The 72,089-nt window shown below is 43.9% G+C and overlaps 1 protein-coding gene across 1 annotated transcript; it reads right to left on the bottom strand.

Moving 5' to 3' along the window:
- Positions 1-35,840: 35,840 nt before the first annotated feature.
- Positions 35,841-66,210, bottom strand: ndufs6 (NADH:ubiquinone oxidoreductase subunit S6). The gene is made up of 4 exons (XM_038797179.1): positions 65,994-66,210; positions 43,198-43,251; positions 37,458-37,580; positions 35,841-36,009 (listed from the first exon to the last, which is right to left on the bottom strand). The coding sequence occupies exons 1-4, from the start codon at positions 66,144-66,146 to the stop codon at positions 35,944-35,946; spliced, it is 396 nt and encodes a 131-aa protein (XP_038653107.1). The 5' UTR covers positions 66,147-66,210; the 3' UTR covers positions 35,841-35,943.
- Positions 66,211-72,089: the final 5,879 nt, after the last annotated feature.

Raw genomic sequence — 72,089 nt, 5'->3', positions numbered from 1 at the left:
ACTGGACAATTTTATTATTTTATTCTTGTTATTTTTCAATGTATGTTCACAATTGCCTTTGTCTTATATAGCTTAAAAATGTTTAATAAAAAAGCACTTTCTGGAGTTCGTGATTTTAACAGTCTGTTTTTCTTCAAAATTCCAAAGTATTATCTGAAAGCTCGTAAGAGACTGGAGTATGACAGTGTGCAATTCTGGACACTGCATTTAGGAAGGATGCAAAGGCTTTAGGTTCCAAACACTCACCACCCTCTGTGTGAAGAAATTTCCCCTCTGGACCCTTTGTATCTCTCCCCTCTCAACTTAAACCTATGCCTCTGGTTTTTGACTCCCCTACCTTTGAGAAAAGAGGTTGGCTATCTACCTTATCTATGCCCCTCATTATTTTATAGATCTCGATAAGATCAAGTTCAATTCCCACTTGGGTCTCTGTTTGTGCGGAGTCTGCTAGTTCTCCCTGTGTCTGTGTGAGTTTCCTGCAGGTGCTCTGGTGTCCACCCCCAAGTCCCAAAAGACGTGCTGTTAGGTAATTTGGCCGACATTGGCCGACGTTGTCCACCTCATACGCTGCAGGAAAGGATGTCCCGAAGCGTGGTACATTGGCGAGACCATGCAGACGCTGCGACAACGAATGAACGGACATCACGCGACAATCACCAGGCAGAAATGTTCCCTTCCAGTCGGGGAACACTTCAGCAGTCAAGGCCATTCAGCCTCTGATCCCCGGGTAAGCGTTCTCCAAGGCGGCCTTCAGGACGCGCGACAACGCAGAATGGCCGAGCAGAAACTTATAGCCAAGTTCCGCACACATGAGTGCAGCCTCAACCGGGACCTGGGATTCATGTCGCATTACATTCATCCCCCACCATCTGGCCTGGGCTTGCGAAATCCTACCAACTGTCCTGGCTTGAGACAATTCACACCTCTTTAACCTGGGGTTACCCCTATCTCTGGATCTGCAAAGAATTGATTACCTGCAAATGCTCACATTCTAAGTATTGTCTGGCATCTTTGAATTTGTCTATATATATGTTTCTGGAACATACCTCTTCATTCACCTGAGGAAGTAGCAGTGCTCCAAAAGCTAGTGTTTGTAACAAAACTGTTGGACTTTAACCTGGTGTTGTAAGACTTCTTACTATGTCAGAAAGGTATTGGATATCATGAGTTCATTCAGAATAAAATTCTGCAACAATATGTTCCAGAACCAGGACAGAGAAATATCATATGGATTTAGTATTGAATTATGAGCCAGATTTAGTTAACATCTAACGGTGCATGAAGCTTTATCTAATAACGATAATAATATTATTGAGTTTAGTGTAATGTTTGAAATGGAGAAATGTAAAACAGTTACTAAGGACTGAATTTTACCAGCCCCTGATGACAGGCTTAGAAAAATATGGCCGAGCCACACAGCTAATTACGATTTGCTATGGCCCCAATTAGAAATGATTTTGCAAGCTTGTTGGAAATGTTGCCACTGGGCAGAGAGATGCCTGTTGGTGATGTTGCAACTCACTGCAGTCAGTTCACTATGGAAAACTGGGGGTGATCAGTGCCAGAGATTCCATGCTGCACTGAGGAGCATGAAAAGTCACAATCCCAACTGAACTGGGTCCTATGGAAGCATTTCCCTCCATGTACCTGGTTGACCTAGATATTGCTTTCCTTTGCACTGCAGCTGCTGGGCTGCGAGGGTCCAGAGCTGCTGACCCTCTGATTGAGTCTGTAGCATCAAGAACCCAGCCACCATCTTTAACAGGATGAAACCAATCAGGAGGCTTCCTCCCGGGGCATTGTACTGCCAACCTCACTGCTGGCAAATGCGGGCTCAGGACTCCCATTTGGTCACAGCGTTGGGGTCCTGAAACTAATGGCAAAATTCAACCTGAAGATTCTGGATTTAGGCAACGCTGGCTCAATATGATGAGACAGTGATTGTTCACAGGACACTGGGGAAATCTGTAAATGGAGCTGCAAATCTGTCAAACTTCCCAATTAAAAAGGCAATTTTGAACATAATTTTTGGAAGCTTTGTAAATTGGCTTGCTATCACTCTGGCGACTGGCAATTGATAATGGTCCTTCCTGGCACAAACTCTTCCAATACTGATGTTTTTAATAATGCTGGATGGGATGAGTATCAAAAATCAGAGCGGACCCCATCACTTGCTTGAGATCGAGAAAAGGATTTACCTATAGCAGCAGTGTTTCTTTTCCAGGCAGCAGTCCTGATATGTTTTGTGGACGCAAAGACTGGGAACTATTCCTCTTTAAGAAAATGCATTAATGGGAGAGGAAGACAACAGTAGATTGTAACTATTTCCTCCTAGGTGGTGCTGCCTTTTAATGCCAGGAGATAGAGAATTGTACTTTGACAGCAGCACGGCAAAAATTGTCATTTTCATTTACTTGTTTATTTGTTCTGCTTGTGGCACCACTTAATAATCTCATCTTATCTTTCTATGCTCTTTCCTGCGCAAACCACTTCTGAAGAAAAATGATGAGATATTTTCAATAAGAACACAGAATAACAGCAATAGGATTCACCACAGGGTGGCTATACTTGGCTTTCCATCTGCGAGGTGTCAGCAAATCTAGATTGATAACTCCTCCCATGGGCAAACAGATAACTCTTCCAAAACCCAGTTAATAAACCCTTTACACGCAGCAAAAAAATAAATAAATTTGATAACCCCTTCAGGTGCTGCCAACATCTGCACTAATGTCCCTTTCACTCACAACTGAAATCTAGTTTTCACAATTCCTACCCTTGCTATAACCATTCAAACAAGACGAGCATTGTATAGATAAAAAGACAAACTGGGAGTGCTGACGTTCTGACATGAAGATAGAAGATGCTGGAATTGCACAGATGGTCATTGAGGAAATGTTAAGTCTTCAGGTGTGATTCTTCGTCAAAATCAGCACTGATAAAGTTACCAATTTTAAACTTTCCCTTTCTCGGAATTGTTCGCATTTCTAGCAATGTTTCAATTTGGCATTTTACAGCAGGGTAGTGTGGCTGACCACTCGATCAGCTACCATAACTTTAAGGCAAATTTCTGTGCAGTGAACATTTAAATGAAACCTTTTTCAATAGACTCCCCAATAGCTGACTTGCAAAGGTAGCCACTGGTTGAGCCAATACAGACCAGAAGGAAAATGGCTTGATTCACAGTTGTGCTGTCAGTCATCTCTGATGGTGAAGACATAGAGGGCATTACAATTGTCTGGAATACTGCTGGGTTATGGAAAGAAATGTCAGCCAGAATTTAATTGTGGACTTTATAGGCACTCATTCCTCCCATCATCACTAACATGCACATCACAGGAGTCTGCCCTTATTACCTGTCAGCCCCAGACTTATTAATCAAAGCCTCATCTTGTTTATTACTGTTCTTGCATAATTTAGAATGTGGTACATTTGTTACAATTTATAGAATCATATAATGTTTACAGTGCAAAAGGAGGCCATTCAGCTGGTTGTATCTATGTCAACAGTTTTCAAGAACAACTGACCTAGTCCCACGTCCCTTTCTTTTCTGCTGTTGCTGCCCTCTGCTGATGACACAGCGACATATTGATACTCATTGACAGTTGAATTAATGTAATTTTATCAATTAATTCAGACTTTAGCCATGCGCTGATTTAAACAGTTACATAAGTTTCAAGACTCATGACATGAACAAAAATATACTACTCCGATAGAAAGAACTTGGTCAGGCTCACTCTGGAGGGTTTATACTGTGAGCTTCCAAACTCAGGTCTTGTTTTACAACTGTTGATCCTTGGGGTTATTGACATTGAAATCTCAAAGCGACTGCTTTTTATAAGATTTATGTTAAACAATCCTGTAGTTTCAAGGCAACATTTGACCTTGAGCGAGCATTGTTCTCGATGTTCCAAAACAAAGTGCTATCAGTGACATGTCACGGCTGCAAGCAGCCATTCCGCCTGTTCCCACGAAATACGTTCTGCAGAGAGACAGTTTTTAACACAGACAGTTCTGTTGGCCTCTTTTACCATCGTGCCTCATGGCACAATGCTGATCAGCTTTTCCATCACTGCATATCCATGAAAATTGTTTCCTCTTCAGATGATTAGCCAGTTCAGCTTTGAAAGCCACATTGAATCTGCTTTCATCACACTCTAAGGCAGTGCATTCCAGAACCTCTGCACTCACTACCTAAAAATGTTTTTCCACATTTCGCTTTTGCTTCTTTTGCCAATGACCTTAATGGTGTCCTTTGGTTCCTGGCCCTTCCAGCAACGAGAACAGTTCAGGATTTTGAACACCATCAAATCTCCTTTTAATCTTCTCTTCAACAATCTATCCACATAACGGAAGTCCCGCATCTCTGGAAACATCATGTAATCTTTTTTTGCACCCTCGTTAACGCCTTCCCATCCTTTCTAAAATCTGTGTCCAGAATTTGGGCAAGACTGCAGTTGAGACTGAATCAGTGTTTTATATTGGTCCATCATAACCTCCTTGCTTTTGTACTCAATCACTCTATTTATAAAGCCCAGGATCCCAAAAGCATATTAACTGCTTTCTCAACTTGCCCTGCCATCTTCAACAATTTGAACAAAGAACAAAGAAAAGTACAGCACAGGAACAGGCCCACTCGGCCCTCCAAGCCTGCGCCGACCAAGCTGCCGTCTAACCTAAAATCTTCCTCACTTCCGGGGTCCGTACCTCTCTATTCCCATCCTATTCATATATTTGTCAAGATGCCCTTTAAACGTCACTATCATCCCTGCTTCCACCACCTCCTCCGGCAGCGGGTTCCAAGCACCCACTACCCTCTGTGTAAAAAAACTTGCTTCGTACATCTCCTCTAAACCTTGTCCCTCGCATCTTAAACCTATGCCCCCTAGTAATTGACCCCTCTATCCTGGGAAAAAGTCTCTCATTATCCACTCTGTCTATGCCTCTCATAATTTTATAGACCTTGTGTACATATACTCCCAGTTCCTCTGCTACCGCACCCCTTTTGGCATTGCATCCTTTATTTTTATTGCCTCTCCTTTAAAATATATCACTTCCCACTTCCTTGTATTAAATTGCATCTGCTACCTACACTCCCACCACCCCTTCTTCTTCTGGCCCCATTCCACCAGTCAGCCAAAGATTTCTTGAAGCCGACCACTATCAAAGAACAAATAACAATACAGCACAGAGAACAGGCCCTTCGGCCCTCCAAGCCTGTACTGGTCATGATGCCACTCTTGGCCAAAACTCTCAGCATTTCCTACGGCGGTATCCCTCTATACCCATCCTATCCATGTATTTGTTGAGATGCCTTTTGAACGCCGTTAATATATCTGCTTCCACAACTTCCCCTGCCAACGCGTTCCAGGCATTCACCACTCTCTGCGTAAAAAACCTGCCACACACATCTCCTCTAAACTTTGCCCCATGGACCTTAAACCTATGCCCCCTAGGGACTGACCCCTCCACCCTGGGAAAGAGTGCCTGCCCATCCACTCTATCCATGCCCCTCATAATCGTGTAGACCTCAATCAGGTCGCCCTCAACTTCCGTTGTTCTAATGAAAACAGTCCAAGTCTATTCAGCCTCTCCGTATAGCTAAAACCCTACAGCCAACATCCTGGTAAACTTCCTCTGCACCCTCTCCAAAGTCTCACAGTCCACAATACTTCAAAGTTTTGCATCATTTGCATATTTTGAAAGTGTGTACACCCAATTAATATAGATCAAGCAAAACAATAGACATAATACTGGCCCCTGGGGAAAAAACCTATTTTCCCCAATCCAAAAATAACCATTTAGCACAACTCTCTGTTTCCTATCGCTAAGTCAACTTTGTAGCCAAGTAGCCACTGTCCCTCTTATTCCATGGGCATCAACTTTGTTGATGAGGCTGTTGTGTGGTATATTACAAAACACCTTTTGAAAGTTCATGAATACCACATCATCCTCGTCATCAATGGCCATCCCCTTAAAATAGAGGTTGATACAGGAGCAAATGGTTAAGTATCTACTTAACCATTTTTGAAAATGCAGGGAAGGCTGCAGCCTGTGAATCTCAGCAGTGCATCAGCTACCTCAGCCACCTATACTGGGGAGGCACTGAAGATATTGGGGATGGCATCCATACCATTACCATACCAACAGCAGTCAGCCCAGTTGTCATTGATCATAGTGGAGGGAAAGAGGCCAAGTCTTATGGGGCAAATTAGCTGAAGTAAATCAAATTGGATTGATTAGAAATATTCAGCATCACTGACAGGGTTTTCCGGGAGCTTCTACATAAATACGATGAGGTCTTCCAGAGAGAGTTATGATGCATCAAAGGTGTGACGGGAAAGATCTATGTAGAGCCAGCAGTAACACCAAAATATTTTCATGCCAGACCAATGCCTTATGGTTTATATGAAGAAGTGGCTGTGGAGTTGAAGTGTCTGGAAGACCTGGAGGTAATTACTCAAGTTTTCAGAATGGGCAGCACCCATTGACCCAGTGTTGAAGCTGGCCAGAACATTCCAAACATACATGATTATAAGATGACGTTGAACAGGGCTCCGGAAGTAGAAAAATATCCTATCCCCATGATAGAAGATGTTGCTCGTTTTACTGGAGTGTATTAACACGCCTCCGTTTAAAGGCCGTGTGCTTAACACTACTATGGCTCTGTGTATGTAATTATGCTCAGGAGTCGCCAGGTGCCGTATTTAGACACCTCACAAGTATATCAAGGTCAGGTTCAAAGTAATAAATCTGTACACCGATTAATAAGTCCAAACGATTGATATTTATTATGACAAATATAATAAATACACATGCATACGCTAAAGAGACTAACTTACTTCTAATACTAAACAACTAAAATACTTATCTAGACAGGAACAGGCAAGGTCAGGGAGCAAGGCCTTCGTCCCGTTCTTGGTCTGCAACTCTCAGGTACTTAAAGTTGTCAGGGTCTAGCAAGGTCTGGATCACGTAGCGATCATTGTATTGGCACTTACAGTTCGATGGCTGATGGCTCTACGGCTGGTGATGGAACTGGAGTCAGGATGCGATGTAGCAGCAAAGCGGAGCCGGAGCGACAAAACAGAGAGCCGGAGCCAAAACAGACCGAACCATGTGCGGGGTCTACTTTTATAGTCCCTAGAAATCCGTGCCCCTTCGGGGCGGGTCTTTTACCTACCACGTATCGATTGGGCCTTTCCCAATCGATATCTTCCAAACCCCCCAATCTGAGGGTCGTTTCTCGATGGGTGGGCTGTCCCTATGGTTCTTTGTGTTGGATACAGTGGTGCCGTTCTGTCTGGGCGTCTACTCAAAAGTATCCATTCATACTTAAATGTTTCTATTGTGTGGGGTCTGGATCTGGATCACCTCATTACTATGTAGATCTTGTTGCCATTTACACCTTTGGCTGAGACTCTGCACCTGGCCACAAACTGGTTTCTGTACGTGCAGAATGCTAATTAGTCTCCTGCAAACTGTTTGTCCTTGCTAAGACTGTTTTTTCCCTGCAGCCTTAGCAGTTCTCCATTTTGTAGCCCAGTGTCCATCTTAGGTGGCTACAAAGATGTATATGCCAAGTTGGTAGGAGACCTTAAATGCACCAATTTAAATTTAAACCAGGAGTAAAAGCAGTTTGCCCTGGAAGAAGAATGAAAATAGTTTGTTACCATAAATACCCATAAAGGCTTCTTCCAATATATAAAATTGCCTTTTGGTATTTCGTCAGCCAGTGCTATATTCCAACTCACAATGGAGAGCCTTTATTAGGAAATTCCAAAGGTTGTTGTGTATCTGGATGATGACTTAGTGATGGGGCCAACACCAGATGAACACAGCGAATTTGGAAGAAGTCCTCAAGAGGTTTAAAGAAGCCGATATTCGGCTAAAGTGAGAGAAGTGCACGTTTCAAGCTGATGAAGTCACTTGTTTAGATTTCAGAGTTGGTGTGAAGGGGTTATACCTGCTCAAAGATAAGACAAAGGTAATAAAGGTATACTGGAACAACCAAGGAATATATCAGAGTTGAAGCCCTTTCTCAGGATGGACAATTATTAGAGCTGCTTTTTACCCAACCTGTCTAACATTTTGGCATCCCTGCATCAACTGGTAAACAAATGTTGGAAGTGGAAGGAGGCTCAGAGGAAGTCCTTTGATCTGGTCCAACAGGCCCTGCAGTCATCGGCCTTGCTGGTCCATTTCAACCCTGATAAACACATGGTTGTTACTTGCAATGTATCACCGTACAACATCGGTGTGGTACTCTCACACATAGTGGAAGATGGTGAGGAAAGACCTGTCGCCTTCGAATCCAGAGCACTGTCAGATGTTGAAAGGATATATTCCCAGATTAACAAAGAAATTCTGGCGATATTAAGGCAATAAAAACATTTCATCAATATGTATTACAATCCCAGACAAGACCCCAACGGTGGCTAGGATCTTGGACAGAAACCCCAATATTTCATTTAATTTTCTAAGTCTGTGAGTAAAGGAAAGGGTACTTAGCTCCAGAAGTACATAGAACATAGAACATACAGTTCAGAAGGAGGCCATTCGGGCCATCGAGCCTACACACTTAAGCCCTCACTTCCACCCTATCTCCCCAACCCAATAACCCCTCCTAAACCTTTTGGACACTAAGGGCAATTTAGCATGGCCAATCCACCTAACCTGCACGTCTTTGGACTAAGTAATTGCACAAAGAAATAGGGATAATGGTATATCAAAACAAACTTTATTACTAACACAGTATTGAAATATCTTTAACATCACACCTCAAGATAGCTTACAATTTCCCCTTAAACAATGCTAATCAAAATAGTGAATACAATACCCTTCATTGCTATCTTTATTCCCACTTAAACAACAAAACAACAACCATCTCACCTCCTATCCACCTTAAATACCAATGGCAAAAAGAATACCTGCTTTATAGAGTTATTCTGTGAGAAAAGGCCTCTTGACACTGCTTTACAGAAAAGATCTCACTCTAGTCAGACACATGCAAAAACTCTGCTGTATGTATTCATATTGGCTTGTTTAGCACAGTGGGCTAAACAGCTGGCTTGTAATGCAGAGCAAGGCAGCAGTGTGGGTTCAATTCCCATACTGGCCTCCCCAAACAGGTGGTGGAATGTGGTGACACAGTAACTTCATGAAGCCTACTTGTGAAAATAAGTTATTATTAGTATTAAGCAAACCTCACAAAAAAGCCACCACGATACAGCCAAGAAGAACAGGTCATTTCTATCAGACGATTTAGTAAATGTGCAGAACTCTGGTGGAGGGCCGGAATGGTTGCCTGAAAGAGTTGTTGCCAGGACTGGGACAGTTTCCTATGTCATTGCCCGATAGAAACCATGTTGACCTTTTGAGAAGGAGAGAAACCATCAATCCCGAAATGGGGCAGGCGGGCCCAATCCCAGCGACTTGTAGGTCGGGGAGGTTAAATAAATAAAAATATCCTAAGTCTTTGATCTTGGCTGCCCAATAATTAAATCACCAAGTTTGTAAGTTTAAATACAATTATAGCTTATTTCTAACATTAACTATAATGATATACACAGCAAATGCAGTTTGTTAAATATTAATAAATACCTAACTCATCTTTAACTACCTCCCACCCTCCACACACACACACACAAGACAGACAGGTGTAAAAGGGGAAAAACGTACGTGAAAGAGAAAAGAGTCTCTGCTTCAGATGATGGTTTCTTGCGTGTTTTCTTCACAGTGAGCTTGTAAACCAGTGTTTGTGTTGCAGTCCAGTTTGGTCTTCCTGCAATTTTTAAAATCACTGTACTCACATCTTTCCTGGAGAGGCAGAGACTTTGTTTCTTCAAACTTTGCTTTCAGTTCGTGATTCATCTTTCGGCCTATGAAGTGTAGAAAAAGGTATTACTCACAGGCGGCAGGTCTTCTGGAGAAAGATAGTCAGTTTGCACCAGCATTTCTGGGGAAGTTAACAGACTCTGGACTTTTCCTGCACAGCCTGTAATGGTTCTCCTGTCAACCGATTCTTCAAGGAGCTCTCCCAGTTCAGAAACACAACCTTTGTTAATAAAAAATGGAGAAAAAAGAGAGTGGGCCTTCTCTCTAAACTGCCAGGAGTCAAACTGAAAGCGCAATTAAACCTCGGGACTCTGAAAACATCCCAGTGGAATAAGATCCAATCGCCACCCATTACCGGGCAGAGCACAACCTTTCAGGCCAATTCATTGGCCACCAGCCAAATCAATCAGACTCTCCGCCCATCTCTTTCACTGATGTCCGACGGTCTAAAACTCCAGTTTGAACCAGCACCAGTGATCTCTCCTGCTGCTGAATTCTTCTGCTTCAATGAAAGGTACAGGCTGCCTTAAAGACACATGTCCGTTAGTCATCCATGGATCAAAAATGCAATGGCAACAAAATAAAAGAAAGGGTAAATAAGGAAGTCAACAGAGAATAAACAGTAAGGACCCTTATTGTCTGGATGTTTTACTATGAGGTATGCAAGGGATAAGCCACGAGCATATCCATTCATCCTTCCTCATTACATGGGTCCCCTCCCCAGTTTGTACATTGGTAACTAATCAGCCCTTAACCCCCTACACATTGTGTCTTCCAGGGATGTGTACAATTTTAACATTGAATGGTTGTAATAATAAATTCCAACTGGAGTTGAGTGCACCGCCTCCGGAAAGAGATCAGAGGCGGCCACAGGGTCTATCTGCTGTTGAGTCAGGATGTTTCAAATGCCCAACTTCACCCCAGTTTTAAAAACAACAGTAAAACCAAAAATGGCCATCAAGCCCTCATCCCTCACATTCCCTCACTCTCCACACACTCCCCATACCTCATCCATACCAACTCACACTGTTTCATGCCCCCATCTTCCCACCCATGGCCCCTCATTGGATTGGATTGGATTGGATGTGTTTATTGTCACGTGTACCGAGGTACAGTGTGATGTGACCATCAATTCACTAGAGACACGATTGGAAGTAAACTGTGGTTTTAATAGTCTTACAACTGAACCAGCCTGCGACCAGAGGAACTGAGAGCAGGGCTTACGGCTGCAGTACTTTATACTTCCGGTAGTGGGAGGGGCCATGGGCGGAGCCATGGGCGGAGCCCTGTACAAGCTCCTCATCTCCCCCTCTGGGCAGAGCCGCGCAACGGCTCACATACAGAGCCCACAAGGACATAATACAATGCAATGCAATACAGTGTGAATTACAATGCAGTATAATTCACCACACAGTGAAAAGTATTTTTCTACAAGCAGCTCAACAGATCATTCAGTACATAGAAGAAAAGGGAATTAAACAAAATTCAAGAAAATACATAATAGGGCAACACAAGATATACAATGTAAAAGAGAGAGGTTAGTCATGTTAGCTTTAGAATTAACTTTTAAAAGATTAGAACGAGTATAAGTTAAGTTAAAAGTGGATCTGTTGGGGAGAGCTTGCAGAGAGTCGCCTCGCTCCGGCGCCATCTTGAATTCATACACTCCATACCAACCTAAACCCCTCTATCCATCCCTCATGGTCCCTCATATCATCCATGCTAACTTGTTGCCAACTCATGCCAACCAATGACACCCACTCAGCCCAATAGCTCTTGATAGCCCATATGCAAACGTAGTGCTCTTGCATTGTGGGTTCACAATTCAGCTCTTTCATGACAGACAAACTTTCAATGGTGTCTGGAACTTCGGCGCTAATCCTGTTCTTGCTAAACTGCATAACAAACTGAATTGGACTAGCTATATAAGTACTGTGACTACCAGAGCAGGTCAGAGGTTTGGAATCCTTTTTTAAAAAATATTTTATTGAGGCATATATAATTTTATCAATTTCTAAGAGGAAAAAACAATGAAACAACCAAACCCAGCCAACGTGGCTTACACACTGTTCCCCAATCCCCCTTTCCCACTAACTATTTCCCACCTCAACCAGCGCCCCAGGCCTGCCTCTTTTCTTTTACCGCTGCCCCGATCTCCTGATAGCTTAATTTTCCCCCAAAGAAGTCAATAAACAGCTGCCACTTTCGGACGAACCCTAGCATCGATCATCTCAGGGCGAACATAATCTTCTCAAGCCTCAGAAACTCGGCCACTTCACTGACTCATACCCCCAGGTTCGGGGGTTCCGGGTCCCTCCACGCCATTAAGATGCGTTTCCAGACTACCAGGCAGGCAAAGGCCAAAACACCGGCCTCTCTCGCCCCCTGGACTCCCCGGTCTTCCGACGCACCAAAAATCGCCACCTCGGATCCACCACCCCCATTTGCCCCATAAACCCCTTTAGCTCCTTCGCAACCGCCGACACCTTCCCTATCCTCGAACGTGACCGATCCAGCCTTGGATCTATAACCGTATTAAAGTACCCCTCCCCCCATAATCAGCTGATGTGAACCCAGATCAGGGATCTTCCCCAATACCCGCCTCATGAACTCGAGGTCGTCCCAGTTTGGTGCATAAATGTTCACCAGTACCACCAACATCCCCTCCAGCTTCCCACTCACCATAACCTATCTGCTCCCGGGTTCGCCACTATACCTCCCACTTCAAACGCCACCTATTTGTTAATCAGAATCACCACCCCCTTGATTTAGAGTCTAGCCCTGAATGGAATACGTGCCCAACTTACCCCTTCCTCAGCCTAATCTGATCCACCAGCCTCAATTGTGTCTCATGTATCATTGGCCCGTCCGCCTTTAAGCTTTTCAAATGTGCAAATGTTCGGACCCTATTGACTGGCCCATTCAATCCTCTCACGTTCTACATTTAGAATGCCCCCCCCCCCCCCCACCCCCACCCCGCCGATCAACCATAACCCTTCCTGGGCCAGACTCCAGCCCGCATCCCGCACCTCCTCAGGCCTGCCCTCGGGCGCCCACCGTCATCGACCCTCACCATGTCACCTTTCAACAGGCTCTCCCCTGTCAGCAGTCTTCTACACCCCCTCCCTCCCCCCGTACCCTATGACAAAATAACAATCCCAACCCCCATCAACAGAGTAACCACCTGCTCGCCCCCCACTGTGCTTCTGTGAGCTAGTCCGCCAATCTAGCCAGGTAGCTCCCGCCCATGGCACATAGCATCCTACCCCCAACTGATTCCACTTACTCCAGCTCAATTATTCTCCCAGTGCAAACTTTACAATCCCCACCAAACACAAAGAAAAGAGAAACCCATCATCCCCCATCAAGAATGAAATAAACCCAAAACAGAGCAACAGCCCCAAGTACAATCCAAAAGTGGTTCATACAAACCAGAAGAAAACCAAAATACAAAATAGGAACATCTCCGCCAGAGTTTAATGTTCTCCTTCTCCTGCCAGTCTATTGCCTCCAACAAATTCCATCGCCTCCTCTGGCGACCCAAATGAAGTTCCCGGCCTTCATATGTTACTCACAAATGTGCTGGGTATAACATGCTGAACTTCACCCCCTTCTTAAAGAGGGCCCTCTTCACCTTATTGAAGCTCGCCCTCCTTTTGGCTAGCTCCGCACCCAGGTCCTGATAGACATGCAGCTCGCTGCCTTCCCAAGTACCTCGTCTGCCTGGCCCACCTCAAAATCTGTCCCTTATCCAGGAACCGGTGCAGTCACACCAACATCACCCTCAGTAGCTCGTTCTCTTGTGGCTTCCTCATTCCCGGTCCACCTCCAGGGGCCGAGCAAATGCCCCTTCGTCCAGTAGCTTCTTGAACATCCGCGCCACATATGTGCTGGCGTCTGCTCCGGCAGGCCCACGATCCTCAAGTTCTGCCTGCACGACCTATTCTCCAGGTCCTCCACCTTCTCCTGCAGATTCCTTTGTTGATTTTGCATCAACCCCGTCTCCGCAGCCATCAAGGCAAGCTGCTCCTCTTGCTCCCCCTTCTGGATCGCCTTGCCCTGGGCTTCTAACCTCATCACCACCACCCTGGCCAGGTCCTCCAAGTTCTACTTCCTCTGCTGGGCAAATTTTGCATGGAGGAAGCTCACTAGCTGATACGTCGACTACTATGCAGGCAGGATCGGACCCTGACAGTACACCATCTCCCCCTGTGTCACAGGCTCCACACCAACTTATTGTTCCCTCCTTTTTCGACCACTGGTGGTCCATGAATCCATACACCGGTGGGATACTCTCTTCTTCCACCCCTCCTACACCTTTTATAATCACTCAGCTCCGCCGTTAGCCGGGGAAAAGATCCAAAACATCCACCACGGGCGGAAACCACCAAATGTGCGACCACTCACACTATGGCCGCCACCGGGCGTCCGAGGCTTGGAATCCTCCGGCAAATAACTCCTGACTCCTCAAAGCATGTCCTACAAGGCACAACTCAGGAGTGTGATGGCATACTCTCCACTTGCCTAGATGAGTGCAGCTCCGACAACACTCAAAAAACTCGACACCAGCCAGGACAAAGCAACCAACTTGATTGCTCCCCTTCCACAAACATTCAAACCCGCCATCACAGACACACATTATCAGCCATGCATACCATCTACAAGATACGCTGCAGTCACTCATAAAGGCTCCTTAGTCAGCACCTTCCAAACCCACGGCCACGACCATCCAGAAGGACAAGAGCAGATACCTGGGAACATTACCACCTGGAGGTTCCCGTCCAAGTCTATCATCATCCTGAGGTAGAAATGTATCGCTGTTCCTTCACTGTCGCTGGGTCAAAATCCTGGAATTCCTTCCCTAATTGCACAGTAAGTGTACCTACACCACATGGATTGCAGCGGTTCAAGAAGGCAGCTCACCATCACCTTCTCAAGGGCAATTGAGGGTGGGCAGCAAATGCTGGCCTAGCCAACAAAGCCCACATCCCATAAAAAATGAATTTTAAAAAAGTTTGAATTCCTCCCATCTCCCAATTGTTTACTGCAGTCGGTGATGACCTCTCCTGGCTTTGCTTTCAACAAAGCCATTTCTTTCGCTGATGAACCTGTTGCTTTTTTAATTCCTTCAAGCATGTTTATAACATTCCCTGTGTTGATGAATATTCTGGAAAAGTTGTAACCAGTAGTCATTGGCACATCACCAGGCAGGTGGTGCTTCAAGTGGCTCCTAGTGTATTCTGATTCTTCACTCTCAAATCCTTCCAGTAACTAATGAAAACACACTGCTCGGCTTCAATGGCAGGTTCCATCACAGTGATGTTAGATTCAAAATAATTAGTGTTTTATGCTCTTGCTTCCTACATGTTGAGAGAGCAGTATTGCTGTCTCAAAGCATGTTCTGTTTCGCTTCGACACTGTGTTGAGAATCCTGTTCAGATTCATGTCTGGTGAGACTGAGGTCTAGTGAGTGCCAATGTCCTGATCTTGGTTATCTCCAGGACACCTTTTGGTATGGTTTGTTCTGACACAAGGGGCGGGTTCTCCGATCCTGGGGCTAAGTGTTCACGCTGCCGTAAACACCGGAGCGTTTTACGACTCTGTCACCTGGCACCTGGGATCAGCAATCCTGTGTCGCACAGGAGCCCGGCACAGCACTGGAGAGCCTCACGCTGCTCCAGCTGCCGATATGGGCATCAGGACGGGCGCCGCGAGCTCCCACATGCGCACCACGGCGGGTGCGAGTTCACGCATGCGCGTGGGTTGCCTTCTCTGCGCCAGCCCGGACGCAACATGGCAGAGACCTACAGGGGCCCGGCGCGGAGGAACATAGGCTTCCACTGGGATAAGCCCGCCTGCCGATCGGTAGGCCCCGATCACGGGCCAGGCCGCCGTGGAGGCCGCCCCCTGGAGTCGGATCCTCCTGCGCCCCCACCAGGCCGCCCCCCCCGCAGCATGAACGCCGAGGTGCTGCCGGGTAGGACCACACAAGAACAACGCCAGCGGGCCTCGGCCTAACACGGCGGGCACTCAGCCCATCGCGCAGGGCGGCCTCCGACCGGCACTGCGTGGGCCACGGCGGCGCCAATTTTCCCGGTCACTGGAGAATTGGCGGACCGGCATTAGAGTGGCATTGCATGAGTCGTGCCTCCCCCCCCCCCCCCCCCCCCCCCAGTGATTCTCCGATCCGGCGCGGGGTCGGAGAATCCCACCCAAAGTGTCAGTTACACAAAGTTCATGGTAGCAGCCAAGACATCTGATCAGTCATGATCTTTTTTGAATGGCGGAACAGGTCTGAGAGGCTGAATGGCCTACTCCTGCTCCTATTTCGGATGTTTGAAAATCCCCAGGCCGTACACATGTTCGTGAGATGACAACGGCAGCGAAATCCATCCGGAGAAGCAAGTGACAACACCAACACCAAATCCATTCGCGTATTGCCCTCTGTAATTGTTTCTCTGGTACCCAAATGTATATCTACCTCCCCAGTTCCCCACCCCCCTCCCCCCACAGTCGCCTATTTATGTGTTAAAAATAATATTGCCAGTTGTACAGAGTTGCTGCTGTTGAACTGGTGCATAATACCCTACCAGTTATTTTATTTTATTTTTTTGGTATGTTTGTGTGTGCTCGTCTCTTGTATATATGTATATATATATATCTTATTCTGTGTACATAATGGTAAATATACTTTGTTCAAACACCCAATAAAAAACATATATATTTTTTAAAAAGTGAAAAAGTTCTGACTCAGCAATGCTGCTGATAGCATTTTTAAGCTCCTCATAGAATCGGTCTTCTCCCTCTATGGTGGAGTACAGCATTGGAGCATAGGGCAGAATTTTACACTCTCCCCAAGGCAAGTTCAGAGGCGGGGGGAGCGTAACGTTGAATGGGCAGGATTCCCCCTGAGAACCCACCCGCCTTAATTTGTAGGCTGGTAGGAGTGTAGGAGCTGCGGGTAAGCTTAAGTTATGCCAATGTTCAGCCTGTTGAATTCCATGAAAATCACAGATGCCTGGTGCTAGTTATCAATCAGTTGCTTGTCGCTTGCCAATCCTGTGCACATGGTCCGAGCATTCTAGATTGTTAATTAAAGAGTTGGCATCTACTTTCTTTTCATTTGTTGCACTTGATGAGCAAAGACTTCAAGCACCCATTGATGCAAATGGATCATGGCAGTTCAGTACCTTACTCGTCAGGGGCTTCCCAACTTGAGATGGGTCGTGGCTTATTAGTGTTCACAAAGGTTGTCCCGATGTTGGAGATGGCCCATAGCACCTGTTCTCTATACCAATTGAGTTGGGCTAATCACTTAAAAATGTTACCTTCAATGTTGTGTCAAAGTATGACAGCAAAATTGAAGTATTCTCTCAGGGGAACAAGCCCAGGCAAAATTCATGGAGATTGTTAAAGGATTAAAGGATTGTTAAAGGCTTATGTGGATAGTGCTGGAAGATGGAGTTGAGGTAGAAGATCAGCTATGATTGTATTGAATGGTGGAAAAGGTTCAAAGGGTTGAATGGCCTCCCCCTTTTCCTATTTCTTATATTTTTATATTCCCTTCTCTCTGTATTCCAACACCTAGCCAATCTCCTAACCAGATGAATTATTTTTCTTCAATTTGTTGAGCTTTAATTTTAACTAACAATCCTTCATGAAATTGCATATGAATTCAATTGCATGGGTCTATATATAAACTACACCCACAGATATTCCCTGATCAATTCAATAGACACATTTGACATGATCATCGTCTTGGCTTCTTTAGCCAAAGGTGAGTCGAACCCACAGTGTCACAATCCCTGTGCAAGGCAAGGAGGCCGGCCCCAAAAACCACCCCAGTGGGCACGGGGATTAAACCCTGTGCTGTTGGTACTATTTTGATCCACACCAGCTGCCACGCTCCCCGCCCCCCCCCCCCCCCCCCCCCCCCCCCCCCACCCACCCCAAGGCTCTGAGTTGCAGTGGTGGCACATACTTTTGCTTGCCTGACAGTACGGATAGCGATGGCAGAGCCTCCAGTGTCTTCAATGTCTTTCCAACATATGGCTGACCAAGAATCTCTCATGCTCATACCACTTGTCATTGGCATACGTTGGAAGGACTTTCATGTTGATACTCCGTTTGGCCGCTTTCTGAACACAGCTTCCACGGTCATCAGTTCCTGGAAAGGAACTTGAACTTGGAGTATCTGCACCAGAGACAGGGACACTGTCCACTCCACAACTAGATCTCCGATTTGATATGACCTTTAGTTTACAAATTCATGTTTACCACTCTCGAATCAGTTCACGTTCCTGAAAGTGTTAAATGTTCAGTTTCTCTATCCTTAATTATAGTTTCCCCACAATTAATAGTTCTACAATATCCTGTTTTTCTTACCTTTCTTAATTAATGGAGTTACACCTGCAATTTCGTTATTCCTGAAGAGACCTCCTTGGAATAGTAAAAATCTGGAATTTTCTCACTCCCTTTCAACTGTGAAATGCGCAATGTCCTGGGAGTTTGTCACCTTTTAATGATTTCTTTTCTGAGTGTTTCCTTGCTCGGTAATTATTCAATAAGTCTGTCATTTCCTTCTCAATCTGCAATGTTACCTGTACCTTTCTAAACCTCCCACCTTACCCTTGACTACCTTTTTATTCAAATATATTAGAAGTATGCCAAGACACTCTGAATCTGTTATAGTGTTATTCTATCTCAGGATACACATACCCGAATCAGCGAGGAAGAAGGAGTCAAAGAGTGTAGCAGCCAATGAGAGAAAGAAGATAAACTCTGTTGTGGAGATTTGTGATCTGTTGGAGAGAAACATCTGCTTAGCAGGGATTTGATAAGGGAAGCATCAGGGGCATGGGGGAATTGAGAGAGAAAATGGAAAAGAAGCCGGAAAAGGGAAAACATATCTGACTCTGAAAGAACATAAGAACATAAGAACATAAGAACATAAGAAATAGGAGCAGGAGTAGGCCATCTGGCCCCTCGAGCCTGCTCCGCCATTCAATGAGATCATGGCTGATCTTTTGTGGACTCAGCTCCACTTTCCGGCCCGAACACCATAACCCTTAATCCCTTTATTCTTCAAAAAACTATCTATCTTTACCTTAAAAACATGTAATGAAGGAGCCTCAACTGCTTCACTGGGCAAGGAATTCCATAGATTCACAACCCTTTGGGTGAAGAAGTTCCTCCTAAACTCAGTTCTAAATCTACTTCCCCTTATTTTGAGGCTATGCCCCCTAGTTCTGCTGTCACCCGCCAGTGGAAACAACCTGCCCGCATCTATCCTATCTATTCCCTTCATAATTTTAAATGTTTCTATAAGATCCCCCCTCATCCTTCTAAATTCCAACGAGTACAGTCCCAGTCTACTCAACTTTCTTTTATACAACTCGTGAGATTCTCTGTTTGAGAGACTACGGATGGGATTCTCTGTCCCGCTGACAGTGGGATTCTCTGTCCCGCCAGCCGGCCAATGGGATTTCCCATTGTGGGCAGCCCCACGCTGTTGGGAAATCCCCGGGCGTGGGTGCGCTGCTGCCGTAATGGAGAATCCCGACAGCTAAGAATGCAGCCCAACGTGTTCATGCTGGGACTGAAATGCATGCGTGCGATTTACGTTCCCATTGAGGGCGCTATTCCGGGAGCAATTCAGGACATGCTAATGAGCAGTACTCTGTTGTAAGAATTCCAAGCAATTCCCAGCCCAGCAGGCATTCTAACCGCTGGGATCGGAATTAGCGCCAATGAGCTTGGCAGTTGGAGCTGTTTTTAAGCAATCCATTTACCACACACTCACTGCAGCCACCAAGTGGCTCACAGATGACCTGCCCCTTGAGGTCGGAATCCGAGGTGGGCTCACAGCTCCAATCCAGTGAGAAGGGCAGGAGGAACCTCTTCCCTAGCTTGGGCCGCAGACTCAAGCCTGTTCTCCTAAAAACTGCCTGGGAAGTGGTGCAGAGGCAGTTAGGAGGAGACAGATGGTGATCCGGAGGGGTGGGGGTCACTGGTGAGTCTTCTGCCTTGAGAGTGACAGAGAACCAGGGAACATTCCATACTGTGGTGCAGAAGTCGTCTTTTTGGGGTGAGCTGTGCTGATCCCCTGCTTCCTCTGCAATGGGGCAGCATTTCTGAGGAGTGCCAATACCTGGTGGGCTTCTGATTGAGCTTGATCCTCAACAATACAGCTGGGACATGAGGATGTCCAGGGGGTGGCCTGGATGGGCTCCCAGATGATCAGAGTCTTTCTGAGCATTTAAAGGACACAGGCAGCACTCAGCCATGTGAGCATCCTGGAACTGTGTGAAGCACCAATGGCGTGCATTTAAAATACAGACAACAGCAATGGTCGTCTGAGTCAGGCCACCCCAATCCTGAGGGGGGGACACCAAGTTCACAGACTTGGCACCGAGTCAGTACCCGCTACTGCCCCAGCTCAGGCCTCCATTCCCCAGCAACAAAGAGCACCTTTAGGGTAGGAAGACTTGTTGTCATTGTTTTTCACTGAATTCATAGCAGTTGGCGACAAGCAGCTAGAGAGGGATCATCTCTCTCAGCTTTGTTAGAAGAAAATCCATATAATAATGGTTAAGAAAGCCAGTGCCATAAACCTAAAGGATGGCTAGTTAAGGAAACTAGAGAAATGAAGAGGAGTTTCCAGGAGACGTTAAGTTAAAGAAACTGGGACTGGAATAGGATACTGTTCATACTGAAGTCATAGAGAACTGAAAATCAGCTGGCTAATGAGAAGTCCGAAAAATATCTGAAGTGGTTCTAAGATTTGTAATATCTTATTACAGTAGATGGGATGATAATTAAAATAATTATGGAACAATCAGGGGCTGGTTCCTGGAGTTTATGTAAAAGCATTCAAGGCAAAGAAATCATGTAAGGAGAGTAGAAAACCTGAAGGTGAATCCGTATCAAAACAGTGGAAAGGATGCTTTGTTTGAAAGGACAGTTGGAAAACCTGGAGCTGGATTCTTGATGAAAGCAGCTGTGGGAAAGCATTTTTGAAGAAGATTTTAAAATATGTCTTTTTGAGAGGAGAGTTTGGAAATGCTCACAGCCATCAATGGGGGAATCTGAGGAGAAATCTATGGAGGATCGATTGAGTGCCATCAGTCATTTGGTTTCATTATCCTTGAAAACGATATATATTTCTGAAGATAAGTGGAGTAAAGGAGTATTGAATTGTCACGAACCATGCTAATGGTATCTGCAAGGGTATCCAAACTTGGAACACCTGTTCATTTGGGTGTATAGTTTTTTTTTAATGGTATGAGGAGTCAAGTGAAACCCAGTGAGATTAACAAGCCCCTTGTTCCAAACTATATCTATGATGCCTTAACGCCTTTGGACTTCCCCTTTCCCAAATAACATCCAAATTTAAGTAAATCCGTAGGTCATATCCAGCTTATAATTACCACACAATACAGTGCAGATAATCACGTCTGGGAAACATTTTTTCCTAGCCCAGCGAAGATATTTAAACTACCTTTATGAACGTTTCTGCACAACTTTAGCTTTAAGACGGAGATGCAGTTCCAGGCTCCTGGCTTTTAGATTTCACGCACACATCTCTGGCTGTTATGTGTAAATGGTGTTCCTGCTTCTGCAGGTGCTTGAAACTATATATCATTTGTCTAGCTACCTGCAACTTGTTACTTTTAAAATTGCATCTCCTTATGTCTTTTGAATATGGCTATTGCTATCGCTAGGCAAATTTCTCATGTTTTTGGGTAGACCCTTGACAGCTGTTGCTGGGCAAATCGCATCCCACCATGCCTTGTTAATTTGTGTTACTGCTGTTACTAAGCAGATTTCTACCTCTTGCTGAGCAAATCCATGACAATATTATAATCAAACATTTCATGTTTAATAAATATTTTTTCCCTTGTTATTAAAAGGTAATTGCCAGTCCTGTGACTTTGTTCCTCCATGTTCCCTAAACAAAATTACAGTCTTCAGCAGGGAATCGAACCTGGGACCCTGGTGCGGTGAAGCAAAAGTGCTAACCACTGAGCTACATTCTGGGATCTTTCCATCCAGTAGTGACACCAACTGGAATCGTAACACGACTCCATCTTGCATGGTGAATAATATAGCTAGAATATCAACCAGACTATCTAAACCATTGAGATATGAAAAATCTCAAGGCACATTATTGGATATCCATTAATCCAATTTTGCAGACAACAGCAGTACTTCAATGCTGCATTGCCACTGGTATGCTTATCGATGATGCAACTAGTATACAAACATTACATTGCTCAAATTAACACCAAAGAATAAACTAAAGTTGGTCATGTAATTTTATAGTTCAAGGTTCATCAATGGGTCACTGGAGTTTTACGCTAATAATATTAAATGCTGACAAAGTCAGTGAGTTGAAATACAGCTAAATAACTTGTTGCACCTACCATTCTCTATCATGCAGGCAATGGTATAAGTTCCAGTCCTTAGTAGTGCCATGGATATTAAGATCAGTGCTTGTGTGGAATTATCCCCTCATTGGTACCAAGGAATAGAATCTAGATTCAATTCAAATAATTCAACTACATTGTTATCTAACAGAAAAACATACATGTACAGATTTTTTTCATGGCGGACCAACAAACAAGTAAAAATCTGTAAGAAAAGTAACATTGCATATATAATACTGTTTTCATTCACCAACATGAAAGAGAAACCTATTTCACTCAGATCTTTCATTTAAGTAAATGAAAATCAATAAAGCACCATTCAGCATTCAAGGATGGGTATCCCAATTCTAAACCTCTTTGACTATTCCTATCTACCTGCCCAAATTATGAAAATGCATATCATTTGTAAACTGAATTTCTTTTCCAAACATTTTTATTGGAGCTGTTTAGGTAACATGAAGGAATTGATGTTTCATTGAGAATAAATGTATTACATTTTGCATACTTGAGTGGTATCATCTCCAGCATAACAAAAAATATTAATGTTCCAATTATGTAGCAGCATTTCAGATAATTAAAGTTTGAAGCTTCAAAACATGACACCAGAGATGAGCTGCCAACTATTTTCCACACCTTCTGGCTACTTCAACATTAGTAACATTGCTCGCCTCTGCCCCTGCCTCAATTCATTTGGTGCCAAAACCCTCATTCATGTCTTTGTACCTATAGACTTGACTATTCCAATGCAGTCCTGGCTGACCTCCATCTTCAATCTGGGGAGACAGTGGCATTGTCACTGGACGAATAATCTAGGGGTGCTGAATAATTCTCTGGAGACATGGATTTAAATGAATCCCATGATTACAGCTGATAGAATTTAAATTCAATTAATAAAATCTGGAATTGAAAGCTAATCTCAATAACAATGACCACAAAACAATCATTGATTGTTGTAAAAACCGATCTGGTTCGCTGAAACTGGCATACTGTTTAGTCTATATGTGATTCCAGACCAACAGCAATATGGATCACTCTTAACTGCCCTCTGACATGGGCTAGGAAATCACTGGGTTCAAGGGCAATTAGGGATAGGCAACAATTGCAGGCCCTGCCAATGTTGCTTATACCCTCTGGGACTGGGCACCTCCCCCTGGGTCTGCGCCATGTCAGCCAGCACCTGGACAATGCCGTTGATGTTCTCAGCCATGGCCCACTGGGTTTGGGTCATGCTCAAGAGCGCTGTGTAATGTCCAGGTGGCTCTGACTCATGTCCTTGGTCATGCTGATCCATGGCCGAAACCCTCGTCCCCAAAGCCTCCACCACCAGGGAATATAAATTTAAGGTAAGGGGCAGGAGGTTTAGAGGGGATGTGAGGAAAACCTTTTTGCCCAGAGGTTGGTGGGAGTTTGGAATTCTCTGCCTGAAATGCTGGTGGTGGTAGAGACCCTCATAACATTTAAGAAGTATTTAGATGCGCACTTGTAAGTTAGGTGGTTGCTTCTGACCTGCACAGATGCGATGGGCTGAAGGGCCATTTCTATAACTCTATCAAGGACTTCTATGTGTGTGATTTTGGAGCCAAATTACAGAGGAGAGTTTCTTCCACTTTCTAGCTGCTGGCAAGCAAGACAAGAGGACTGTGAAGCTGAATAATTTTCTAAGAGATAGTCAGAGACACAATAGGCGTTGTACCAATTGGTCAGGATCTTAGATCTGTATCTGCTGGAGACAACTGCTGAGGAGGGTCCGGGTGAGATGGGGCAGTGCTAGTGTTAGCTCTGTACAGAGATCCAGGGCCTATGGTTAAGAGGCTACAAAGAAGAAACTTAACTTGGGAACAAAGCAGAAAAAGATGATTTCTTGAGGTATGGTTTTGTCAAATATGCCAATGCAGATAAGGAAGCAAAGCCCATATGTGTTATATGCAGGAAGTACTGGCAAAGTTTCAGAATTTGAAAGAACAATTGTGGATGAAAATTTCCTTTTAAGGTTGAGACCCCAGAACTTACAGCTGTCTCCAAATGAAGACTACGCTGCTGTACCCGATTTGTGATTGGACATTTAAAAACACATCAAAAGTCCATGAGGCTGTCAGCATGCTGGAGTAGCATCTCCCAGCAGTATCCAGTGCTGAGTAAAACAAGCATTTTGTTGCTATTGCCCTTCACGACGATCGACATGTGAGAGATTGGATTTTCTGCTCTCACAAAGATGAAGACGGTGCAAAGGAACTGGCTGAAGTCTGCATTGGATGTGCTTTGCCCTCTCCTCCTATGAACCTGATTGGAATGAGATCAGTAGGACCAGGCAGGCTCCCCTTTCACATTAAAGGTGAGCAAATATGGCATATGTTGCGAAGGTCAGCCGGTTGGCAAAAGTGGGTCCCATGAAAAAAAGTTTGAAAACAAAGTTCTAAAAACAATCTCCGACTTATGGTCTATTAAAATTGAAAATCTCTAGTGCAGAAAGTGGATACTTGAAGATTCAAGTTTTTTTTAAAAGTCTTATTACATAAGAACTACTAGGAGCAGGAGTAGGCCATCTGGCCCCTCGAGCCTGCTCCGCCATTCAATTAGATCATGGCTGATCTTTTGTGGACTCAGCTCCACTTTCTGGCCCGAACACCATAACCCTTAATCCCTTTATTCTTCAAAAAAACTATCTATCTTTACCTTAAAAACATGTAATGAAGGAGCCTCAACTGCTTCACTGGGCAAGGAATTCCATAGATTCACAACCCTTTGGGTGAAGAAGTTCCTCCTAAACTCAGTCCTAAATCTACTTCCCCTTATTTTGAGGCTATGTCCCCTAGTTCTGCTGTCACCCGCCAGTGGAAACCAGCTGCCCGCATCTATCCTATCTATTCCCTTCATAATTTTAAATGTTTCTATAAGATCCCCCCTCATCCTTCTAAATTCCAATGAGTACAGTCCCAGTCTACTCAACCTCTTCTCATAATCCAACCCCTTCAGCTCTGGGATTAACCTAGTGAATCTCCTCTGCACACCCTCCAGCGCCAGTATGTCCTTTCTTAAGTAAGGAGACCAAAACTGAACACAATACTCCAGGTGTGGCCGCACTAACACCTTATACAATTGCAACATAACCTCCCTAGTCTTAAACTCCATCCCTCTAGCAATGAAGGACAAAATTCCATTTGCCTTCTTAATCACCTGTTGCACTTGTAAACCAACCTTCTGTGACTCATGCACTAGCACACCCAAGTCTCTCTGAACAGCGGAATGCTTTAATATTTTATCGTTTAAATAATAATCCCGTTTGCTGTTATTCCTACCAAAATGGATAACCTCACATTTATCAACATTGTATTCCATCTGCCAGACCCTAGCCCATTCACTTAACCTATCCAAATCCCTCTGCAGACTTCCAGTATCCTCTGCACTTTTCGCTTTACCACTCATCTTAGTGTCATCTGCAAACTTGGACAAATTGCCCTTGGTCCCCAACTCCAAATCATCTATGTAAATTGTGAACAATTGTAGGCCCAACACGGATCCCTGAGGGACATCACTAGCTACTGATTGCCAACCAGAGAAACACCCATTTATCCCAACTCTTTGCTTTCTATTAATTAACCAATCCTCTATCCATGCTACTACTTTACCCTTAATACCATGCATCTTTATCTTATGCAGCAACCTTTTGTGTGGCACCTTGTCAAAGGCTTTCTGGAAATCCAGATATACCACATCCATCGGCTCCCCGTTATCTACTGCACTGGTAATGTCCTCAAAAAATTCCACTAAATTAGTTAGGCATCACCTGCCCTTTACGAACCCATGCTGCGTCTGCCCAATGGGACAATTTCTATCCAGAAGCCTCACAATTTCTTCCTTGATGATAGATTCCAGCATCTTCCCTACTACCGAAGTTAAGCTCACTGGCCTATAATTTCCTGCTTTCTGCCTACCTCCTTTTTTAAACAGTGGCATCACGTTTGCTAATTTACAATCCACCGGGACCACCCCAGAGTCTAGTGAATTTCGGTAAATTATCACTAGTGCATCTGCAATTTCCCTACCCATCTCTTTTAGCACTCTGGGATGCATTCCATCAGGGCCAGGAGACTTGTCTACCTTTAGCCCCATTAGCTTGCCCATCACTCCCTGCTTAGTGATAACAATCCTCTCAAGGTCCTCACCTGTCATAGCCTCATTTCTATCAGTCCCTGGCATGTTATTTATGTCTTTCACTGTGAAGGCCGACCCAAAAAACCTGTTCAGTTCCTCAGCCATTTCCTCATTTCCCATTATTAAAACTCCCTCCTCATCCTCTAAAGGACCAATATTTACCTTAGCCACTCTTTTTTGTCTTATATATTTGTAAAAACTTTTACTGTCTGTTTTTATATTCTGAGCAAATTTACTCTCATACTCTATCTTCCTCTTCTTTATAGCTTTTTTAGTAGCTTTCTGTTGCCCCCTAAAGATTTCCCAGTCCTCTAATCTCCCAGCAATCTTTGCCACTTTATATGCTTTTTCCTTCAATTTGATACTCTCCCTTATTTCCTTAGATATCCACAGTCGATTTTTCCTCTTTCTTCTGTCCTTCCTTTTTGTTGGTATAAACCTTTGCTGAGCACTGTGAAAAATCGCTTGGAAGGTTCTCCACTGTTCCTCAACTGTTCCACCATAAAGTCTTAGCTCCCAGTCTACCTTAGCTAGTTCTTCTCTCATCCCCTTGTAATCTCCTTTGTTTAAACACAAAACACTAGTATTTGATTTTACTTTCTCACCCTCCATCTGTATTTTAAATTCCACCATATTGTGATCGCTCCTTCCGAGAGGATCCCTAACTATGAGATCATGAATCAATCCTGTCTCATTACACAGGACAAGATCTAGGACCGCTTGTTCCCTCATAGGTTCCATTACATACTGTTCTAGGAAACTATCGCGGATACATTCTATAAACTCCTCCTCAAGGTTGCCTTGACCGACCTGGTTAAACCAATCAACATGTAGATTAAAAACCCCCATGATAACTGCTGTACCATTTCTACATGCATCAGTTATTTCTTTGTTTATTGCCTGCCCCACCATATCGTTACTATTTGGTGGCCGATAGACTACTCCTATCAGTGACTTTTTCGCCTTACTATTCCTGATTTCCACCCAAATGGATTCAACCTTATCCTCCATAGCACCAATGTCATCCCTTACTATTGCCCGTATGTCATCCTTAAATAACAGAGCAACACCACCTCCCTTACCATCCACTCTGTCCTTCCGAATAGTTTGATACCCTCGGATATTTAACTCCCAGTCGTGACCATCCTTTAACCATGTTTCAGTAATGGCCACGAAATCATAGTCATTTACGATGATTTGTGCCATCAACTCATTTACTTTATTCCGAATACTACGAGCATTCAGGTAAAGTACACTTATGTTGGTTTTTTTACCACTGTTTTGAATCTTAACATCTCCAGTTTTATTCCTTTTGTTATTACTGGGCCTATTCACTGAGCTCCCCTCAGTCACTGTACCTTGTACTGTCGCCCTTTTAGATTTTTGACTACACTCCCGAGAAACACCTTGGGGTATTTTCCAACATTAAGACACCCTAAAAATGCAAATTGCTGTTGAATCCTTATTTTTTAAAACTGGAATTTTAAACCTGATCTTTGAGAAATAAATCATCCCAATCAAAGTAGCAACAATTAAACCGATTGAAATTAAATAAAATCATAGTTATAATTGATTGATGTGGTCAGAGCTCTGTTAATTACCTTCTGTTTTTAGTGAGGGTAGTAGCAGCAAAGCACAACAGTCCAAGAAAGATTTGTAATGGCGTAACTAATGGCACAAATCACCTACTCCATAATTTCCTCTTTAATGGCACTCAAGACACCCTAACACCCAGGTGCGCAAGGTCCGGGCAAACTCTAGGCCTCCGTGTGTTGTGATGAATGTAGGAATTTCTTATATATATATTGTATTATATGTAGTTGGTGCAGTAATGGTTGTAAAAGCCTGGGTTAGTGTGTGTATATCTGGGGCAATAATATTTTTAAAACTCCTGGTTTAAAATAAAGTCACTGAGGCTGCAGAAGATGCAATTAAATGTCGTAAAAGTGAAATCATCATTATTTCAGGCCATGCTTATGCTTCCAAATGAAAACCTAATGGTTTTTTGTCATGATTTCTGAGGGGTAGATAATTAGAGATATTGGGCACGATTCAGCCACCGTGCTGCACCAATGGGTGAGTGCCAAATTGGGCTGCATGCCAATCATGAGTCACCGAAGGACGTGATCCAGATATTTAAATAAACCATCAGGCTCAATTAATTATGCCAATATGCATTCAGCCGGTGACCAGGCCTCAACTTGAACCAGGCGTCATGGCAACTCGGGGGGTGGGGGGGGGGGGTTGATCTCAGAGGCCATTAGAGCCCCCCAGCTGTTCAGGGACAGGACAGGGTGGTACACTAGCACCCTGGTCATATCAACATGGCACTGCAAAGATGCCCTGTTGGCATTGCCCAGGTGCCAGGCTGGTAGTTAAGTATTGGCCTGTTAGTGGTAGGATTAGCCTAGTCTTGTAGTTTTATATGCACAATTAGTAGATACTGTATTATAATAAACGTGTCTTGTTTGAACTTACTAACTGGTGTATTGAGTTATTGGTCTGAACTTGAACTTGAAACCTGTGGCGGTATCTTAACGATACCTGGCGACTCTAGAGCTAAGGAACGAAACAGAGCTAAATTGAGTGTAAAGCACACTCACCCAGAACGAGCAACAGTAGATAGGGCTTTAAACTGCATGGGAGTGGGTTCAATTACAGGGAAAATGAGAAAACCAATATTAAAGGAGGGGTGCAGGTTAGCAATGTCACAGGTGGTTATCAAAAAATAAAGGTAAGGGACAGAACGGGCAAATGGCTTTTTGCATCAAGGAACTATAAAAGAGTAGGGAAATTTGGCAATAGAACAAATTTAAAAGCTTTGTATTTAAATGCATGAAGCAATCAGAACCAATTATGCGTTAATGGCACAAATAGAGAAAAATGGGTATGATGTGGTGGTGATTGCTGAGTCATGGTTACAAGGAGATCGGGTCTGGGAATTGATTATCCAAGGGTACTCAGTATTTCAAAAAGACAAACTGAAAGAAAAAGGAAGTGCTGTAGCTTTGTCAGTGAAGAAATGGATCAGTGCTAGAATGAGAAATTGTATAAACACCGGAGATCAAGATGTGGAATCAGTCTGGGTAGAAATAAGAAATAGCAAAGGGAGGAAGACCCTGGTAGGAGTAATCTATAGGCCCCAAACAGTAGTTCCACAGTGGGGCACAGTATAAACCATGAAATACTGAGGGCCTTTAAAAAAGGTACGGCAATACTCATGGGTAGGCCAGCTGATGAGCAGTGCAGTTTTTTAAGGAGATACTCAATTCCTCACAACTTAATTCCTCACAACTAAAATATATTCCAGAGAGGAAGAAAGACGGTAAAAGGTGTAAAAATGCATGCATGAGTAAGCAAGGAGGGTAAGGGCAATATACAGACAAAAGCAATGGTATAATCATGTTGCAAAGACAAGTGGCAGTCTGGAAGATTGGGAAACTTTCAAAAATAAACAAAGGGTTAATAAAAAAAGTAATTAAAAAAGAGGTAAGGTAAATTATGAAAGAAAGTGCTATCAGTAAGGATGGCAAAAGCTTCTATAAGTACATAAAAGGGAAGAGAGTCGTTAAAGTGAATGTTGGTCCCTTAGAAGACGAACCCGGAGAGTCAAAAGTGAGGAACACAAATGGCAGAGATGGTTCAATATTTTGTTTTCATGGTGGAGGACACTAGCATCCTTAGGAATGGGTCATTCAGAGGCAATAAAAAGGGTGGAACTTGAACAATCAGCATCAATAGGGAAACCGTACTCAATAAATTATTGGAATTGAAGGCAGACAAGTCCCCAAGGCTTAATGGCCTACATCCTCAGGTGCTAAAGAAAGTGCCATTGGAGATAGTGGATCCATTGTTTATAATATTCCAAAATTCCCTAGACATGGGCAAGGTTCAAATTGGATTTGAAAACTTAACACACTTATTCAAAAAGGGAAGGAGGCAGAATGTAGGAAATTACAGACCAGTTAGTTTAACATCTGTTGTTGGGAAATTGTTAGAATCCATTATTTAGGTGGTACGATCAGGACATTTGGAAAGTCAATACTCAATCCACCAGAGTCAGCATGCCAGCATGGTTTTATGAAGGGTAAATCATGTTTGACAAATCTGGTAGAATTCTTCCAAGATGTACCAAGCCCAAGTGGATAATGGGGATCCTGTAGATGTAGTATATCTGGACTTCAGAAGGTGTTTGGTAAGGTGCCGAACAAAAGGTTAATACAAAAGATTAGATCACATGGGGTTAGGGATAATTTATTGGCTTGGATAGAAGACCGAGAGCCTGGAAAAATGGGTATTTTTCTGAATGACAAGATGTAACCAGTAGTGTATCATAGCGTTCGGTCTTTGGGCTCCACCTTTAACAATATATTCATGACTTGGATACAGGGATAGAAGGTTTTACCACCAGATTTGCCGATGACACTAAATAGGTGGAACAGTAAGTTACAATGAGGAAATAAGAATCTTACAAATGGATATCGATAGGTGAGTGGGCCAAAATGTGGCAGATGGAATTTAACATGGATAAGTGTGAAGTCATCCATTTGGTTGGAAAAATGGAACGGCAACCTATTATCTAAATGAGAATAGGCTTTGGGGTGCTCCGGTGCAGAGGGATCCGGATGTCCTAATGCAGGAGTTGCAGAAAACTAGCATGCAGGTACAGCAGGTAATAAAGAAAGCAAATGGAATGTTGGCATTTAATAATATTATTAATCTTTATTGTCACAAGTAGGCTTACATTAACACTGTAATGAAGTTACTGTGAAAAGCCCCTAGTCGCCACATTCTGGCACCTGTTTGAGTACACAGAGGGAGGGTTCAGAATGTTCAATTCTCCTAACTACATCTTTCGGGACTTTATACATAAAGGAATAGAGTATAAAGGTAAAGAAGTATTGCTACTGTACAAGGCATTGGTGAGACTGCACCTGGAGCACTGTGCACAGTTTTGGTCCCCTTATTTGTTGAAAGTGTCATTGGAGGCAGTTGAAAGGAAGTTCAATAGAAATATTCGAGAGAAGAAGGTTTGTCTGATGAAGAGAGACTGAGCAGTTTAGGCCGATGCACTCTAGAATTTAGAAGAATGAGTGGAGATCAAGGAACATATCAGCCATGATTGAATGGCGGAGCAGACTCGATGGGCTAAATGGCCTAATTCTGCTCCTAAATCTTCTGGTGTTATAGTCTTATAGTGTGCAACTAAATATAAGGCATGCTTTAATTAAATTAGATTTTGTCCAGTTTGGATTATTACAGTTTCTGCACGTTGATGGATCAGCCCCCAAAATCACCTGAAACACATTTGGTCTGTTTGTTTCTGTGGGGGGTGCAAGGATTGAATATGATACTATTATGATCCCAGACCACGCAGGAACTCCAATCACTTTTTACATTTGTAAAACTATGAGGAAAGGATACTTCGCTCCAGGAGTGACTCCACACACAAATAGGGATCTGGTATATTAAAACAAACTTTCTATTACCACAAGCGGCACGGTAGCACAGTGGTTAGCACTGTTGCGTCGCAGTGCCAGGTCCCTGGTTTGATTCCTGGCTTGGGCCACTGTTTGCAGAGTCTGCACGTTCTCCCTGTGTCTCCGTGGGTTTCCTCCGGGTGCTCTGGTTTCTTTCTACAAGTCCCGAAAGACGTGCTGTTAGGTAATTTGGACATTCTGAATTCTCCCTCCGTGTACCCAAACAGGTGCTGGAATCTGGGGACTAGGGGGCTTTCACAGTAACCTCATTGCAGTTTTAATGTAAGCCTACTTGTGACAATAGACATAATTATTATTCTTTAACTGCTATCTTTATCTCCAATCAAGCAAAACCCATCACAGATCAAAAGCCACTTTTGAGTAAAGGTAGCAAATACAGGATTACTTGCCAGCCGCTGAATAAAGAATTCCTTTAAAAGTTTACTTGGAGCGAGAAAGATCCTGTCAAATTAATTCTGAATCTCTGACAGAGTCTGCAGGAACTTGTTCAGCGCGCAGCTTCCAGCAACACTAACTCAACTGCCTGCTAGAACCTGATACAGGCCTGGCTTATCCCATTAATTACATCATCATGATTCCAATCCCATGACCCACTTGCTTAAGTTTAAACACAGTGTGCGCGAATCAACAGAAACATTTTAAAGTATGATTTTGGGTGGGTTTGACTGGGTGTTTTGCGATGGCTGCAATATTGAGATGGAGGCCTCTATTCAAAGGCACTTAGCTGGGTTTTTTGGGATAGGGGAGTTTTTCCCCAGTTGAGGCCATAGTTTGATATTTTTCCGGCGCTGGGGAGCTGAACTCGCCAGCAAGACTGGCTCCTCCGAGATCGGGGCACCGTTTTGAAAGGCTGCCCCGATCTCTAAGCGAGATTCAGGGTCACCCACAACCCCCTCCTTTCTGGACCCCACAGTTAAACCCCCAACCTCTCTGCGGCCTCTTCTTACCCCCCTCAGCCACCCATTTGTTGGCCTAACCCCATCAGGCCCCAACCCTTGGCAGTGTCAAACTGGCATCCGGGTCACTCTCGTAGAGTGCGTTGTATGACACTTACTTGATGGCGGCTGCTGACCAGGCCTCTCCTTCTCAAGGTCTTCTGCTGCAACGGTGTTCTGCTGGGAGGGCTGGCTGGTCAAGGAGAGGCTGGCTAAGAGGAGCTGGTCAAGAGAGCGAGCTGGGTTGGGGTCTCTGTCTTATACCTCTCCCAGGGTCTCGCGCCCACCTGGGCAGACCCTCTATACACTCGCAATCAATTGGGTCTCTTCCCAATCGATTGATTTGAATTTCCACAATAACGGGCTGTTCTTCGATCACTGGGCGGTTCTTGGGGCTTATTGTTTTGGACTTCTCTTGGCGCCGAGAAGTCTGGCCTTCTATTCAATGTAGCGATTTGAGTTAACTTGTTTCCATTGTACCTGGGAATCACCGGGTATCGCCTCATTAGTATGTTAACTTGTTTTTTTCACAGTGCTGTCTGGTTTCTGCAGCAGTCACAATACACAAGCGGTTCTGCAAGCTGCTTGCTTTTGCAACATGTCCATTTTCCCTGCATTCTTTGTAATCTTCCATTTTGTGTTGGGCAGTGGCCACCCCAGGTGGCTACACTACAGCCCCAGTTATGCAATTTTCCAGGACTTTGGTCCCAGCATTATTCAGATGAAGACCGTCCCATCAGAACAGGCCCCTCCTTCCCCTGTACTGGTACCAATGTCCCATGAATTCAAACCCATTTCTCCCACACCAATCTTTAAGCCACCCATTTACCTCCCTAATCTTACTGACTCTGTGGCAGTTAGCTTGTGGCTCCGATAGTAATCCAGAGATTACTATCTTTCTGGTTCTGCTTTTTAATTTAGTCCCTAGCTGCTCATATTCCTTTAGCAGAACCTCTTGGCTTTGGTCTACATAGGTCATTGGTACCTACATGGACCATAACAATTGGATCTTTACCATCCCACTCCAAGTTCCTCTGCAGCCCAGAAGATATCCCAAACCCTGGCACCAGGTAGGCAACACAAACTTTGGGCTCTCGATCCTGATCACTGAGAACAGTGTCTATGCCCCTAACTATACTATCCCCAATTATGACATTCTTCTTCTCTCCCCCCACTTGAATGGCTCCTTGCACCACAGTGCGGTGGTCAGTTTGCTCATTCTCCCTGCAGTCCCCGTTCCAGGTCACACAGGGAGCAAGAATCTCAAATCTGTTGGACAAGGACAAAGGCTGAGGCTCTTGCAACCCTACCACCGGGATACTTCCCCAGTGAGGAGTTAGAACATTGGTCGTGTGCGTATGAAAGACTCATAACTTATGATAAAATCGTAGTTGAAAAGCTCCTAAAATGATTCAATGGTAAGCGATTCAATTTGTTCCGAAAATCACCATTGTGTGAATTGAAATGAAATGTTTTTAAAATTATTTTGAACACCATGGTACAGTGGAAACAATGTAGAATAATGAGTTCTGATTTTTAAGGTATAAACCAGAGAGTTGATTTCAGCTGTTTACAAATCTCAGCTGAAGCTTGAATTTGAATATTCAGATTTCTGAAGTCACTTTTACAACAGTATACAAACAGAATGAAGGGTTTCGGAAAACTGCAGATTATCAAAGACTGATGTGACATCAAAGGATAAAATCACTGATATTCATTTGAATTTTCACCATCGAACAAATCTTCCTCTATTTTTAATATTTAACTGTAATACAGTATGGAAAATAAGATTACTGAGACAAAATGCATTCATAAGACAAATCTTATGTCAGTATCTCAAAATGGAGCAGAAATATTCAATACGTTTTCTCACACTTACTTGTACAAAAGCAAGGAAATTGTTTCCATAGCACAGTGATAAACATAACAGCATTGTTACGCACTAATTGTGACCTATGAAATAACTGCACCACAAAAAAGAACAAACATGTAGCCGCAATTGGATACATCTCCATGTCAAGATGGCATGCTTGGTCTAAGAATGCAGCTGAAACTTTTATTGCTTTTTAAATTTAAAAAATCTTGTGCTATTCCTGACAAAACAATTCTATCGCATAATGTGCAAAAAGGCAAAAGGTTAAAGTCAAAATAGTTCTTATCGTGGAGCAGCAAAAATAAGGAACAAAATAAAAATCAGTTAAATAGTGCTGGAGACGAGTCTTCTTCGGTAAACCAGAGTGAACCCTAATAAATTATGTATTTGTAAGAATGTAAGTGCAAAATAATGTATAATTAGTGGAAATATATGATCACAAATTTACACATTAATTGCCTGAACTCTTCATCAACATTAGGGGTATATTTAACAGTGCATATATATCTTTATAATTAGGAGATTAATGCTCCTGCTATGCCAAACAAATTCTCCAGCCCAGAAAAGAATAATTAAACAATTAAAACTTATTCTGTTATAGATTTTTAAAATAGAAAATTTAATGTTTTTTCTGTCTTAATGGAAGCTTTCTTTCCCTCTTATTTCTCATCCTGTACCTGACTTGACTTTATTTCACTCTCTTCCTCCATCGCTCATCTGTTTCTTGCTCAAACCCTAAATTTCATCGCTAAAGGAGGTAGACTGTTGGTCCCATCATTCATTAAGCTTCCCTTGCTGTGCCAGCCCACACTTTTAAAATACAAATAGAGCTAAGGTTTTGAGCGAGGGGAGAAACTGTAGAAGGAAGTCAACAAGAGATGATCACAGTGCACACACACACACAGGTGCATATTGACATGCACAAAAATCGAACATCAAAAGTACAGGACAAAGCCCATGCCTGCATTAATCAACCCACGGACATGGGACGACCGCTTCAAAATATATTCCGGGACAGCTGCTCAAGTTGCCTATTTCCACACTTATTCCTCATACTGGTTTTTAGAAGAATAGGTTTCACTCGACCTTCACTTTTAAACACAACAACACACATACGCAGAGCTCATCAATTAATTTATTTTTTGTAGCTTTCATAGCTGAAGTCTATACAGAGCTGTCACACGGAAGAGAAAGAGTGGGAAGATTCCAAATAATTCCTCTCAATGATGTATCTGCTTAAAACGAAGTCCACAATAGCCACATGTTCCAACTTTTGTCTCTTTGTCCTGATAAAGAAAGAAGAAAAGTCAAGATGTTGTTCTAAATTTGAAGAGTACTCAAAATAATTAACCTGAGATTCAATTTACTAAATATCAAGGAGCAAATATTCACTTTATATGCAACGTTATTTTTATGAGTGTGCTCATTTTGTCCAAAATCTGACTATACTGTAGTATAATACAATGGATTCTCTTGTGTTTTGAACTGAATATTGTTTACGAAGTGACCTGGAGAGAGACTCGGTCGACAGTGCAAGTTATAGATTTAAGCTGTTTTATTTCACAGTGAGTATAGGAACACAATATCAGGTCATTCAGTTATGCATGCTTATTTCTCGATTCAATTTAATCATGTTTGATGTGTACCTCAAATCTGTTTATCTGCTTTAGCTTCATATTCCTTGATACCCTTGGCCTAACAGAAAAATCTAGCAATCTCAGCTTTAAAAGTTCCAAATCTTCCAGCACCTAGTCTTTTAGGGTAGAGAATCCCAGGTTTCTACTACTCTTTGTAAAAGTGCTTCCTGATTTCTTCATGTAGAAATTGAATTGTAGCCATTATAAGAATTAACAATTTTTTTAGTCATTCCATTAAAAATACGTAATATGCCAAGATGACATGAAAATAAATTTCTAAGAAATATTAGGTAAGTTATATAGATTATATATGGCTACAACATTAAACAAGCCAAGTTTACATTATTCACCCTTTCATTTTTGCCAATATTATTCTGTACTCAGCAAATAGGAATTTTCCAAGATTTGTCTTGGCTTGCTCCATCTTAGGATAAACAGATCATGGGACACTCCCAGTGAAAATTGATCTCTCTGAAATAGCAATCTTGCTATCTGGTGATCAGCCAATTTTCTTCCGTACAAATACTGATTAATAATAAATGGGTTTTTAAAAAGATCATAAACATAGCACGTTTTTAACATTTCAACAAGGAATATACCTATGAAATCTGGTAAAATCATATTGTTAAAGTAAACAAAGAATTTGAACCAATGCAAGCTGAACACATTCTTGCCACATGTAACCTTCATGCACACAATACTTTTATCTTTTTTTATACAAATTTAGAGAACCTAATGATTTTTGTTCCAATTAAGAAACAATTTAGCGTGGCCTATCTACCTACCCTGCACACCTTTGGGTTTGTGGGGATGAGAGTCAACAGACACGGGGAGAATGTGCAAACTCCACACGGACAGTGACCCAGGGCCGGGATCGAACACGGATCCTCAGCGCTGAGGCAACAGTGTTAGCCACTGTACCACTGTGCCACCCACAATAGTTTTAGCTATATATAAATTAAATCAATTTTCTTTGCAAGTATCACATGCATATGTGTAACTTAATATCCACAATCCAAACATCAGGAAAATTTATAATAGATTCTAACTTTCTACCAAATACATTTATGGAGCACTTATTTCAGCCAAATACTTACCAAGTTTAGGTACACTTTAGGATGTCCAAGGGCTCCTCCACCACCATCGCATGAAACCACTCTATCTGAAGTCTCAGTTATTGGCTCCTCAGCAACTAAATCAATGGCAAAGCTTTCATTTACCTACCAAAATAAAATTGGAAGCGCACATGGTTTGACATTTAACTTTGAGTAAAACAAATGTCAAAGTTTCCTCAGAATTTCCTCAGAATTCCCAAAGAAAATACTCAATTTCTTGTATACGTTTGCAATGCAATATGTAATATTGGGGGCCGGTTTAGCTTACTTGGCTGGACAGCTGGTTCATGATGTGGAGCGAGGCCAACAGCATGGGTCAATTCCTGCACCAGATGAGGTTATTCATGAAGGCCCTGCCTTCTCAACCTTGCCCCAGTGTGGTGATCCTCAGGTAAAACACAGGTCAGCTCTCCCCCCCCAAAAGGGGAAAGCAGCCTATTGTCATCTGGGGCTGTGGCGATTTACATTTACTTTATTTATAACAAGTTTGTGCACTTGTGACAGGAAAATTACTCATAACCCAATAGGTTACAACCTATTATCTAAGGTTTAAATCAAGAACAACATTTCCAATAAGCTTTACAAAATAAGTATGGATTTTGCACTCAGTGCAAATTTGTGACAGGCAGGAATGCATAGTTTTAATAGATAAAAAATTGCGCATGTTATGAATTGGGCATGCTGACCTCAGTATCTGAAGTTCCAATATTGTTTCACGTCAAACGTTTGAGCTGAGAGTGCTGAATAGTAAATTTTTCCCCCCCATTAAACAGCTATGAGCAAGTAAAAAGTTGGTGTTAAGTGGACTACAACTAAGAGAATTGATATTTCTTGATTATTAAAAAAAATGGGTTTAGCAAGCAGTAAGACAGAATAAAAAGATTTCGGAAAGACACAGACAAGTTAGCAGAATGGGCAGTCAGGTGGCAGATACAAGTGAGGCAACACATTTTGGGAGGAAAAACAAGGAATGGGAGTAACACTCAATGCAAAGCTGTTGAAGGATGTGAAACAGATGGTCCCAAGGGTTGAAATATATCATTATTTTTGGAAGTCTGGTTACAGGTGGATAAAGCCAGGGAAAAAGTCATGGGCTTCAGGAATATGGACATATATTACAAGAGGGAAGTGCTATCATAGGTGTATACACAAGAGGGGTTACTCCATATTTAGTAAACTGTGCAATTCTGTACAATTCCCATTATAGGAAGAACACCCAAATGAAGCAGGGATGGGACACTGTAACTGTGAGGAGACACTTAAAATGATGCTAACATTCTCACTGGAGCACAGAAGGCCATGAAGACATTGAATTAAAGGTTTTGCAATTATGAAGAACATTGATACGATGAATTAGGCGGTTTAGGAATTGTGATGAAGGGGAATCTGATAGAATAATTCAAATGATAAATGTTTGCTCCATTAATTTGGCTTCCAAGCTTTTGACACAATCAAGTGCAGTTTTCGGGGTATAAACTAAATATGGGGAAAAGTGAGATGTTTACGGTCCAGACAAGGGGGCAGGAGAGGCGATTGGGGGAGCTGCTGTTTAGAGTGGTAGGAGGAAGCTTTCGATATCTTGGCATCCAGGTGGCGTGGGAATGGGAATGGTTGCACAAGCTAAATATGGTCCAACTAGACGACCAAATGAAGGACGATTTTTGGAGGTGGGATGCGCTTCTGTTGTCACTAGCTGGGAGGGTGCAGACAGTGAAAATGACGGTCCTCCCGAGATTCCTGTTTGTGTTTCAGTGTCTCCCCATCTTTATTCCACGGACCTTTCTTAAACGGGTCAACAAGGTAATTACTGGCTTTGTAAGGGCGGGTAAGACCCCGTGAGTAAAAAAGGGTATGCTTGAGCGGGGGGCGGGCTGGCGCTGCCTAACTTCAGTAATTATTATTGGGCGGTGAATATAGCCATGATCAGGAAGTGGGTGGTGGGGGAGGGGTCGGCATGGGAGCATATGGAGGTGGCATCATGCAAGGGCATCAGCTTGGGCCGTTGATAACAGCGCCTCTGCCGTTCCCGCCAGCACGGTACTCCACCAGCCCCATGGTGGTGACAGCCCTGAGAGTCTGGGGGCAATGGAGGAGCCATATGGGAGTGGAGGGAACATCGGTGTGGTCTCCAATTTGTAATAATCACCGGTTTGCCCCGGGAAATAGGGGTGGAGGGTTTCGGAGCTGGCAGAGGGATTGAGAGGATGGGGGATATGTTTATAGACGGGTGCTTTCCTAGCCTGATGGAGCTGGAGGAGAAATTTGGATTGGCGAGGGAAAACAAATTTAGATACCTGCAGGTGCGGGACTTCCTACGGAGGCAGGTTTCAACCTTCCCGCTCCTACCACCAAGGGGGATACAGGACAGGGTAGTTTCCAGAGTGTTGGTGGGAGAAGGGAGAATCTCTGACATCTACAAGGAACTCATGGGGTCGGAGGAGACGCAGACCGAGGAGTTGAAGCGCAAGTGGGAAGAGGAGTTGGGAGGAGAAATAGAGGATGGTCTCTGGGCAGACGCATTGAGTAGAGTCAACACATCCACAACATGTGCGAAGCTCAGCCTGATACAATTCAAGGTTGTTCACCGGGCTCACATGACAGTGGCCCGGATGAGCAGGGTCTTCGGGGCGGAAGATAGGTGCGCAAGGTGTGCGGGAGGACCAGTGAACCATGTCCACATGTTCTGGACATGCCCAAAGCTTCAGGAATTCTGGCAGGGGTTTGCAGATGTCATGTCCACGATGTTAAAAACAAGGGTGGCAATGAATTCAGAGGTGGCGATTTTCGGAGTGTCGGAAGGTCTTGGAATCCAGGAGCAGAAAGAGGCAGACGTTCTGGCCTTTGCTTCCCTGGTAGCCCGGAGACAGATATTATTAGCTTGGAGGGACTCAAAGGGCCCGAAGTCGGAGACCTGACTATCTTTCTCTGCTTGAAGAAAATCAAGTTCGCCTTGAGAGGATCAATGTTGGGGTTCACCCGGAGGTGGCGGCCGTTTGTCAACTTCTTTGCGGCAATTTAATCGTCAGCAGAAGGGGGGGATTGCTTAGTTTAGAGTAGGGGGTTAATAAAGGTGGGACTTGTAAGGGAGGAAGACGGCTTTTGCACTATGTTTATAAATTCGTGTACATTGTTTACTTTGTTGTTGTTGTAAAACCATAAATACCTCAATAAAATGTTTATTAAAAACAAAAGGTTGCTGTCCAATTACTTTAATACTATGTAAGAAGTCCTACCACACCAGGTTAAAGTCCAACAGGTTTGTTTCGAATCACTAGCCTTCGGAGCGCAGCTCCTTCCTCGGGTGAAGGAGCTCCTGATGAAGGTGCTGCGCTCTGAAAGCTAGTGATTCAAAACAAACCTGTTGGACTCTAACCTGGTGTGGTAGGACTTCTTACTGTGCCCACCCCAGTCCAACGCCGGCATCGCCACATCATTTAGTATTACGAGTTTTGTTAGCCTGACTTATTTTTTCCACCAAATCCTGGCCTTTGTTTCTACTGAATAAATTCTGGCAAACTTTTTTGAGATTTTTTAATAAACATTTAAATGTTATGTACCTATTTAAAAAGCATGAGAAATCTCAATATTCTAATGATATTACACTTTGAGATGGTGCTCCTAGCATAACATTATCTGACTGATTAACTTAAGTGGAACACCATCTGATGCTATATAAAGGTAAAGTTGCTATAGACCCAGATGACCATAGGCTGTTTTGCCCTTGAGCGGGAGCTGATGGTGGTCATTTAACCTGAAGATCACCACACCTCAGACAAGGGCAAGGTTGAGAAGGTGGGGCCGTTCTGAATAACCTTAGCCGGTACAGGAATTGAACCCGTGGTGCTGGCCTTGCTCTGCACCACAAGTCAGTTGGCTAGCCAACTGAGCTAAAAGTTGGGAAGAGCTGGTTCATGACAAGGGAGTTGCTGCCTTAAAGTGTATAAACCAAGTTCTGTTTCAGGAAGTTGGAGCAGTGAAGCAACACATCTGATATTTCTTGATTTTAGAAAGATGGCTGTATTACCAAAAGGGATGCTTTGAAGCTTTATGCACAGTGACAAGTGAGTTGTTGGCACTGCAGTTAGTAAGCAGGTGATGTGTTACAGTTAGCAGTACTGTAATGTCTAAATAACTGACGCGGTGAGTAACTTCACCTATTACGTTGCCAGAAATAACAGGCTGAAGAAAACTGAAAGGAAACCTCAAACACAGCAGACATGCAATTGTCAATACTGAAAGAGGCTTAACCTTTTCACCTGACCATTTCCATCATTGTGAATGCCTGGCTCTTTGTATTGCAAAATTGTGTTTGAATATTACTTTCCTATTTTAATATTCCATTCCCTCTAAAGTAAAGGCCAACATTCCATTTGCCCTCCCTTTAACTCGCATCACAAGAGAAAATGTGGGAATCAAGCAGGAGGAGGAGGAGGAAATTAAGAGGCCCAGATTTTTAAAGGCAAGAAGAGATAGAGCACGGCAAAGCAGTTTGGAGAAGGGTGGAAAAGAACTAGCAAAAACTCATGGAAGAGGAACAGAAGGTGTGCCTTGCAAGATTTGGTTCAGAAGCATCTTGAAAGAAGTTGTAAAAGAACAACAGGATTTAGTAGACACAGTAAACCATTGAAATCGGTCAAGAGCCGAGGTGATAAATAGGCAAGACTTTGTGCAGGAGACAACTTACGAAGCGAAGCTCTTAAAAAATGACAATAAGCAAGGAGAGTATTTGAGAAATTTGCCTTCAAGGTGATGCATACATGGATTAAGCTTCCAGCAGTGATGGTGAAAGATAAAAGAACAATGCTCATAAGTGGAAAACAGTCTAGCTGCATAATGCACCAGGTACAAAACACACAAAATCTCCAAAGCAAAATTTCCATCAATAGATTTCAGTGTTATACTTGGTACATATACTCCTCCCTGAAGAATGTTGGGGATGAGTATTTCCCATGTTACAAAATAGACTGTGTAATGAACAATCATTAAGTGATGCTACTACGCAATCAAAGGTATTTCAGCTTTCTGGATAATTAACAAGGTTGGCAAATAACTCTCAATCAACATTAATATTGCACATTAACATTGTTAAATAATCAAAAAACATTATACTGCAATTGTTGTTTTCAAGATGTTAAACAGAAGAATTAAAACATGAAACAGCAGAAACACACAATACCAAATCATGTTACAGTGCATTGTATAGAAATGAATAAGCAAGGTAAGTTATCTTAATTCTTTAAGTGTTAGAAAATAAATGTACATATCTGTCATTGTGAAGTTACCGAGATTGCTGATTTCACAACCCACTCCAATTTTTAATATATGTAGTTGCATCAAGAATTGACCTGGTTGCATCATGGGACCAAATTAATCAGTTAAAATATTGACCTTTAAAACAAATTTACAATAACTTAAAATTGTTTTAAAGCATTCACCCAGGTAAGTAAAAAAAGTGAAATCAAAGTTAAAAAATTAAAATAACACAAAGACAGGGAAAGAGGTGAATAGAATCAAAATATAGATGACAATAGACGGAGATTTAAATGTTTACACACATATTTTTGATTAAATTGTGCTTTTGAGCTAAAGCTAGTCCTAATATTTATGTAGCTTTACTAGTGCCACGTAACTAGTGCCACTGTCCATACTGTAGTGTGGGAGCTTTAAGGCAACAGAAATTTCCAGAGCAGTTCAAATATCATTTGAACTTTGGAAAACTTACTTCTTTCTGTCGACCAACAAATCTGACTTTTCTGTAATCACCCTTTTCATAAACCTGAAACAAAAGAAAAAAAATGTTTTTTAAAAACTTTAAACAGTGTAAATTTCATTATGTTGATCTTCACAAACTTTAACATGTAATGCATACCATTCAGAGGGAGGGTGCAGTAATAAATGTTAAGTTGGTTAGTGTAATTTTCATAATCCAAACAAATTACAAATATTCGGATCTATACAGTCTACAGTTGTGTTTGGAAGGAAGGTTTTAAATCTTGAACACAAACAGAAGATTCTGGAAACATTCAACATCCGTGGAGAAAACAGACAAGTCAATAGATCAGATATAACCCTTCATCAGGAAATGAGGTGAATAATAAAATGGTCGCATTTGTAATCTTTTGCATCAGTACATTAAATAGTATTGATAAAAATAATAAATGGTGCAAGATAAAGTATCAGAGGTTTAATTCATAGCATTTTCTGTTTTTGATTCAGATTTGACATTTGTAAATTTTTATTAGGAGTTAGGATAAATGCGTTTGTAGAGAAGCTAGATGATACACAAGGGAGAAAGGAATAGTAAATGGGGTTGAATGAAGGAGGAACTGGAGGAGGCTAACGTTGAACAGAAAAACTGGGATGGACTTGTTGAGTAAAATAGCCTATTTCAGTATTGTAAACACATGCAAGAGTTCAAGAATTAGAGTTGTGGCTGTTTGGCCCGATCCTAAATTAGTATGACAAAATTGTTAAAATATCAATATGTGTCCGAGTAGCCTGAATCTCAGTTTAGCAGAATCTATGTTGAAGTTCATCTCGTCAAGATTTAAATAGTCCTCATTAGAAGTGAACAAAAATTAAACCTGGGCCAAAGAACTGGATGGCTAAAACACAGAGTTTGTGAAGACGGTATAGACAAGATTTATACCGTCCTCCCTTTCAAAGCAAGAGCAGCAATGCACATTTGCAGCAGACATCACTTACACTGTTAACAATAAAGCGGATTATCCAAGAATACATGGCAATATAGAAGAGTGTGACAAAGATTTAAATCTTTCGCAGGATTTTGCTCTTAATGAAAAAAAACAAGGGGAGGAATTTTCAGTGATTGTAAACATGTTTTTCTGTCTTAAATCAGTCCCAAACATTTCCACATTAATTGGAGACAGTATTTATTTTCTTCCTCAAGCTCAATTACCTCCACACAACAACAAATTAATTGGTTATTTATCCAACTTGCTTGTAAAACCCTGCCACATAAAAAAATTGTTGCTATGTTTCTATACACATGGCACTACACTTCAAAGTAACCTATTTTGTGTGAAATGCTTGGAGAGATTTCTGGAAAATATGAGAAGAGTCATCCTCTCTCCACACCCCTCCCCCAACTCACACTGAAACCTTCTCCCACCCTTCATCACATTAATTATCTTGGAAAAAAACAATAATTAATGGTTTCCTTCTTAAATCTCATAATATACATTTTAATATAGAAATGCAAAAGGGTGGAATCAGAAAGAATATCACTGAGAGAATTTCACTGAGGGAATTTTTATAGCATTAAATGCTGGAGATAAGATGATCCCAAAACATTACTTTAAGCTGAGACAGGACAGTACAAAAGGACATAAATTTGAAGCAGATGTTAGAAAAATGCCTTTACACCGAAGATGATAAACATTTGGAATAATCTATGTAAGTTTGTGGAGTCAGAGAGATGGATAGCTTCTGAATTCTAGGGAGTAGGCTCCTATTAATCTCTTTGCAAACACGAGGTCATTTAAACAAAAACAGACAGCACAACAGGGCTGAGTGCTTTCAAAATTATATATTTCACTTAAAAGCACTTCACAAATGCATTATCAATTATACATGTTATTCAGAATTAACAGCTATCTATGGCAAAATTTAAAAATCCTTGTTATGCCTTACGTGAAAATAAGACAGACTTTGTCAATATTTGTATTATGTTTCACAATTTATGCATACATACTTTTAAAAGTGATAGTCATACAAACCTATCTGCAATGGATCATACTCATATTAAATATCTGCTGATAATTTTAGATTGAGCGAAGGTATATCTCCAGTTTATATACTCAATTTTAGCACAAAATAAAACAATCTGAAATATAATTACCAAACTTTATTCACAATGGGATTTATAAAATTTCAAATCCAAATGTGGACATAGCAGATTAAAAACTCTGTCCGTTCATACTTTTAATGTAAAGTATATTTACCATCTCCAAATGTTGCACCGTCCAGGAAATTACTCAAAATGCAACTTTTTTTGATAATATAACACTACAATGTCCTAAGACAGTGACAAAATATATTATTCTTCCTCCCTCTGTCCAATCTTGTCCATGCAATGTGCAGTTCTGTGGAAAGCAACTGCCTGCTGGTAGCCTAGCCAAGGTTTTCATCCTATCCAGGGGCATTTGGGCTATTCTATGAGGCAACTCTGTCCTTATCAGACGCTCAAAGAGATTCATTCAAGCAGGAGTCCCCGAGCAGCATTTAGGGGATAACACATCAGCAAATCGTCTCCTTCCTAGTTCAAGAATAGTGAATTCTATCTGGCTGCATCACAAACTGGAAGGCAACTGCTCGGCCCAAACCATAAGAAACTATAGAGAGTTGGGAACACAACCCAGTCCATCACGCGAACCCGCCTCCCATCCATTGACTCTGTCTACATCTCCTGCTGCCTTTGGAAAGTGGACAGCATAATCAAAGACCCTTCCCTCCTGGGTTACTCATTCTTCCAACTTCTTACATCAGGCAGGAGAACACGCACCAACAGGTTCAAAAACTTCTTCCCCACTGTTACGACTCCTGAATGAGACCTTTATGGCCTGATCTCTTCACACATCTTCTCTAGTGAGTAGCACGGCACTCTGTATGCTTCACCCGATGCCTATGTCTATTTATGATGTGGAGATGCCGGCGTTGGACTGGGGTGAGCACAGTAAGAAGTCTTACAACACCAGGTTAAAGTCCAACAGGTTTGTTTCAAACACGAGCTTTCGGAGCACGGCTCCTTCTTCAGGTGAAGAAGGAGCCGTGCTCCGAAAGCTCGTGTTTGAAACAAACCTGTTGGACTTTAACCTGGTGTTGTAAGACTTCTTACTATGTCTATTTACATTGTGTATTTATCTATGTCCTATTTTTCTTTTTCATATATGGAATGATCTGTCTGTACTATGTGCAGAACAATACTTTTCACTGTACCCCTCGGTACACGTGACAATAAAACAAATGAAAAATGAAATGAAAATCGCTTATTGCCACGAGTAGGCTTCAATGAAGTTACTGTGAAAAGCCCCTAGTCGCCACATTCTGGCGCCTGTCCGGGGAGGCTGGTACGGGAATCGAACCGTACTGCTGGCCTGCTTGGTCTGCTTTAAAAGCCAGCGATTTAGCTGAGTGAGCTAAACCAGCCCCTGTCCAATCCAATCCAATCCAATACAGTGAATTTAACAGTTGCATCCACCTACCACTCTGCTCATTGAAATCAGGTGACACACCACAAAGGGTACAGTGTTAACTCGGTTTCTCTCCACAGATGCTGCCAGGCCTGCTGGGTATTTCCACCATTTTCTGTTTTTATTTTGGATTCCCAGAATCCTGCATTTGGTTTTCATATAGATATAAGCTGCCTGGTGTAACATTGAGTTCAAGAAAGTTCCACATTGTACCCTTTGACCCTGCTACATAAACCGCAATGAAATTCCCTCAGCCATATTTTGTTTCAGCAAATATATGTTGGAGGAGTTCACAGGTAAACTGAAGTGTAAACAGTGCAAGAATGTGTCTGCAAGCTGCTCAGTTGTAAAATCAATCAGTTTGAAGAACTGAAAGAAACAGCCAGTGTGTTCAAACATTAAGCAGCAACCGCAAACTCGATTTTCTAGTCACCATTTCTCTTTCTGGAAACTTGCCTGAGGCTAAACCAGATCATTTGGAACCTTGGAGTCTCATTTGACCAAGATGAGCTTCCAACCACATATCTGTTCCAGCACTAAGATTGCCTTCTTCCACCTCTACAACATGGCTCAACTCTGCCTTCACCTGCAGCTGAAATCCTTATTCATGTCTTTGGCATCTCTAAATTTGACTATTTCTTCACGCACCCATCTTCCATAAAGGTGTGCTCATTCAAAGCTCTAAATTCTACATCCCAACTTGCACTAATTTCCATTCACTCATCATCTTTGGGCTCACTGACCAACGCTGGCTCCTAGTACAGCTATGCCTCAATTTTTAATTTTCATGATGGTTTTCAAATCCTTCCATTTTTGTTTCCCTCTGTAACCTCCTGCAGTCCTACAATGTCGGAGATCTCTTGCTTGCCTCTAATTGTGATCTCAAGTGCATCCCCTCCTTTGTCACTCATGGGATCTGAACATCGCTGGCAAGACCAGCATCTATCGCCCATCCCTAAATGTGCCTAAGATGGTGCTGAGCCACCTTCTTCAACCACAATAGTCCATGTGATGTGAGTAAACCCACAGTACAGTTATGGAGGGGATTCCGACCAAGTGACAGTGAGGGAATGGCGACATAGTTCCAAGTCAGGATGGCGTAGGACTTGTAGGGGAACTTGATGGTGGTACTATTCCTATGCACCTGCTGCACTTATGCTCCTAAATGGTAGCTCAAGGGTTTTGAAAATGCTGCCAAAGGAGGCTTGACAAGTTGCTGCAGTGCATCTTGCTGAAAAGTGTGTGCCAATGGTGAATGTTTAAGGTACTTTGAGGTTTAATTGAATGTAATGTTTAGGTTGATGAGGGCAATTGGCTGTCACTGGGCTTGAGTTCATAAGCACCACTAGGACAAATGCAGCAGATTTTCTGAAGAAAGGGCAACAAGTAATGAAAAGCCACAATTCAATTATATTGATCAGATTAGTTAAGGCATACCTGCCAGAAGTGGATGGGAGTTCAGGCCCACATAATGCTTTTCAACAGGGACTTAACTGTCTAAAGTTACAGAAGAGAACTCTAAGTCCATGGAGCTTTTGTTTTGAAACGAGTAAGTAAAAGATTATCAAGCTGAAATCTGCTACTTTTGTTCTTGCTACTGTTTGATATCACTGCTTAACTCGATATTTAATGTCAGCCCCACTTTTGAAGTATAGCCATTATTTCATAAGCAAACATGGTAGCCAATTTGCACACAGCAAAGCTGAACAAAAAGCAAATTAATGAGTGAAAAGGTTCCCGACCTTTGCTTGGGGGTGGCTGGAACAGGAGGTTGGGATGAAGGCTGGCAGGACAATTCCCTGCTCATCCTCATAGTTCCAGGGGATCTTTAGTTCTTGAATTATATGGGAGGATGGGCAGCAGGTCAGGACAGAGTAAAAAAAATTCTAGAATATCTATCACATCACAATCTACAAATACAACAGCATTAGAAAGCGGAGGCATTTTTTTTAGTATAGTTGATGGACAGTTAAAGAACAAAACCACTGATGATTTGGGAAGCAAGAATTAAGCAAAGAACTTGCTCTATAGCACAAGCCATGGAACTGGACTGAAGTGTTACCACAAGCAAAAATGTATAATGACAGAACAAGCTACCTTACATAGGCAGTTCTATTCTAAACATAGGGGTATAGCAATATTGTGGGCAGCACGGTAGCATGGTGGTTAGCATAAATGCTTCACAGCTCCAGGGTCCCAGGTTCGATTCCCGGCTGGGTCACTGTCTGTGCGGAGTCTGCACGTCCTCCCCGTGTGTACGTGGGTTTCCTCCGGGTGCTCCGGTTTCCTCCCACAGTCCAAAGATGTTCGGGTTAGGTGGATTGGCCATGCTAAATTGCCCGTAGTGTCCTAAAAAAGTAAGGTTAAGTGGGGAGTTGTTGGGTTACGGATATAGGGTGGATACATGGGTTTGAGTAGGGTGATCATGCTCGGCACAACATCGAGGGCCGAAGGGCCTGTTCTGTGCTGTTCTATGTTCTAATATGTATCCAAAATCTCAGACAATAGGAAACTGTGAAGCCATAAGGTCTTCCGTTGCTTCACCAATGAACTGTCCTTGGTCATAAAGTCAGGAGTGGTGCTGAATGCTAATGATTCCAGAGTATTCGGCTCCATTCATGACTCCACTGATAATAGTCAATCATGCCAGCTGACAGCTGTATTTGAATAACATTTAAGCTTGAGCTAACAAGTGGTAGGCTACATGTGCGCCACATAAGTGCCAAACAATGACCATCTTGAAGAGAAGATCCAACCAGCGCCATTTATCAAATTTATAATCAATATCCATAGACCGCAATCAGTAAGGATAAACAACAACACCTCCTCCACGGTAGTCCTCAATACCTTAGCCCCCTACTATACTCCCTACACAAATACGATCGTATGGCAAAATGCTGCTCCAACTTCATCTACAAGTTTGCTGATGACACGATTGTAGTGGGTTGGATATCGAATATCGATGAGTCATAATACAGGAGGGAGATAGAGAACCAGTGGAGTGGTGTAACGACAACAATCTGTCCCTCAATGCCAGCAAAACTAAAGAGCTGGTCATTGACTTCAGGAATAAAGTCTGCATCAACGGGGCTGAGGTGGAGATGGTTGATAGCTTCAAATTCCTAGGTGTGCACATCACCAACAATATGTCCTGGTCCATCTACGTTGACGCTACGACCAAGAAAGCACAACAGCGCCTATACTTTCTCAGGAAATTAGGCATGTCCACATTACCAACTTTTACAGATGCACCATAGAAAGCATCCTATCTGGCTGTATCACAGCCTGGTATGGCAACGGCTCGGCCCAAGACCGTAAGAAACTACAGAGACGTGAACACCGCCCAGTCCATCACACAAACCTGCCTCACATCCATTGACTCTGTCTATACCTCCCGCTGCTTTGGGAAAGCGAGCAGCATAATCAAAAGCCCCTCCCACCCGGCTTATCACTCTTCCATCGGGCTGGAGATACAAAAGTCTGAGAACACACACTAACAGATTCAAAAACAGCTTCTTTCCAGATTTCTAAATTACCCTCTTATGGACTGATCGGATCTCTTCACACATCTTCTCTACTGAGTAGTACTACACTCCTGTATGCTTCACCCGATACCTGTGTCTATGTATTTTCATTGAGTTTACATTTTCTTTTCACATAAAGTCTGAGCTGTAGCAAAACAATACTTTTCACTGTACCTTGGTACACATGATAATAAATAAACAAAACAAATATCCTGGGAATCCTACTAACCAGAAACCTAACTGGACCAAACCCATCAATACTGTGATTAAAACAGAGCAGGTTCATATTCTGTAACTTGTAGCTCACTACTCGCCTCTCAATGCCCCTCCACCATCTACAAGCTCAAGTCTCAAAGCTGATGGAATACTTAGCACTTTTCCTGTTGGGAGTAGCCGTACAATACTCAAGAATACTCCCGTACCAGCCTCCCCGAACAGGCGCCGGAATGTGGCGACTAGCGGCTTTTCACAGTCACTTCATTTGAAGCCTACTTGTGACAATAAGCGATTTTTATTTCATTTTCATTTCAAGTTCTTCACCATTCTGAACAAAATAGTTCACTTTGTGTGACCCTGGATTCAATATCCACTTTTGTATCGCCAACACACAACGCGTGTAATATCTACAGGACATATTGCAGCAATTCACTAAGCCTAATTGAACAGAATCTCCATACGCTCTGATTTCTACCACTGTGAAGGACAAGTGCAGCAAAAATGTCATGGGAAAAGCATTGACTTCAAGTTCTACTTTAAGGAAACACCATTCTGATGTACATTCTTCCTTCATCGCTGGGTCAAAATCCTGGAATTTCCTCAATAACACAATGTGGGGGCACCGTTATTACAAGGACTGCAACTGTTCAGTATGATGGATACCTTAGGATAGGCAATAAAGGATAACTAATAAGGACACCTTTGTCAACATCATTCATGGCTTGGAGAACAATTTTTGAAATTTTAGTGAGTCTTACATCAAAATAATTTTCCTACTTATTTTGATTAACCATAAATTTGTGGAAAGTTAGCCTATATTAAATTCATGTTTTCAAAGTGGATGCAGAATTTAAATTTGTGGCAATTCCAAATTAATTTCCTCCTCAAACATTCTAGAAGTTTTAAAATATGGAGAGGTTCCAAACCAGCATATTTCAATATCAGAGACAGTGCAATAACAGCATTTCTCATTATATTTCAGAAATACCACACCATTCCAAGTCTGCAGAACATACAATAAATAAAGCGAAATGAAGATAGTGTTGCAATTCTTCACACATTCTGACAAGACATTTCTTAAGAAGTGGACAGAAGGACAGTGCCCTTAATGAGGCGTTTGGACCATTACATGCTAGAATGTACTGATATATATTAAATTACTGCAAGCTGGAAACGGTAAATAAGTAGATTGTGTCAGCAAGTGTACCTATTAAGGAAAGTATCGGGAAGTATGTACAGGTGGTGCTATTCCCTAAAAGTAATTTGTCAGTACGATAGGATTCGACTAAAAATCCAAAGGGACACTGTTTGTGTAAACTTGGCTTTTCCACTAAACATCGCCTTTGGGTATGAGATGCATTGCAGTAACAGATTTGGAATTTTAGAATTTAATTAGGTTTGGGGGCTCGGGGACTGGGTTGTGCAATGAGCTACAACACTGTTCTTTCAACCTTAGGAGTTGGGCTTGAACGTAATCCAGATTTTTGAACAAAAATGAATCAGCAAGGGTCCAACAATGAAATGAGCGGAGGTGCTCTCAGGTCATAGGCTGCATGGATCAACATTGCAAACATGTAAACTGACAATCTAACTTAGAGCAGTTATATGTATGGCTTGTGTGAAAAATGAAGGTGATCTCACTGTAACAGCAAAGCAGTACTGATTTTATAAAGCTGTGCTTAAATTGACAAAACTCACAGATGTTTTTACTCTGCATCTAACACATTGTGTACCTGACAATCCTTATAAAAGGCACCAGAAATTGAAAGGTGCTCCATTTCCTAACACAATAAGGAAACATGAAGCATTGTGCTGATCTAACTAATCTAGCAATCCAGAGGCCTGGATAATGGTCTAGAGACAAGGGCAAATTCCACCGCAACATTGATTAATTTAAAGTTAGATAACTAAAAAAAATCTGGAATAAAAAGCTAGTACCAATATGATGAACGTGTAACTACCAGATTGTGATAAAAACCCAACATTGTGCAAGAATGAGACGGACCAACGCCAGCCTCCCAGACGGTCTCGATCCACTGCAGTTTGCCTACCACTGCAACCGGTCCACAACAGATGCTATCTCCATGGTTCTACAATCAACACTAACACCTCGACAACAAGGACAACTACGTAAGACTGCTGTTCATAGACTACAGCTCCCCCTTCAACACCATTACCCGACAAGACTAATAACCAAACTCTGCAATCTTGGACTTGACCCCTCCCTGTGCAGCTGGATCCTCGACTTCCTCACCAACAGACCGCAATCTGTCAGGGTAGGCAACAGCACCTCCTCCATAATAGTCCTCAAAACCGGGGCCCCGCAAAGATGTGTGCTCAGTCCACTACTGTACTCCCTATACATCCTTGACTGTGCGGCAAGATTCAACTCCAACTCAATCTATAAGTTTGCGGATGATACGACTGTGGTGGGCCGCATCTCAAACAACGACGAATCAGACTACAGAAGGGAGATAAATCACTCGGTTGCATGGTGTATCGAAAACAACCTCTCTCTAAATGTCGGAAAGACCAAGGAACTGATCATTGACTTCAGGAAGCACAGCACAACACACACTCCTGTCTGCATCAATGGCGCCGAAGTGGAGATGGTCGATACCTTTAAGTTACTGGGGGTCACCATCACCAGTCTGTCCTGGTCCACTCACGTTGATGTAACAGTCAAGAAAGCCCAAAAAAAGAAATTCTGCATGTCTGCATCAACTCTCACAAACTTCTACAGATGTGCCAAAGAGAACATCCTGTCCAGCTGCATCACAGCCTGATATGGCAACTGCTCAGTCCAAGATCACAAGAAACTGCAGAGTGTGGTGACTGCAGACGCATCACACAAAGCTTGCCACCCCCACATTGATTCTGTATACACCTTCCGCTGCCTCAGGACCCCTCCCACCCAGGCATTGCCTTCTTCAAACCCTTCCATCAGGCAGAAGGTACAGAAGTCTGAAGACTCACACATCCAGACATAGGGACAACTTCTTCCCACAGCTACAAGATTCCTCAATGACTCCCCCTCGGACTGATCTGTTCCCTGTAAGAACACTATTCACGATGCCCTATGCTGCTCTTGCTCATGTATTTGCTTTGTTTGGCCCTTTGTTCCGCACTGTAACCAATCACTGTTTGTCAATGTACCATTTGTTAATGTACCCTGTTGATTATTCTTTTTATCTACTATGTATGTACTGTGTACGTTCCCTCGGCCACAGAAAAATACTTTTCACTGTACTTCGGTACATGTGACAATAAATCAAATCAAAAGAATATCTTTTTGGGAAGGTAAATTGCCATTACTGTATTACCCAAACTGACCCAGTCTGGGGCTGGTTTAGCACACTGGGCTAAATTGCTGGCTTTTAAGGCAGACCAAGGCACTCCAGCAGCACGGTTCAATTCCCGTGCCAGCCTCCCCGAACAGGCGCCAGAATGTGGCGACTAGGGGCTTTTCACAGTAACTTAATTGAAGCATTCAAAGAGCGTGGAGAGAGCGACAGAGGCGAGACTTCATTAAAGAGCGCGGAGAGACAGGGGCGAGACTTTGTTAAAAGAGCGGAGAGACAGGGGTGAGCCTTCATTAAAGAGCGCGGAGAGACAGGGGCGAGACTTCATTAAAGAGCGCGGAGAGACAGGGGCGAGACTTCATTAAAGAGCGCGGAGAGACAGGGGCGAGACTTCATTAAAGAGCGGAGAGACAGGGGTGAGACTTCATTAAAGAGCGCGGAGAGATGGGGCGAGACTTCATTAAAGAGCGGAGAGACAGGGATGAGACTTCAGTAAAGAGCGGAGAGACAGGGGTGAGACTTCAGTAAAGAGCGGAGAGACAGGATCGAGACTTCATTCAAGAGCGCGGAGAGACAGGGGCGAGACTTCATTAAAGAGCGCGGAGAGACAGGGACGAGACTTCATTAAAGAGCGGAGAGTCAGGGGCGAGACTTCATTAAAGAGCGGGGAGAGACAGGGATGAGAATTCATTAAAGAGCGGAGAGACAGGGGCGAGACTTCATTAAAGAGCGGAGAGACAGGGGTGAGTCTTCATTAAAGAGCACAGAGAGTTTTTCAGTGGTAGCAGCGAGAGCAGTAACCAGGGGGCTGTTGGGAAGGTAAGTTTTTCATTTTAAAAACTTACCTTACAGGAGCGGTGAGAGGGAGGAGCTGAGTGGGAGCGGTCGAATTGCGCTCTGGGAAGGTGAGTGAACTGATATATTTGGGCAGCGGCTGAACCCGAGACACTACATGTGTAGTGTCTTCCACCCGCCCTCCTCCTCTAACCAAAAAAGACTGTGGCGATAAGGAGAAGCGGCCTTCAGATTTTCGGCGGGAGCAGTGGCCAGGGGTCTGTCGGGAAGATAAGTTTACCTCTTTAAAAACTTACCTTGAAGAGTGACATCACAGCAAAGCAATGACCTGATCGGCTGGTAAGGAAAGTGCTCCAATTAGCAGCAGCTGGGAGAAATTTCTTTGTGTGTTGGTAAGTACTGTGATTGTAAGTAAAATCCTTATTCCTTTCATTTATTCATTATTTGATACTTTATTTGTTATCAGTTAAGGTAAAGTGTAAAAATGGCAGGAGGTCCTAGACCCGTGTTATGCTCCTCGTGCTCAATGTGGGAGTTCAGGGACACGGCCGATGCCCCTGACTCCTTCATGTGCGGGAAGTGTGTCCAGCTGCAGCTCCTGTTTGAGCGCATGACGGCTCTGAAGCTGCGGATGGACTCACTTTGCAGCATCCGCGATGCTGAGGAGGTCGTGAATAGCACGTTCAGTGAGTTGGTCACACCGCAGATTAGGATTGGTGAGGGAGACAGGGAATGGGTGACCAAAAGGCAGAGAAAGAGCAGGAGGGCAGTGCAGGTGTCCCTTGCGGTCATCTCCCTCCAAAACAGGTATACCGTTTTGGATACTGTTGGGGGAGATGACTCACCAGGGGAAGGCAGTAGTAGCCAGGCTCATGGCACCATGGCTGGCTCTGCTGCACAGAAGGGCGGGATAAAGACTGGCAGGGCCATAGTCATAGGGGATTCAATTGTAAGGGGAGTAGACAGGCGTTTTTGTGGTCGAAAACGAGACTCCCGAATGGTATGTTGCCTCCAGGGTGCACGGGTCAGGGATGTCTCAGATCGGCTGCAGGACATACTGAAGGGGGAGGGTGAACAGCTAGTTGTCGTGGTGCATATAGGCACCAACGATATAGGTAAAAAAACACGATGAGGTCCTACAATCAGAATTTAGGGAACATAGAACATAGAACATAGAACAGTACAGCACAGAGCAGGCCCTTCGGCCCTCAATGTTGTGCCGAGCCATGATCACCCTACTCAAACCCACGTATCCACCCTATACCCGTAACCCAACAACGCCCCCCTTAACCTTACTTTTATTAGGACACTACGGGCAATTTAGCATGGCCAATCCACCTAACCCGCACATCTTTGGACTGTGGGAGGAAACCGGAGGACCCGGAGGAAACCCACGCACACAGGGGGAGGACGTGCAGACTCCACACAGACAGTGACCCAGCCGGGAATCGAACCTGGGACCCTGGAGCTGTGAAGCATTTATGCTAACCACCATGCTACCCTGCTGCTGTTAGGAGATAAGTTAAAATGTAGGGCCTCAAAGGTAGTAATCTCAGGATTGCTACCAGTGCCACGAGACAGTCAGAGTAGAAATTCAAGAATAGTCAGAATGAATAAGTGGCTTGAGAGATGTTGCAGGAGGGAGGGATTCTGATTTTTGGGACATTGGAACCGGTTCTGGGGGCGGTGGGACCATTACAAATCGGATGGTCTACACCTGGGGAGGACTGGAACCAATGTCCTCGGGGGTGCTTTTGCTAACACTGTTGGGGAGATTTTAAAGTAATGTGGCAGGGGGATGTGAACTAAAGCCAGTAAGGTACTAGACAATAAACTCAACATGACTAAGGGGAAGAGTAGACAGGGAAGAGATGATGAACGCAAAGGGACAGGTGGTCTGAGGTGCATTTGTTTTAATGCAAGAAGTGTAGCAGGTAAGGCAGATGAACTTAGTGCTTGGATTAGTACCTGGGAATATGATGTTATTGGTATTACTGAGACTTGGTTGAGGGAAGGGCAAGACTGGCAACTAAATATCCCAGGGTATAGATGCTTCAGGAGGGATAGAGAGGGAGGTAAAAGGGGTGGAGGAGTTGCATTACTAGTCAGAGATGATATCACAGCTGTGATTAAGGAGGGCACGATGGAGGATTCGAGCACTGAGACAATATGGGTAGAGCTAAGAAATAGGAAGGGTGCAGTAACATTGTTGGGACTTTACTATAGGCCTCCCAAAAGCGAGCGTGAAGTAGAGGTACAAATATGTAGACAGATTACAGAAAAATGTAGGAGCAATAGGGTGGTTGTGGTGGGAGATGTTAACTTCCCCAACATTGAATGGGACTTGTGTAGTGTTGGAGGCGTAGATGGAGCAGAATTTGTAAGGAGCATCCAGGAGAGTTTTTTAGAGCAGTATGTAAATAGTCCAAATCGGGAAGGGGCCATACTGGACCTGGTATTGGGGAATGATCCCAGCCAGGTGGTTAAAGTTTCAGTCGGTGATTACTTTGGGAATAGCGATCACAATTCCGTAAGTTTTAGAATACTCATGGACAAAGACGAGAGTGGTCCTAAAAGAGAAATGCTAAATTGGGGAAAGGCCAAGTATAACAAAATGCAGCAGGAGCTAGGGAATGTGGATTCGGAGCAGCTGTTTAAGGGTAAATCCACAATTTAATTGTGAGAGTCTTTTAAGAAAAGGTTGATTAGAGTGCAGGACAGACATGTCCCTGTGAAAATGAGGATAGAAATGGCAAGATTAGGGAACCATGGATGACAGATGGAATTGTGAGACTGGCTAAGATGAAAAAGGAAGCATACATAAGATCGAGGCGACTCAAAACTGATGAAGCTTTTGAGGAATAATCGGGAAAGTAGGACAAATCTCAAACGCGCAATAAAGAGGGCTAAAAGGGGTCATGAAATATCTTTGGCTAACAGGCTTACGGAAAATCCCAAAGTCCATTATTCGTATATAATGAGCAAGAGGGTAACTAGAGAAAGGATTGGCCCACTCAAAGACAAAAGAGGGAATTTATGCGTGGAGTCAGAGGAAATGGGCGAGATTCTTAATGAGTACTTTGCATCGGTATTCACCAAGGAGAGGGACATGACGGATGTTGAGGCTGGGAATGGATGTTTAAATACTCTAGGTCAAGTCGGCATAAGGAAGGGGGAGGTTTTGGGTATTCTAAAAGGCATTAAGGTGGACAAGTCCCCAGGACCAGATGGGATCTATCCCAGGTTGATTGAGGGAAGCGAGGGACAAAATAGCTGGGGCCTTAACAGATATCTTTGCAGCATCCTTGAGCACGGGTGAGGTCCCGGAGGACTGGAGAATTGCTAATGTTGTCCCTTTGTTTAAGAAGGGTAGCAGGGATAATCCAGGGAATTATAGACCTGTGAGCTTGACGTCAGTGGTAGGCAAACTGTTGGAGAAGATACTGAGGGATAGGATCTACTCATATTTGGAAGAAAATAAATATATCAGTGATAGGCAGCATGGTTTTGTGCAGGGAAGGTCATGTCTTACAAACCTAATAGAATTATTTTAAGAAGTGACAAAGTTAATTGATGAGGGAAGGGCTGCAGATGTCATATACACGGACTTCAGTAAGGCGTTTGATAAAGTTTCCCATGGCAGGTTGATGGAAAAAGTGAAGTCGTATGGGGTTCAGGGTGTACTAGCTAGATAGATAAAGAACTGGCTGGGCAACAGGAGACAGAGAGTAGTGGTGGAAGGGAGTGTCTCAAAATGGAGAAAGGTGACTAATGGTGTTCCACAGAGATCCATGCTCGGACCACTGTTGTTTGTGATATACAGAAATGATCTGGACGAAGGTATAGGTGGTCTGATGAGCAAGTTTGCAGATGATACTAAGATTGGTGGAGTTGCAGACAGCGAGGAGGACTGTCAGAGAATACAGCAAAATATAGATAGATTGGAGAGTTGGGCAGAGAAATGGCAGATGGAGTTGAATCCAGGCAAATGCGAGGTGATGCATTTTGGAAGATCTAATTCAAGAGCGGACTATACGGTCAATGGAAGAGTCTTGGGGAAAATTGATGTACAGAGAGATCTGGGAGTTCAGGTCCATTGTACCCTGAAGGTGGCAACGCAGGTCGATAAGAGTGGTCAAGAAGGCATACAGCATGCTTGCCTTCATCGGACGGGGTATTGAGTACAAGAGTCGGCAGGTCATGTTACAGTTGTATCGGACATTGGTTAGGCCACATTTGGAATACTGCGTGCAGTTCTGGTCGCCACATTACCAGAAGGATGTGGATTCTTTAGAGAGGGTGCAGAGGAAGTTCACCAGGATGTTGCCTGGTATGGAGGATGCTAGCTATGAAGAAAGGTTGAGTAGATTAGGATTGTTTTCGTTGGAAAGACGGGAGGTTGAGGGGGGACCTGATTGAGGTCTACAAAATTATGAGGTATGGACAGGGTGGATAGCAACAAGCTTTTTCCAAGAGTGGGGCTGTCAGTTACAAGGGGTCACGATTTCAAGGTGAGAGGAGGAAAGTTTAAGGGAGATGTGCGTGGGAAGTTTTTTTACACAGCGGGTGGTGGGTGCCTGGAACATTTTGCCAGCAGAGGTGGTAGAGGCGGGCACGATAGCATCATTTAAGATGCATCTAGACAGATATATGAATGGGCGGGGAACAGAGGGAAGTAGATCCTTGGAAAATAGACGACAGGTTTAGATAAAGGATCTGGATCGGCGCAGGCTGGGAGGGCCGAAGGGCCTGTTCCTATGCTGTAATTTTCTTTGTTCTTCGTTCTTTGTACTTGAATAGCTTGACTAGTGTGCAACGGGTTTTGGAGCACAAGTTTGCAGTACTACTGTTGGCATGTTACGAGGGCACAGAGTCTTTGATTAGATTTGATTTATTGTCATGTGTACCGAGGTACAATGAAAAATATTGTCCTGCATACAGTCCAAAGAGATCATTCCATCCATGAAAAAATATAGGGCATACATAAATACACAACATAAATACATAGGCACAGACATCGGGTAAGCATACAGGGTGCAGCACGACTCAATAGAGAAGATGTGTGAACAGATCAGTTCAGGCCATAAGAGGGTCATTCAGGTAACAGCAGGGAAGAAACTGGGTAGACCAGGACAGATTGTTGCTGAAGTGCATGCATCCAATGCTTTCAGTCATTTCTTGATAAGATCAGAAACATAGAATCCCCACAGTGCAAAAGGAGGCCATTCAGCCCATCAAATCTACATTGACCCTCTGAAAGAGCATCCTACGTAGGCCCACTCCCCTCGCCCTATACCCGTGACCCCATAACCTGCACACTCAGGGGAAATTTAGCATGGTCAATCCACCTAACCTGAACATTTTTGGACTGTAAGAGGAAACCGGAGCACCCTTAAGAAACTCACATCGACATGGGGAGAACGTGCAAACAATCACCCAAGGCTCGAACCGAACCCGGGTCCCTGGCGCTGTGAGGCAGCAGTACCACTGTGCTGTCGGTGACTGAATCAAATTGGCTGAAGACTGAAATAAAAACCAAATTACTGTGCAAGCTGGGAATCTGAAATAAAAACAGAAGGGGCAGCACGGTAGCATGGTGGTTAGCATAAATGCTTCACAGCTCCAGGGTCCCAGGTTCGGTTCCCGGCTGGGTCACTGTCTGTGCGGAGTCTGCACGTCCTCTCCGTGTGTGCGTGGGTTTCCTCCGGGTGCTCCGGTTTCCTCCCACAGTCCAAAGATGTGCGGTTAGGTGGATTGGCCATGCTAAATTGCCCGTAGTGTCCTAAAAAAAAAAGTAAGGTTAAGGGGGGGGGGGGGGGGGGGGGGGTTGTTGGGTTACGGGTATAGGGTGGATACGTGGGTTTGAGTAGGGTGATCATTGCTCGGCACAACATCGAGGGCCGAAGGGCCTGTTCTGTGCTGTACTGTTCTATGTTCTATGTTCTAAGGTGCTGGAAACGGGCAGCAGATCTGGCAGCTGAGGACTCAAAAATGTTAATTCTGTTTCTCACCCCACAATTACTGCCAGATTCCTTATTTCCAGCACTTTGTTTTTATTATGGCTGAAGACTGATGTCTGTGATCATAGAATTATGAATCATAGAATTTACAGTGCAGAAGGAGGCCATTCAGCCCATCGAGTCTGCACCTGCCCTTGGAAAGAGCACCCTACCCAAGCCCACGCTCCACCCTATCCCTGTAACCCAACCTAACTTTTTTGGGCACGAAGAACAATTTAGCATGGCCAACCCACCTAACCTGCACATCTTTGGATTGTGGGAGGAAAGCAACGCAGACACAGGGAGAATGTGCAGACTCCGCACAGACAGTGACCCAAGCCAGGAAGCGAACCTGGAACCCTAGGGCTGTGAAGCAACAGTGCTAACCACTGAGCTACCGTGCCGCCCGTGATGTTCGGGGCCTCAAGAAGGGGCCAAGATGGATCATTATGTTGCGCTTCTGGCTGAAGATGGCTGCAACTGCTTCATACTTGATTTTTTTCACTGACGTGTTAGGCTCCCACATCATTGAGAATGAGGGTACTTCTGGAGCCTCTACTTCTGGTTAGTTGCTCAAGTTGTTCTACTTCCATTCATGACTGCGTGTGGCAGGCCTGCAAGAGCTTTGAGCTTGCTGCTTCCACTGTTTAACATGGACAAGCTGTTACTTCACTGACCTATAGCTTTGAAATACATTTTGATTGACTGTCTTTATAAATTGTTTGGGTGTCTTTTTTAAACTCTACTTGATATATATAAATGTAGCTCCTAAAATGAAGTGAAGAATATAATGAGGCTAGCGGTGAGGTCCTTCCATAATTTCCTACCTCCCTGTTTGCTATAACAACTGCTGGTGAGAGTTCAGTCGAATGCTTTTCATCCAAAGTTACGGAAGAGAACTGGAAAACTATGGAATTTTAATTATTTTGAAACAAGTGATTTGTAATTTAACTACAGTCTGCTATTTTTCCTCTTGCTACTACTTGTTACTAATTTAACCTCATTTGTAGTTTCAGCTTGAAGTATAACTATTATTATATTAGGTAAATATGACAGTCCATTTTCACAAAGCAAGTCCCATTAATAGCAAATGAATGGTCAGCTAACTTATTTTTAGTTGAGGAAGAAATGCTAGCCAGGAGATTACCCTTCTCTTCAAATAGTCCCACAGGATATTTTGCATCAACTTTAGTAGGTGGGCAGGGTCTCTGTTTAACCTCTCATGTGAAAGATGGCATCTCTGGCAATGCAGCACTCATTCAGTGGCTGCGGTGTAGAAGAGTCAGTCCAGACCAGGACCTCAAGTCCACAGTAAGGATCTGATTCAGAGTTGAGTGTAACAAACACAGCCAAATTGACACTGGGCTCAAAATCACCAGAATCCTCGACATTTTATGCACCAAGTTAAAGTTGCAAAGAGTAGAGAAAATCAGAACATATCACAATAGGAGCAGGAATAGGCTGTTTGGTCCTTTGTGCCTGCTATGCCATAGAACAAGTTCATGGCTGATTTGATTATAGAATTAGGAATTCATCAGCCACTTCTATGTTGGTACGAGCCTCTTCGCTTGTTATGCAGATAGGCACACATCATAAATGTTAAGATCATGGTTCACTGCGCAGCAGCGATATCTTCACTCCTATTGATGTTTCTAAGACTTGGGACCGACAGCAGACATCTCAAAGCATCACCAGCAGTGTATTTGAATGAGCCTCCAAATCAAATGACACGAAGGCGGTCCAACAGCAAGGTCTTCTCCCAAGTCAACATGTCCAGTATTGAGGTGCTAGTCACTCAGTCCCACCTCCACAGAAACACTTTTAACAATGTCCTCAAAACATTGCTAAAGTGGTCAAACCTCTCCACCGATTCATGGTGACCAACCAAAATGGAATCGACCGAACAGAAAGAGCCTTCATCTTGAACATGCAAGGGCAAAGTCAAGGTGGCAGCGAGAGGGCACAAACCTCAAACAACTCATCCAACTGACCTTCCACACATCTGCCCAGATGTAGCAGAGTCTGCAGATTGTGTATTGGACATATCAGCCAGCTCAGAACTAATCCAGCATGAGTGAAAGCAAATAATTCCTGAACTTGAAGGACCACCTATGAGAGACAAGCTGGTGGGCGTGACCTCATTTGAATTTATACTGAATCTCATTTTTCTTTAGCAATCTATTTTATTTTACAAGTTATTTTGGCTAGGAATGCAGTCTTGTTCACATACCTTAAATCTTGGGTTTGAGATCCTGGTCCTCAGATGCTCTGTCAGCAACAATCTATGGCATATTCTTTTTTTTTGCTGCTATCATATGCCTTCAGTTCATATGCCGAGGATGTCTACTTACATACCAGAACTAATAGAAAGCAATTCAGCTTTGCCCACCTCAGATCTAAGACAAAGGTATGCTAAGTCGGCATTAGAGTTGCGTTGAGCTGATGATGGCACTTTCACATTCAATATAGAGTTCTGTTTGACCATCAACATCAGTGTGATAAATGTTATGGCACAGGAAGTTGCCAAATTACAAATCAGCCACGACAATGGGAAACTGGACATTGTTTAAGGCTTCACATATCTAGGCTCCACAACCAGCAGCAATCTGTCACTTGATGCTGAAATCAACACACGTATTGCAAAAGCTGCAACTGTAATGTCCAAGCTGAGCAAGAGTGTAGAACAATCTGAGCAAGAACACAAAGTCTACTAAGGCTGCATCCTCAGTGCACTCCGCTACATAGCGAGACCTCGGCAATATATACTAGACAGAAGGGAAGTTGGACAGTTTTTACCTTTCGGTCTCAGGCATATCCCTGCTATCTCTTGACAAGACAGGTCATGAACTCAGTGGTCCTGGAATGTGCTAATTCCACCAGCATACACACTCATTGCTAAACTAATGATGACTGCTCTGGCTCAGCCACATTCGGCGTATGGACGATAACCAATGACATTCTGAACAGTGTACTGGTCACTGGGTCACATTATGCTGAACGTCCATACCTCCACTACAAGGCTACCTGCAAACAAGAGATGAACATTTTGACACTGAAATCCGGAGACGGCATTGACAGCCGTGCCCTCTGCAGGCCGACTGGAGTGACTCTGGAAGAGGCGAACAGTAACAAAAAGTCCAGCTGGCCAAAAGAGCTCAGAGAACACAAAGCCAGCGAATCGTACACATTCACAGCTCACCCCTCTCAACTGCAGCAAATGAGGCAAAACGTGCCATGACAGAGTGGGGTTCCTGAGCAACACCAGGTTATGTTTAACAGAGAGCTGACCATGATGACATAAACCATCATCTCATGAGATCGAAGGCTGCCAAAGAAGTTCACATGAAGCACATGCGTGCCCCTGAAAAATAACTACTGAGTTGACCTGAGTTTGGTACTTGTACCAAAACATGCTCCTCACTGATGCTTAATGTCTGGTACTTTTTGGATTCTTCTACCACTGTGTTTCTGCAATTTGTTTTTAAAACCATAACCATACTGTAGCAACAAAATGCACTAGTGCATTATTCCATTAAAGTGTTTGATGAGCCAGATAAAAGTTGGTTATCGCTCCTAGTAGGGAAAGTATGTCACATGCAGCTGACAAAAGAACTAAAAACAAGAAATAGAAATATCAAAACCACTTAAATAAATAATCATACAAACTCTAATGTGTTTTTCATCCAAATTATTATTATGTGGTACTATTATGTGCAAGGGGCAGTGGTGTCCCAGTGGTATTGTCGCTAGATAGGTAATTCTGTGACCCAGGGTAATGCTCTGGGGAACTGGGTTTGAATCCCACCAGGCCAGATAGTGGAACTTCAATTCAATAAAAAAATGTGGAATTAAAGATGACAATGAACCATTGCCACATGTGGCTAATGGAATGCTGCCATCCTTACCTGGTTAGGCCGACATGTAACTCCAGATCCACAACAATATGGTTGACTTTGAAAATGTTCAGCAAGCCGCTCAGTTGTCAAGGGCAACTAGGGATGGGCAATAAATGCTGGCCTAATCAGTGACGCCCACATCCCGTAAATTAATTAAAAAACACCCAAGTATTCAACTGAGCCCTGCACCATCATCGATAGTGGCGAAACAGACGCAAAATTAGTCTAACTACTACCCTCAGCATTTAGATTGTTGGTTAGTGAATCTAGCTGGGAAGATTGCATGTGGACATCAATGGAGATCAGAAGAGCGACTACAGACACACACTAGGCCAGGAAGGTAGCAGGTCATCATCATAAACAGAAAACCGTGAAGGGGGAAAGACCATCAACCACACCCATTAAAACCTTCCCACTGCCTCCCCTCACACTGCTCACCTGCTGTCTCCTCCCCATATCCTCTGACCTTCCAAGGCTCCCCCCTCCACATCTCCCAACTCTTCCCCCCATCATTTCCACTACCACACCTCATCTACCCACTCCTTCCTTCTCCCTTTCCCACATCTCCTCCCCCCCCCCAACCTCATCTCCCTCTTCTCCCTTCCCACCTCCTCTTAATGCTTATCTCCTCCCTTGAACATTTCCCCCTCTGTCCCCGCCATCGGCTTCCACCTCCTCCACACCTTCATTTCCCCCACCAACTCATAGACTAGAATTGTAGAATGTACAATGCAAAAGGAGGCCATTCGGCCCATCGAGTCTGCACTGGCCCTTGGAAAGAGCACCCTACATAAGCCCACAGTTTCACCCTGTCCCCATAAACCCACCTAACTTTTGGACACAAAGGGCAATTTAGCATGGCCAATTCACCTAATCCGCACATTTTTGGACTGTGGGAGGAAACCGGAGCACCTGGAGAAAACCCACGCAGACATGGGGAGAACGTGCAGACTCCGCAAACCACGACCCAAGCTGGGAATCAAACCCAGGGCCCTGGCGATGTTAAGCAACAGTGCTAACCACTGTACAATGCACCACCCCTCTCTTCCATTCACACATTTCACCCTGACCATGACGCATCATCCCCTCCAGATCTTCCCACTCCTCCCACTATTAGTCCTCCATGACCCCATCACGTATCCCTCCTCCACCCATCTACTCACCCTCCCCGACCATTTTTCTCCTCCTAACCCTGAGTATCTCCCTCCTCCTGCGGCCATCGTCACCACCTTTACCCAACATCATCCCCCCCCCCTCTATCTTCCTTCTATATCTCCCTTCTAAATTCCCCATCACTCCTCCACCCCCATCACCCCTCCACCCCCATCCTATCCATCACCACCTCCTTCCCCCACCCAATCCCATCCACCCCTACCTAAATCACAGCCCCCCCCCCCCCTCCAGCCAGCATCACCCCCACCACCTTCACCCCACAAAATTACACACCCCCACCGCCCGGTCCCCCCCCCAAAATCACCCTCCTCTCCCCAAAATCAACCCCCCCTCCCCCCTCAAATCTCCCCTCTTCGCACCAAATCACCCCCAATTATCCCCTGTCTGCTCTCCTCTTTTACCTGTCCTGTGTGTGTTACTTTCTCTCCAGGCCGGCGGATGGTGGTGCCGACAGCGGCAGTTCCTGGGAGTGAGCGGGGCTTGAGGCGGGCAGCCAAACTCAGCACAACTCTGCTGTTCAACAGCGAAAGGCGCAACCCTGCAGCGGCCGCCATGACAGTCACCTTCAGCGGGGAGGCAGAGGCTGCAGACCGCTGGGTCCTAGCGCCCGCCTCGTCTCTATAATAAAACAGATACAGCAGCATGTCTCAATGATAAACTGTCCAACATTCAGATGAAACAAATACTGCACAACTGCAGATAAATGTGTTTTATTCATTCACGGTATGTGACTGCAGCTGTCAAAAGCAGCGTATATTGCAATATTTTCAAGTTAGTTTGTGGGACTTGGAAGGGACAGTATTACTGGTGTTGTTCCCCTGTCCTTATTCTAGGTAGTAGAGGTCACATGTTTGAAATGTGCTGTTTAAGGAGCCTTGGTGAGCTACTGCAATGCATCTTGTAGCTGGCTCATAATGCTGCCATTGTGTGTTAATGGTGGAGTATCCATACACATAAACATATAGTTCCTAAATCATATTTGAACATCATCAACTTTCCTGAGTGTTGCTGGAGCTGCATTTATCCAATGAGTATTTGATCACACTCCAGACGGAGTCGAGCCAAGTCTTGAAAATGTCACAGCCATCTCTAAGATGGAGGCTCCAAAAAGACAAGAAAGATCTGAGAAAGTTTTCTTAGTCTGAACTAGTACACGAGTTCTTTCATACCTCATGTCAGAACACACTCCGAACACACAGTAAACTATGAGAGCTGATGCATAGATCCATAGGAGTAGGAGGAGGCCTTTTGGCCCTTTGAGACTTCTCCGTCAATTATCACAATCATGGCTAATCATCCAACTCAATAGCCTAATCCTGCTTTCTCCCCATAGCCTTTGATCCCATTCTCCCCAAATGCTGCATCTAGCCACCTCTTGAATATTTTCAATGTTTTAGCATCAACTACTTCCTGAGGTAATGAATTCCACAGCTCACCATTCTTTGTGTGAAGAAATGTCTCCTCACCTCTATCCAAAATGGCTTACCCAGAATCCTCAGACTTCTAGTTCTTGACACACCCATCAATGGGAACATCTTCCCTGCATCTACCCTGTCTAGTCGTGTTATAATTTTATAAGTCTCTATGAGATCCCCCTCATTCTTCTGAACTCCAGCGAGAACAATCCTAACCTAGTCAATCTCTCCTCATATGACAGTCCCGCCGTCCCTGGAATCAGTCTGGTAAACCTTTGCTGCACTCCCTCAAGAGCAATAACATCCTTCCTCAGAAAAGGAGTCCAAAACGGCACACAATATTCTGGGGGTGGCCTCATCAAGGCCCTGTATAATTGCAACAACACATCCCTACTCCAGTACTCTAAACCTCTCGCAATGAAGGCCAACATACCATTAGCCTTCTTTACCGCCTGCTGCACCTGTACGCTTAACTTCAGTGACTAGTGCAAAAGGACACCCAAGTCCCACTGTACACTTCCCTCTCCCAATTTACAACCATTCAGGTAGTAATCTGCCTTCCTGTTTTTGCTTCCAAAGTGAATAACCTCACACTTATCTAAATTATACTGCATTTGCCATTGATTTGCCCACTCGCCCAACTTATCCAGATCACGCTGTCGGATTCCTGCATCCTAGTCACAGTTCACCCTTCCACCCAACTTGGTATCACCTGAAAACTTTGAGATGTTACATTTTGTTCCCTCATCCAAATATTGTGAATAGCTGGGGGTCCCAACACCAATCCCTGTGGCACCCCACTAGTTGCTGCCTGCCAATTTGAAAAGGACCCATTAATTCCTACACTATGTTTCTTCTCTGCCAACCAGTTTTCTATGCGCCTCGATACACTTCCCCCAATCCCATGCGCTTTAATTTTGCACAATAATCTCTTATGCGGGACTTTGTCGAAAACCTTCTGAAAGTCCAAATATACCAAATCGACTGGCTCCCCCTTGTCAACTGTCGTGATTACATCTTCAAAGAATTCCAACAGATTTGTCAAGCATGAATTCCCCTTCATAAATCCATGCTGACTCTGACTGATCCTGCCACTGCTTTCTAAATGTTCCGCTATAAAGTCCTTGATAATGGATTCAATAATTTTCCCCACTACCGATGTGAGGCTTACAGGTCTATAATTCCCTGCTTTCTCTCTACCTCCCTTTTGAATATTGGAGTGACATGAGCTACCCTCCAATCTGCAGGGACTGTTCCAGAGTCTATAGAATCCCAGAAGATGACCACCAATGGATCCACTATTTCCAGAGCCACCTCCTTAATCATATAATCAGAAAATTTACAGTGCAGAAGGAGGCCATTCAGCCCATCGAGCCTGCACCGGCTCTTGGAAAGAGCACCCTACCCAAGGTCAACAACTCCACCCTATCCCCATAACCCAGTAATCCCACCCAACACTAAGGGCAATTTTGGACACTAAGGGCAATTTATCATGGCCAATCCACCTAACCTGCACATCTTTGGACTGTGGGAGGAAACCAGAGCACCCGGAGGAAACCCACGCACACACGGGGAGGATGTGCAGACTCCGCACAGACAGTGACCCAAGCCGGAATCGAACCTGGGACTCTGGAGCTGTGAAGCAATTGTGCTATCCACAATGCTACCGTGCTGCCTGGGAATCTGGGATGCAGATTCTCAGGCCCTGGGGATTTATCCACCTTCAATCCCATCAATTTTCCCAGCACCATTTCTCTATTAATGTTGATCTCCCTCAGTTCTTCCCTCTCACTAAACCTTTCATTCCCCAGCATTTCTGGTATCTGATTTGTGTCCTCTTTTGTGAAGACATGTATTCAATTGCTCAGCCATTTCTTTGTCCCTTATTATGCATGCCCCTGTTTCTGTTTGTAGGGGGCCTACATTTCTCTTTCCCAATCTCTTTCTCTTCACAGACCTATAGAAACTCTTAGGGCGCGATTCTCCGCTCCCACGCTGGGTGGGAGAATCACGGAAGGGCCACTCTGGCACCCCCCACGATTTTCCCACCCCCTCCCCCCAAAATGGCGTGTAGCGATTTGCGACACGCCGCTCGGAGAATCACAGGTCGCCGTTTTTCTCGGCAACCCGCAATTCTCCGGCCCGGATGGGCCGAGCAGCCTGTCGTTCCCGACCTGTTCACGTCGTCGTCAACCACACCTGGTCGCTGCCGGCGTGAACACAGCGCAAAACGTGAGTATGGGGCCTGTGGGGGGCGGAGAGGGGAGCGAGCACCACGGCCGTGCTCGGGACGAGACTGGCCCGCAATCGGTGCCCACTGATCGTCGGGCCGGAGTCTCCAAGAGATGCACTCTTTCCCATCCGCCGCCCCGCAAGATCAAGCCGCCACGTCTTGCAGGGCAGCAGAGGGGAAGACGGCAACCGTGCATGCGCAGGTTGGAGCCGGCCAACCTGTGCATGCGCGGCTGACGTCATTAGGCACCGCCGGCCGCCTTATTCTCGCCAGTGTCAAGGCCCGGCGGCCGAGATTTACGGAATGCCGCTCCTAACCCCCTTGGGGGGGGGGGGGGGATAGGGGACGAGGAGCGGCCACCCGGAGTGTTTCACGACGGTGTACGCCGTTGCGGAGAATTCCGCCCTTAATGTCAGTCATTATGTTCCCTGCAAGCTTACTTTCGCACTGTACTTTCCCCTTCTTAATCAATCCCTTCGTCCTGCTTTGCTGAATTCTTAACTGCTCCCAATCCTCAGACCTATTATTTTTCTTGGCCAACCTGGATGCCTCTTCCTTAGATCGGATACTATTTCGAATTTCCTTTGTAAGCCATGGATTTTGTGCCTGACAGGAATGAACAGTTGCTGCTATTCCCCCATGCGTTCCATGAATGTTTGCCATTGCCTATCCATTGTCATTTCTTTCAGTAACTCTCCCCAATCTATCAAGGCCATATCTTCATAGTTTCCTTTATTAAGATTCAGCACCCTAGTCTCTGAATCAACTACTTCACTCTCCATCTTGATAAAAAATTCTGTCATGTTATGGTCGCTCATCCCCAAAGGGTCTCGCACAGCTAGATTGGCAATGATTCCCTTCTCATTACACAGTACCCAGTCTAAGGTGGCCTTCTCTCTAGTTGGTTCCTCCACATATTGGTCAAGAAAAAACATCCCGTATACACTCCAGGAATTCCTCCTCTATGGCATTGATGAGAGAAGATGTTGAGCACCTGTAATGAGAGTCACCTGGGAGGAGTTTAAACAAACTCAAAGATGTATTGAAGGAGACATGTTTGTAAAACTATGGACTTCTGGGCATGGCATGTGGAGAGGAGTCACACACGAGTTGGCTGCCTCCAGTGTTCTTTATTTTGTGCCCTTTTCGGACAGTTTTTGGGGGGTGTTTGGGTTAAAACTTCGTTAAGTTTTGGGGATCATGTACCCATGCAAGAGAAATGCCCAGAAAGTCTTGGTCAAGGAAGCCAGCAAATTAAAAATTGTCAAAGGACTTGTAGGCTTCTCGAGGCTGATCCGCTGAGTAAATGGCAGCAGAAGCTGCTACCATGACTCTGGCCACTCCATTGTCAGCTGAAATGCTTACAGGCATTTTGACAATCGAATTTCAGAAACAGCAGTGGGTTGTCTCCAAAGGACCTCCACAATTAATAGAAGATGCCCTAGCCCCCATTCGGTCGGCGTTAGCGAAGACCGATGAGATGGTAAAGGCGCATGGCGTGGCGTTACAGAGTGTGGAGGAGGCTGTCACGATGCAGGGACTCGGGAGGCAGGTTGGTTTCCACTCCATCGAAGGTTGATGCTGTGTTTGAAACCTTTTATCAAAGTCTTTGTAGATCAGAGGAGAGTTCACCCATGATGCAGTTTTTGGAGGTGTTGTCCTTCCCAGTGGTGGAGAAGGGGAGAAGGGAGGAGTTGGAATCTCCACTGAGCCCTGATGAGATTATGCAGTCGGATAAAACTCCAGGCCTGAATAGATTTCCATGGAGTTAGAACATAGAACATAGAACAGCACAGCACAGAACAGGCCCTTCGGCCCTCGATGTTGTGCCGAGCAATGATCACCCTACTCAAACCCACGTATCTACCCTATACCCGTAACCCAACGACCCCCCCCCCCCCCCCCTTAACCTTACTTTTTAGGACACTACGGGCAATTTAGCATGGCAAATCCACCTAATCCGCACATCTTTGGACTGTGGGAGGAAACCGGAGCACACGGAGGAAACCCACGCACATACGGGGAGGACGTGCAGACTCCACACAGACAGTGACCCAGCCGGGAATCGAACCTGGGACCCTGGAGCTGTGAAGCATTTATGCTAACCACCATGCTACCGTGCTGCCCTAAGAAATTTATAAGAAATTTGATTCCACTGATAATGGACATGTTTAATGATTCCTTGTCCTGGGGGAGTGGGGGTGGGGTGGTGGTACTGCTGGTTACCCTGGCCCAGGCCTCTATTTCCCTGATTTTGAAGAAGCATAAAGACCCAACAGAATGTGGGTCGTATCAGCCTATCTCGTTGTTGAATGCTAATGCTAAAATACTGGCTAAAGTGTTGCAACATGGCTGGAGCCCTGCCTTCCAAAGGTGATCTTGGAAGAACAAAGGTTTTGTCAAGGGTCGGCAGTTGTCGGCCAATAAACATAGATGATTAAATATCATTCTTTCCCCCTCTCCAGGGCCAAAACCTGAGCTGATTGTTTCAATGGATGCCGATAAAGCATTTGATAGGGTCGGATGGGGGGTATCTATTTGAAATTTTTGCGAGATTTGGTTTCGGGCCAAAGTTTCTATCTTGGATTCGCCTTCTGTACAGGGCTCCTAGTGCAAATGTTCGCATAAATGTCTTACACTGGTTACCTTCAGTTATAAAATCTACAAGGCACAACTCAGGAGTGTGATGGAATCAGCGCCGGCCCTAGGGTTGCTGGCGCCCCGGGCAAGCTGAACTTCAGCGCCCTTCGGGGCGGGGCCGAGGGGGCGGGGCCGAGGGGGCAGGGGCGGGGCCGAGGGGGGGGCGGGCGAGGGGGGGGCCGATGCGGGGCCGAGGCGGGGGGCGGGGC

The sequence above is a fragment of the Scyliorhinus canicula genome, chromosome 5 (assembly GCF_902713615.1).
Source record: "Scyliorhinus canicula chromosome 5, sScyCan1.1, whole genome shotgun sequence".
Classification (NCBI taxonomy): Eukaryota; Metazoa; Chordata; class Chondrichthyes; order Carcharhiniformes; family Scyliorhinidae; genus Scyliorhinus; species Scyliorhinus canicula.
This window is presented reverse-complemented; position numbering and strand designations above follow the sequence as displayed.

Bases quoted from the DNA above. Each gene is read 5' to 3' on its own strand.
- ndufs6 (XM_038797179.1), bottom strand. From the start codon at position 66,146: ATGGCGGCCGCTGCAGGGTTGCGCCTTTCGCTGTTGAACAGCAGAGTT. The intron at 43,252-65,993 runs GTAAAAGAGGAG...CTTTTGTTTCAG, and splicing joins AAGTAACACACACAGGACAG to GTTTATGAAAAGGGTGATTA. The intron at 37,581-43,197 runs GTAAGTTTTCCA...TTATTTTGGTAG, and splicing joins TTGTTGGTCGACAGAAAGAA to GTAAATGAAAGCTTTGCCAT.